Raw genomic sequence first — 72,089 nt, forward strand, 5'->3', positions numbered from 1 at the left:
GTATATTGTTACATAACTGGACCATGAATCTTTAAAAGGGATTGTATAGGTTCAAGGTATACATGTTTTCTTTTATCTCGTAAAGCATGTTTGATTCAGCATAAATAAAAAACAAAAGGATTTTAATTCGTTTCAAGTTCCAATTCACATTACTAAAGTTTGGACAAAAGTTTTAGTATTTCCAATAATATGTGAATGCTAAAAAATTATTTTGAAATTAATTTTAAAGTAATATAGAAAAGTATAGAACCAAACACAATCTAGGACTTTCACCAAAAAAGAAAAACATATAATATAGGAATAACATTAACGTGGGAAACATTTTATATCGCATTTAATAATTTTCTAATTAAAAAGTACAGTTTACATATATATATATATATATATATATATATATATATATATATATATATATATATATATTCATGGTTGTTTGTAAATGCAATTACACCTCCACGTGTGTACTAATTTTTATTTATTTAAGAAATCAAGTAAAAAAACCTATATACCCTATAAACTTTATATTTATAGGCAATGTTAAATTTAAATCCATTGTATTTAGGCATAACATATGACCCAATTTCCAATGAAAATAAAGTTTCATAATGTTCGACATTCGTGGGTCACATGCACCATATGACAATGAGGGCTACAAGCCTACGGAATTTCTAGGGCACCCTAAAGTGTTTTAGACATTTTCATGTAAAGAAAATCATATGCATTCCCACACCATTAAATTTATCAATAAATTCATATCACTTATTTTATTTTTTTAAAAATCTAGATTAGTAAGTGTCTTATATAACATATAAATGTTGGATAGATTTCATAAAATTAACTTATAAATAATTGACCCAAAACTTATAAATTATAAGTTGAAAGTTTATAAATTAATTAATAGAAGTGAAAGTGTTTAATAAGATTAATAGATAATTTAACTGAATAATATAAAACAATTTATTTATTTATTTAATAACGAGAACGAAAAATTAACATGTAAACAAAGTAGTTTCTACATTAAAAGAATGGAAATATTTTAAGTAAATTAATGAAGATAAAAAAAAAAACTTATAAACTGTGAATTATTCTAATTATTTTGCAAAAATAAAATTTAAGTTGTTAAAATAAGTTATCATATTAAATAAAATCATTTTAATCAATTTAACTTATAAATTTATCAAAAGAATTTATAAGTTCTTGTTAAATACACTAGAAAAAAATATAAGATAAACAAAAATCTTAAATGTATAAGTAAAAATATTTAACCTATTTTGATATTTTATAAATAATAGAGACACATAGTGACGATCTTCTGTATTTCTCACTAATATATTATAATATTTTTACGTATAGCTGAATAATTTTAACATGAATTAATTTTTTTCTAATAATTCTAACACATTCAAGTTCATTTTATTTTTTAAAATTCTCCATTGTCACTTGAAGCAATTTAGGTGACGGTTAACATTGACCGAATAGAAGACACAAAGAAAGTAACCTAACAACCTAAAAATTCCTATTCCAAATAGGGGGAGACAGTCTACGAGTGGTCGAATCTGATGTTAAAAGATATATGAGTAATGACCTTGTTAGGTGTTTGTCAATCTGAAAGAAAAATGCGGAACCTTCCATTACCAAGAGAATAATACCTTTGCCCACACCTTCAAACTTGAAAGTGATCGATGCCTTGTTAGGTCTTGCAGGCTCTCTAAAGCAGACATTATTAGTTTCACCAATATAACCTTTCTTGATTATGTTATCCAGTGTTGCAATTGCAAATATTTTAGCATCAATAAGTAATTGAATATGTCAATCATGTTCCTTTGACATGTTATTACAACAAGTAACTTTTTTTTTACTATGTTGGAACTTGTTGTTATACGCTTTTTTAATCAACACATGTTCCTTTGACAAGTGATCAAACAGTGAAGGGAAAATGGTCATGAATCATGATGACAATGATTTCTTCAGGAAGCGTTAAGGTGAACCCGAAGCAAATGGTTCATTCACTTTTGTTTAGTGGCAATGGAAAATATGAGAGAAAAATAGAATGAAAAGAAATCGAGGAGAGAAAAATAAGTGAACAGAATTTAAAATAAAAAATAAAGTAAAATTAGAAGTGTTTGATTTGAGACAAATAAAAAATTATGAAGTTCTTTAATTTGGATTAAAAAAAGATTAAAAAAAATTAAAAATAATAGCCAAAATTACTATTTTACTTTAGTTTATGTCGTGATGAACATAATATAAGAAAGGTCATGTTACAATTTTTAAAAAGATATATAACACAAGAAAACTTAAAATAGATGGTGTTTAATCAACTAACCACAATTAATTATGAAAGTCATCATAATTGATTACGAGATCATTGTCAATTTATTAATATGTTGTAAATTAATTAATATGTGTCATTTTTCAATTAACGAACGCTTTTTTTCGTATTATCGGATCAAATCACATATAATTAATTATGTGTTATTCATAATAATAATAATAATAAATTATTATTGTTGTCGTAAAAAAATGTTGATATAACATTTTCTTAAATAATTATATTTTCTTTTAACTCAATTAACCTCACTCACATTAATAAAAACATCTTGTGTAGATTTTGATAGAAGGCTGTGAAAAAAAAAATAAAAGTATCTCTTTTTCGAAAAATTAATATTATTGAAATATACCCACATTGAAAGATATTTTTTTCCCTCTCAAATTGAAAGCTAAAAATAAGTATATTTCTAAAAATACGATGAATCTCCCTTACAACTTCGTTTGAAAAAGGTATGATAACTTGTATACGTATTGTCCTTGTTGACAAAATCTTATAATTAACCCAATTATGGAAATGATTAAAATATTGGTGAGACCCACAATGTAGGATGGATCGAGTTCACATAAGTAGCTTGAAAAGAAAGAAGGGAATCCAAATCAGTAAAGCAGTGATTACTTGGCAGTCATGCTACTGCAATAAAAATGATAGCCAATGCCAAACATGATGAAAGAGATAAAGTTTGCATAACTTAGCCACCTAGCCTATCCTATACATAGATGAATAATAAATACGAAGCCCAAGTCATTTTGTTACTTTCAAGTTTCTATCATGAAACAGTATTATCAACACATTTTAGCATGCAACTTTAAAAATATATATATATATATATATATATATATATATTATTCGCCATAATTCATTAAAAATTACAAAATTTGGAAGGATAAGATCATTAAATATAATGTGAGACTCATCAATTTTTACATTTTTAATAAATTTTGACTAATTAAAAAAAATGTACTTCAATTAAAGAATGTATCAAAAAGTGTGTTTCAAATGTTTATCGTTGGCATGAACCAATCATATTGTTGCCCTGGCATTCATATAGCTGCACTCACCATTGCTCTAATCATAACTAGGAAATGGGGATCGAGAACTTTAGAGAATGCTAAGTGACTTTGGAATTGAGGATGAACATACTCAATAGATGTTCCGTGCTCAACATTCATTATTCTTGGTCCTACACCCATAATTATATCACATTGCAAGTTTTCATGTTTAGCCATTGTAGGGTGCGACCATTTAAATATGTAGAATTAATATATCATACTACACGTATAAGTTTTATAAATGAAGATTGTATAGCTTTTCTATCCAATTATGTATGGTGTACGAATCACGATTGAACCATTAAATAAAATTAATTGTGGGGACTAATGGCCATAAGTATGTCCGAGGATGCTTGTTTCTGATGCTAATAAAGTTGACTCCAAAGACGGAAAGGTGGGGGAAAGATACATAGGTTTAGCCATAAAAAGTAAAGTTTGCACGACACAAATGTTTTTAAGGGATAAATTTCAAAATGAAACTTTAAAAGATGAGAAAAGTCAAATAAATCCAACCTTTACATTGGCATTTCAAATTCAATAATTAATATATTTTTTTCTGTGAGGTTTTCCAAGAATTTACTATTTCTAATCATCTTTTTCGGCTTGAACTTATTTGGGATATTAATATTACATGGACCTAATCCGAATTATATATATAGAGAAAGGAGGTTCATATTAGTATAATTTTTATTAATTATTACATCGTTTAATAATTTTATATTAAATGTGAATTTCATAAATTTAATTGTTCAATAACTTAATAAAAGTTACACCGGTTGAATTTATGAAATTCACATTTAATATAAAATTATTGAACGGTATAATACTTAATAAAAATTATATAGAGGAGTGTTATAATAACATCGGTGTAACTTTTACCAAGTATTACACAGCTTAATAATTTTATATTAATTGTGAATTTTTTAAATCTAACCGTTAGATTGAAAGTTCATATTACTTTATATGTATATATCAAATTTTGTTAAAATTGAGCAACAATTTGAAGGGAATCAAAGTGTTTATATTTTAATATATTTTAAAATAAATATATTATGTCAATTTTGTTATAGAAGAATGAAATATCAAATCATTTTGAATTAATATAAAATTTTGTATATATAATCTAAGAGATATAACATTTAATATAAAGTTATTGAATGATGTAATACTTAGTAAAAATTATACCGATATTATTATAACCACTCTCATATATATATATATATATATATATATATATATATATATATATATATATATAAAAGATAAGATACGATAAAATAAGTGGCCGATTAAGGGGCAAAAGAAAAAATAGAAAATTGCTAAAAGTTGCGTGTTAATTGATTTGAATGGGTGCCAAACATACCAAACATGTGTAGAAGTGGGATTGTCTTGTATCTTGATAGCTGCGAACTTTGCGGAAACTACTGTTGACAAGGTTGAAGTTTTTTTACCTTCCAAATGCATTATATGTACCTAACCTATACTAATAATTGTCACTGATAAGAGATCAAGTATTCAAAGAAGTGGATGTATAATTGTTCATAATTCACCCACCACACATTTGTGGATGATGTAAACCTCCCCTTGTACAGTAGTTTAGTTTTGATCTTTATTTACTTTTACAAATAGAAAGAAAGAAAAGTAAGAACGAAACCTTTTAAGCATCGAATAGTAGTATAATTATGATGTAAACTTCCAAATGCTTAGGCTTAGCGAGACTCACAAAATTGTCCTCCGTTGGCTGGTTTTGATAGGCTCAACAGAAAATAAGAATAGGATAATGCTCAATTATGTAAAAAAAAAAAAAAACAATGTGTTGAGTAGCCATGCAAATTAATTATCTAATTAAAGAAAGATTAACAGAAAAAGAGATTAGGAGGGAATTATGGAAAAGTTAAGCCTAATGAATGGAAAAGGGAGGTCCACCCACACCCACTAAGCATGTCAATTTAGTTTGTTGATAAGGAAATCTAATGGGGATAATATTATTGATAGAGATCAACCGCAAAAGTTCGAATGCAACTTTCTTTTTGACTGACAAATGAGTAGTAGTTCACCAAATCCTTTTCCAAGCAACCGGTTTTGTCAAAGGTAATTTTCTTCAAAATAATTAATTTCAATAAAGAGATTGTTTCTGCCCATTTATCTTGTGTGTATAATTAATTCTTCATTACAAAAAGAAATTAAAAATATTTTTTTTTTGAAGCAAGAAATTAAAAATATTAAGCATTTGAAGTGGTTTACGTTGTGCATTATGTGTTTGGATTCACTTAAGGTGCATAAGTTTTGAAGCTAAAATTACGTTAAAGAAAACATGTGAAGAAAGTTACTCTCACCTGCTTCATGCTTGATATATAAAGAGATTGTTTGATCAAGATAGTACTTGTTCATTTTTGTTGCATGTATAATTGTTCATTATAATAAGAACATTGATAATATTAAATATTTGAAGTGATTTATGTTTTTCTACTTTGCGAATATGGGAACATACGTTTGAAGGCAAAATTATGTTAAAGAAAAAAAAATGAAAACTACTCTTACTAGTTTCAATCTAGATATATAGAGATTGTTCAGTATGCGACTTTGTATTTAGTTTTGCCACGTATATAATTGTTTGTTACCATATGAAATATTAGTAAATATTAAATAAGAACATTGCAAAATTTAGCATTTACTTTTTCTTTTTTGATTTTAACAATTATTTGTATTTTAAGTTGCCATATAAGTACTTTGTATAAACAACTATTTATACATGGAGTAAGAGTAGGGAATGTAGAGATCGAGTTACTCCATAAATATTGAAACTTTTACTCGCCCATTGCCATCCTAATAATAACTGACACATCGTTGAAAATAGTAAGAAAACTATTGTAATGTTACCTACATATCCATCGTCGAAAATAGTAAGAAACTATGTGCACATGCAAGTGAGTATCTTAAATTCTTAAATTAGTCTTTAAATTATTTAGGACTTAACTTCATTCAAATAGACTATAACAATTATATTATGTTATATCAGTCTTTTCTTTAGGTTAAATACATCTTTTGCTTCCTGATAATATTTTTTTGTTTTAATTTAGTTCCATTTTAATTTTAGGTCTCAATTTGGTCCCCAATAATTTAAATCATTATAATTTGGAATTTCCGTCCAAATGATTTAAACGAGGTTAACTCCTGCTGAAGTGGATGTCAGGTGGATGTCACGTAGATGCATAGGTGGATGCCAAATGTCATGAATACACCTAGAACCAGAACGGTCTGTTCTGCATGCACATGTTATGTGTTAATTTTGTAACTGGAACGGACCGTTCCAAATGCAAATTTCACAACATGAGTGCAGCAGAACGGGCCGTTCTGAATCCATAACGGGTCGTTCTGCTGTTAGAACGGGCCGTTCTGAATTCAGAACGGCCCGTTCCAGAACGCCAACTTCATGCTTTTTATTGTATTTTTTATATATCTATATTAATAAAAATATAATAAATAAAAAATACAATAAATTAATATTCATTTATGAATAAAACTATAAAAAAAATCAAATAAGATAAGACCTTCCAAAATCTTTATTTGATTTGAACTTATCCAGTTCAAAATCTTGACTAAAATGTCGCAATGTGATTCAAAAATTAAAAATACAATTTTATAATATATCACAAATTCAAAGACAAAAACATGGTTCAGAAACTGAAAACAAAAATTTAGAACATAACATGTACTAAAAAAGTTCAAAGAAATTATTGAGAAAGGAAATCATCTGGGTAACGTTGAAGGGAAACCCTAAACCACAAAAATTCAGGTTGTACCTCCTCAAGAACAGGTTGTTATTTTTGGGTTACATCGTCAATGACTTCAAGGGAAAACACCATTTCGTTTCATCCTTGACTGTATAGTGTCAATTTGGTAGTAAGTGGTTCACTCTAGTTTGACTAACAATGAAATAAAACTTGTTACCATTGTCCTTAGTGATACATTGCATCGTCCTTAATGATACACTGTATAGCCCAAATGTTTAGCAATTGAAGTTATCAATCCCCATTAACGATATTACCAAATCTAGTGTATGAAATGCTTTGTATTTTTTTTTTGCACGAAATTCTGGAACCAGAACGACCCGTTCTGAAACCAGAACGACCCATTCTAGTTACACTGTTGGTGTGTAAATGTTGCATCTGGAACGACCCGTTCCATGTACAAAATTTACACACTAATAGTGTAACCAGAACGGGCCTTTCTGGTTTCAGAACGGGCCGTTCTGGTTCCAGGTGTATTCAAGTATTTTGGGATCCATCTACGTGGCATCCACCTGGCATCCATGTGGCCACCAGTTAACTCCGTTTAAATCATTTAGACGGAAGTCTCAAATTTCAATAATTTAAATTATTGGAGACCAAATTGAGACCTAAAATTAAAGTGAGACTAAATTGAAACAAAAAAATATTATAAGGGAGCAAAAGAGGTATTTAATTAAAAAATAAATGTAAATAATGTATAAAGTGTTTTATTTTAACATTTTAATGATCAACTAAAATTAATTTATCCCCGTATACACATATACAATCATTTATATTTAATAATGTGTAATTTCACTAAATATTTTTAAATTAATCCTAATAAATAATTTAAAATTATTTTTTAATTTAAAATAGGATAAAATATATTTTTATATCTAAAAAAAATAAACTATTATTTCCAAAAGTAATAATTTTCTTTATATAATTAGTAAGTATAAATCTTTTTCATCTGTCAGCCTATTTTAAAGAATAGAATAATATTTCTAATTCTAACTCTATATGAAAATAAAGTATATCTGACAAGATATTTAAAGAGTTTATAAGTTCCTTTCCTTAACTTATAAGTTATTTCAATAAAAATAAGTTTATTTACTATGAAAATTTATTTTAGAAAGCTAATTGAAGTAGTTTATAATTTATAATTTTTTTTTATTTTTTATCATCATTAATCTTTTTAGCTCTTTCAAATTAGAAATCATTTTTTTACATGTTATTCTCTCATTCTCATTATTAAATAAATAAATATATTATTTTATATTGGCTAACTAATTTATCAACTAATTTTATCAGTTAACTTATGAACTTCCCGCCAACTTAAAAGTTAAATTTACTGAGAAAAAAAAGCACCCAAATTTGTATAAAATCTTTGATTCTCCTTCTAGTACTATATATAAGAAAAAATAACTAATTTTACACAAATTAAGAAAGTTTATTAAATATATTCAATTTTCATAATTTTACATAAAATGTATCTTACATTACTTAAAATGTTTTTAACCATATTTATGGTGGCCAATGTTCTCATTTATTATCATAAAGATAATTTTGAATTGAGAACATTAAATAAAGTTGTGATTAAAATTTATTTATATTTTATTAAAAAATTTAAATATTTTTTACTTTTATACAAATTTAGAAGGAGTATGTGTTTTTCTAGAGAAATTCTAAAGTATCTACATAAATTTGACAAGTTTTGAAATTGTCAATTTTTAAATTAATAATAATTAATTCTTTATTTAATTTTTTGTCATGTTATAATTTTGTACTTGTATCAAGTAGCTGGTTAAAAATATTGTGAGCATTTGAAATTGGTGAATAAATAAAATAGAAGGTAGACCTCTAACATTTTATTGAATCAAATTAGAATTATAAATATTTTTTCACTTTACGTTTCATAGGTCTTAGATTGTATTTTTACACTTCTATTGAATAACTAATATGTCATAAGAAAGAAAGTGATTCAAATGTGAAGAGAAATATCATATAAATATGAAACATGTAATTCAATATAATCGTAATAACACTTTTTTTTAATTTATTTATAGAAATTACTATGACAGTTACAAAACGAATCTAGTACTTACACTACAAGAAAATTACTATATAATGACATACACTCTATAGTGACACTACGTGTCCCTAAAAATTACTTTTATCTACACAATAAATATAATATATATTGATATATTGTTGAAAATGTGGGTATAAACTATATGATACATAAAATATATTGTTAAATCTCATTTAAAATTAACACTAAAATTATATGTAACTATCACTATTAGAAAAATATCATTTTCCTGCGAATTTTCCTACAAAAAACTATTTGCAAATTTTTTTTGCGAATTTTCTTGCAATAATAATTTCACAATTTTTTTTACGAATTTATTTGCAAAAACTAATTAATAGATATTTCTTACAAATTTTTTCATGAAAAATAATTTACAAGAAATTTTTGCAAATTTTGCTACAATTTTAATGATTATGGAAATTTTTTTCGTGGTAAAAATTTGTAGAAAATATTGTAAGAATTTTATTTTGTTTATTGCAGATTTTCTTGCAAAAATAAATTCGCAAGTAATGTTTACTAAATGGTAGAAAAATTTCGCAGGTAACATTTCATGTAGATTTTCCTGTCAATTTTAATTCGCAGGAAAAATAAAAAAAATATTTAAATTTATAAGTTTAATATTTAAAAAAAAATCAAGTCCTACATCGATTGAAAATAAAATAATTAAAGAGTATATAAGTTGGGGCAACACTTACCTTACAAGTTGATTTGTATGATTGAGTGTTAGACTTATAATCTACAATCTTAAAGTTTAAAAGATTATGTATCACATGTTGGAGGCGTGAAAACAAATGCTTCAAATGAATTCATTGTCCTGCAGAATTTCTAGCGAAAAAATTCGTAGGAAACTTTTCTGCAATTTTTTTTTGTAAAAATATGCAGGAAAATTTCTTGCGAATTTTAAAATATACAAAAATATTATCTACGAAAGTATTACCTGCGGATAAAATTTCGCAAAAAAATTCATAAAAATAATACTTCTACAAATTTTAATACAAAATTTACATATAATAAGATAAATTACAATAATATATATATTAAATAAATATATACTTATATATATATATTATATATAATAATATTTTTTTATATGTCATTATATATAAAATAATTTTATATGCATTTCTTAGTATTACTTAAAGCTAATAACTTTGGACCGTGATAAACTATTTTTATTGCTTTCGAAAAGAATTAATTGTACATAAATGTAATAGTAATAACTTTGGACTGTGATAAAGTATTTTTATTACTTTCGAAAAGAATTAATTGTACATAAATGTTCAAGGATATATATTAAAAACATGTTTGTGTTGGTATTCGACCTTGGGGAATGGTCGAATGAGTTGTGTCACTGTCACAAAATGTCCGAAAATTACTATTCCACTGCCACATTCTCACCAGTCATCAACCATCTTAAAAAGTCTTGAGTGACAGCCAAACCAAATCGATCTCACAGCAGAGAGAGACAAATAATAACAAGAGAGAGAAAGAGAATACAAAACCACACTATAAACAGAAACCAAGAACACTGTCACAAATGTAACCACACTTCAAATTCAACACATTTCTTCTTTTGCCTATTCTCCAAGTCCAAACTCCAACCCTGCATCATTTCACACCATCCTCTTAACTTCGTCCTCTTTTCCTTTCCCGTTACTTATTATTTAATAATAGAAAGTAGCATAGTAACTGTTTCTTGCTCGCTGGGTTTTCGTAATCTACATTCATTCAAGTTGCTAGCTTCTGCCAAATCCTCGTGCATTTAAGACCCTAAACTCTAAAAGCTGAGTGAAGGGTAGCAGAAAAAGTATATCTTTAAGGCTCTGCAAATTGGAGATTGTAATTATGAAACTTTACCTGAGTGAGTGGTAAAAAAAGCCGCAAGAACTGCCTCATAAGGTGGTGCCATTCTGTTGTTTTCCTCATCTCAGAAGGAAAAACGAGATAAGCCAGCTGCTTTGGAAGGAGTTACAAGGAACCTACACCTACCCTCATCTTGAACTCCCTTTTCAGTTATAAATTATCAATCCCTTTCATCTCAAACCAACATTGCCTGACTTTCATCTTGTCTTGTCTTCTTACATAATTTGGTATCTTTCAAACACCAGAAACTCTTTCTCTTGCAAGTTTGGTTTAGTTTAGTTCATAACTCTGTTTCTTTCTTTGTGCGTGTGTTTCAACAGATTGAAAAAAAAAATGCTACCCCAGAAGCAAGCTGAAGAAGCCATGATGTCAAGCCTCAGCCAAACCATTGAGCATGAGGAGGGAGAGGAAGTCAAAGGGGATACCTCACATTTTAGCTTGAAAAATATTCTCTGGCATGGTGGTTCTGCCTATGATGCTTGGTTCAGCTGTGCCTCAAATCAGGTAACAATATGAATCAAGAAACGTGGTACAATTTGTATATAACCAATTTTTTTAAGCATTTGGTCAGGTGTGTATGTGTATGAAATATCATATAAGTTAATCTTTTAAGTAAGTTAGATATGAGATGAGATTTGTACACCATTTTGGTTTCTTCTGAAGCAGGGGAAAGTAAAAATAAGTTTTTTCCTTTTTATTTTATTTATTGTGGTTTTTGTGATGTGCAGGTTGCTCAGGTTCTGTTGACTCTGCCTTACTCATTCTCTCAGCTGGGAATGGTTTCAGGAATCATATTCCAAGTCTTCTATGGCTTGCTTGGGAGTTATACTGCTTATTTAATTAGCATTCTGTACATTGAGTACAGGAGCCGGAAAGAGAAAGAGAATGTCAGCTTCAAAAACCATGTCATTCAGGTTAGACATCCTAGACAACAATTGAAACACTTCTTTTTTCTTTTTTATTTTTAATTTCACTTTTCACCCTTTTACATATAGCGCCATTCTGTTTTTACTCTGAATAATTTCATTTCAATTTTCGCAGTGGTTTGAAGTGCTGGAAGGCTTGCTGGGTCCATACTGGAAAGCTATTGGATTGGCCTTCAATTGCACTTTTCTCCTCTTTGGATCTGTCATCCAGCTTATAGCTTGTGCAAGGTCTCAATTTTCCTCTTAATTACAACCTGCATTAATATTTGATTAAATAATTGAAAGAGTAGGTGTGTTAATTGTTTACTTAATTGCTTTGCTTTATGCACTGTGCAGTAACATATACTATATAAATGACCACTTGGACAAGAGGACTTGGACCTACATTTTTGGGGCATGTTGTGCTACAACAGTGTTCATTCCATCATTCCACAACTACAGGATCTGGTCCTTCCTTGGCCTTGGCATGACCACCTACACTGCTTGGTATTTGACCATCGCAGCCCTTGTTCATGGCCAGGTAAGGAAACCAACAGCAACATTGTTTATTGTTTTCGGTTTAATATCCTTTTGATTAGAATAGTTTCATAAAGTTTATCTTTTAATTTTTATAATTAAAAACATTTCATTTTTGTTCTTATATATACTATTTTTGGTTCCTAAATAAAAAATTGTTTGTATAGGAAGTTAGGAACTAAAAAAAATATTTTAATTATAAGAACTAAGATGAAGTTATAAGATTTAAAAAGGATAATTAAACCTTGTTTTTTCTTTGGTGGGGTTTCTCCTTTGAAAATGTTTCCACTAAATTTGGTTTTGTTTAATAGGTTGAAAATGTGACGCATTCGGCCCCAAACAAGATGGTTTTATATTTCACAGGCGCAACCAACATACTCTACACTTTCGGCGGGCACGCCGTCACAGTGTATGCACTTTTTAATATTTTTGCTTATTGAGTTGGACAAAACAATCATGATATTGTTCTTTATTGTTAGGACACACATAGAAAATATAATTATAATTGGAGAATTTCACTGCACGGTCCCTTTCTTCAATTGCAGCTTTATCCTGCACTCTAATGACTCTTGGAAATAAGACAAACACTATATCTGCCTCTTTGGAATAACCATTACCATCGTGTCTTGGCTTTGGGTTATACTCTGTCATTAGCAATAAAAAATTTCAAAGCCCAGTTGAAACTTTTTTCTATTAGTGTGAAGCTCCGATTTTGCTTTTCCCCTCCTAAGAACTTGTCTATATGATAAACTTTCACTATATGTAAAAGAACAAGGAAGCAACATTTTACCCCATGGTACGTCCTAGTTATTTATTCGACTAAAGTGAAAGGTGCTAGAGACACAAAAGTTCCAACATAAATACACACATTAATTATGTTTGTTCGTCTTTCCAGCATTATCCACCAGGACTTGTTTGATAGTCCAACCAACTAGATAAATCAAGCCAAAAAGTGTGTCTCTACTGTTTGTTTTATAATTTACAGTTCTTGATCTAATTTGGAAATTCTCAAATGCGCAGCTTCTTTTTCCTTTTAGTATAATTCATTTTCAATAAAAATTGTATATTGACTAGCAAAATAGGGTACAAAGTCAGAGCCCAAAACAGTTCTATTACACTTGGACACGTCACAAAACTTACAAGGAATCCTGATTTTGACAGTGGCATTTCTATGGTTCATTTGTAGATTTTACAGAAAACACTAATATGGAGCATGTGATATGACTGACTATTGCAGGGAAATCATGCATGCAATGTGGAAGCCCCAGAAGTTCAAATATATATACTTTTATGCAACAATTTATGTGTTCACCCTCACTCTACCATCTGCTATTTCCGTTTACTGGGCCTTTGGTGACCAACTTTTGGATCACTCCAATGCCTTCTCTCTCCTCCCTCGCTCTGGTTGGCGTGACACTGGTGTCATCCTTATGCTTATTCACCAGGTCCATATATGCATTAATGTATTAAATAAATAACATATAAGTAAACTTTCTATACACATAATTGACATGTATAATAATTTTGTTGACTGTAAGAGTCGTATTAATCATTGCTGTGTAGATTTAGGTTGTTTGTTACTAACTGATATTTTTTGCGTATTGCTATGTAACTGATCACAGTTCATCACATTTGGGTTTGCTTGTACGCCACTGTATTTCGTGTGGGAGAAAGTGATAGGAATGCATGACACAAAGAGCATATGTTTGAGGGCACTAGCCAGGTTACCTGTGGTGATACCAATATGGTTTTTGGCTATTATTTTCCCTTTCTTTGGCCCAATTAATTCTGCTGTGGGGGCCCTATTGGTCAGTTTCACCGTTTACATCATCCCTGCTTCAGCCCATATGCTCACCTACAGATCTGCCTCTGCAAGACAGGTATATATATATATATATATATATGTGCTCCATTCTCTCCACATCTTATCTTATCTTAGGGCCTCTATGTCATCTTAGAATTTGTTTGAATAAATTTTTTCTAAAGTATTTTCGAAGAAAAATAAGAGGAAAAAAAAAAAAAAAACTTCTCCCATAAACTAAGTTTATTTTATAAATAAGCTAATTTATATTATGAAAAAGCTGATTTGATTTTTTCTTCTTAACTTTTCCTCATTGAAGCTCTTTTGGACAAGTTCACTAAGTCCTTAATATCTTTGTTTCAGTTTTCTACCTTACGTGTCTCATTTAACTGCCATGTTTCATAACATATGCTGATACACTCAAACATTAAAGGCATTCTTATCGTGGTGTCCAATTGCTAATAATGTTACTCTCCCTATCTAACGTTTAGTATCATAGGTTGTTAAGATTGCATCATAGTACCTGAAATTTTGTTTTTGTTTTCTTCTATACCTAAAAGCTAAATTGAATCATTTAAAAGCAAACAATGAACAGGACTGCATTTCCTATCCCGGACTGTCCATTTTTCGTGATCACATCTATCTAAGCATCCAAGGAAATCCTTGAAACCTGATCTTGTGGTTGGGTGTGCATGTTTAAGGATATGATTCCAGCTTAATTTGTGATTTAACTGGAAGTGACTTCTTATCTCCCAGGTAGTGTTAAGTCCTAGTGCCACTAGTTACAGTATTTAGGATTTGAAAATTTATGAAACGAAAGAAGTTGGTGGCGTTTCTTTGTCAATTGTCATTTAGTTACTATACTACCGCTGGTACTATTCTAACCACATGTAAACAATGAGATGGGCCAGGACCAACCAGCCCAACCTAACACTCTTAAGTGATCCTACACGTTACTCCCCTTACTAGTCCTACTATTCCTAACATATCTGTTTACTGTTCATGGTGAATTCTAATAAATTGTGACATGTACACTTGAAAACATAAGATAACATTTTGAAGTTGAATTTCTAACTTTGGTATTTTGAACAGAATGCAGCGGAGAAATTACCCTTCTTTATTCCAAACTGGACGGTGATGTATGTGGTGAATGCATTTGTGGTGGTGTGGGTTCTGGTGGTGGGCTTTGGATTTGGAGGGTGGGCCAGCATGACAAATTTCATCAAACAGGTTGACACATTCGGACTATTTGCCAAGTGCTACCAGTGCCCCCAAAAAGTCCTTCCCTCCAATCACACCTTGCATCACTGAAAAGTGAAAACTATGTATGTAGGGTGCTCTAGTATCCTAGTTTAATCTCCTTATAAACACATATTGTGAATGCCGATGTTCCCTTCTGTAGCAAGGCAATACTGTTTTTGGAGATGTAGTATCCATACAACAATTTCTTATATAATGCTTTCTATAACTCTACTTTTTTTATATTATTAATCATCATATTATTCATCTTATTTCTCAATTTTCTTTCTTCACTCGTGTCTCTCTTATAATCATAAATAATTTAGTGTATAAAAATCATTTCTCCTGCTTTTATAATCAATTTAATTTTTACTTATATATAAATGAGGTGGGATGAGTATGATAGTATTTATACTTATATAAGATATTTTTATATTAAGTTTAATAAAGACTCTCTTTGGATAATTAATCAATTAATTAATTGAGTGTGGAGGCCTAATTCTTTAGGATGAGGCCTTTTACCATTTTTTGTGGAGGCATTTAATTATTTTTGAAGGTGGTATCGGACATTCCAAAGATTGAGGCCTAAGGCACTTGTCTTCTTAATGAGCTTGCATGCAACACGGCCCTGGAGCTGGCTGCTATCATTTTTCGCCTATATATATATGTTCATCATTATTATGGCTAACATTAGGCCGTAGCATTCTGCATGATTTTGAGAGTGGAACGTGCTACATTCTAATTACGCATGCTATATCTACTTTCATCAAAATTAAAAATACTATTTCTGTGACAAGCAAAAGTCAAAATAGGTCAAGGGATAGTGCCATAGTGGGGAAATTAATTTTGTAAATGGAAACTCTTTGCTCCACGTTTAATGGAGTTCATTCATCAGTTGTACTTTACACTTACAGAGTCCATTTAAGTAAAATTTGCACAAGGACGAAATTTCGTTAAACTCCCTGATTGAAGGGAGTTCACATTCATTTGTAATATGATGAATTCTTAAATGTCTCATCGACATATTTCTATATATACAAGTTTGTGGAAATATTATTTTATTGTCTAATTGTGATAGTTAAAAAAAAAATCCACCTCCTTCCCCTTTCCTTGGAATCTTACCGATGTATCAAATATTTTAATTACACTTGTATTGAATAAAGCCAAATAGCTACTTATTATGTTTTAGATGAGGCTAGCGGTGACCTTATGCACAAAATGATGGAGTGATCACCTAAGGTTCTATGTTCGTCAAGGGACAAAAAAAATGTTATTTAATTTACATAATATAAAAAAAATGTAAATAATTAAATTACATAAAAATGTATTTGAAAAAAGTAAATTAATTATGAATAATTTAATCAAACAAAAAATTAATTGTGAATAATTAATCAATAATTATTTTTCTCACCTATCAACAAGAATCCACCCATAAATTTTAGAATATAAATAAATAATATTAAATGTGATGTGAGATATACTATTGAAATTTTTTTTCTCTTGATCAGAAATTTCAAAAATGTTAATGTAAAATTATAAATAAGAGTTTTTTTTAAACTTTTTTTTCCCTTTATCTTTTATTTATTTATTTATTTTCTTCTTTTTTTGAATCATGAAATATTTATTTCGCTGAAATCTCAAAATCAAATCGTGAATTTCTTTCACTAGCAAGTTTTTTTGAAAAATTTCATTTATTTTGATGTAGATGACAGGTAGACTTATATTTATTAGTTTCAATAAGACTCCTTACGAGTATTGTTTCTATCTACTATTATCTAAAAATAATCAAGTTATTAATAATTAGACGAAATCAAAAAATAATTCTGCAAATATAGAAGGTCCACCTCTCAATTATGAGGTTCTCTATGATATCAATGTATAATGATCTTTAAAGATAAATAATCATTTATTAAACAATAACTAAATAAATATTTAATTTATTCATAATATAATAATTGAGAAATTATTTGACTATCAAATCCAAGAACAATTATATTATTATAATATCAATTAAATAAACAACAAAAATAATTAATTATATTAATAATAATAATAATAACAACAACAACATATCCTCTTAAATTTTATTAGGAAGTTTGGAGTAAAGTATACTTCGTATCACATGGATATTGGCTAGCATACAATATCATGAACTCAAAGTGGTATTGCCATGACAAAAAAAGCTTCACTGAAACAGTGGAATTTAGTTGTTTACTTAGTTAAATTTAGTAAAACGACATATCCATTAATTTTTTATCAATGTTAAATTGAATTAATTCATCCAATTTCATAAAATAGATTAAGTTCATAGAAAAAATATATATAAGAAAATTAATTGATATTATATTGTTTCACTTTATTTGCACACGTGATATTTTATTTAAATTTGAAGTAAATAGTTACTATCTGATTATGTATCTATAAATGATTATATTATGTGAATTTTTATATACAAATAGTTATCCCAATAATATAACAGTTTAAATTAAATTGATTTAAATTTATTTATGAAAAAAGGTTATTAAAAATTTATTTTATTAAGTTTAACACCTGATTTTATTTTATCTAACTCATATGTGTTGTCCCCGCGTTTAATTTATTAGTACTAAGAATAAATTTATTGAGTATAAAGAGTTTTAAAATTTTCATAATTTGTCTTCTTCCTTTGGAGATTTTGAGCCATCAAAAACTATTTTCAATGATCTACTTTTAGTTAAGAAATCCAATTAAGAAAAATTTAATTTAGAGACCCCTTTGAAATTTTTAAATAAGAACCAATCCTGTAATTTAACTAATAAATAAAAATGAAGATTTAATGAGCTGATATCCTCTTTTGTTTTGGGAAGTCTCATTGCTGGACCTAATCACCTAAACATGGGTCGAAAACCGAGTATCATTACTTTTGGGCTTTAAATAAAAAAGAAACTCCCAAAATGGCAAAATCCATATGGACCACTAAGCACTACATTATACAAATTTTCATACTCTAGGTTCCTCACTAGTAAACATCAATCATGCAGCGTGGCCTATATAAGTTCATATTTATTACGGAGTATTTTTTTTATTCATAAAAATAGTAGATAGAGAATGATACTTTATAAAATTATATATGATAGAGAGTTAATAATATGTTAAAAGTTTTTAGATTAAATATTATTATTTATTTAATGATTAGTTGAAACTCAATAATGTAACAATCCGGCTGGTCACTACACACGGCATAGCACACTAGAAACACCAGACAGATAGAACAAGTATATAAATATAGGATCTAGAATATATAAATATACAAAGTTCCAGTCTGACTAGAGTTAAAGTGTACCAAAGAAGTTTACGACCAAATGCTACCATCCCAAGTAGCCACAAGCAAAACAACCACACAAGCAAAACAGCTGCAAGGTCCGCCGGAGACTCACCACAATCCGCCCACCTATTCCTGCCCTGCTCCCACACATGGTATGATCATCGCAGTCCCAAAGCATGGAAAACAACAAAAGTGTAAGCTAGTGAAATTAAAATTCAACAAACAATTATATGAATATCAATATGAATAACCACAGATACAATTATCACACACTTGTACAGCTTACATCACTCAACATTTTCAGCACCGCAATACGGCAATATCAGCACTGTTAAGCAGCAACAACAGCACCACTCAAGTGGCTATAACGGCACCGCGCAGCGGCAACAACAGCACCGCTTTAGCGGTTAGAATCAGCACCACAAATGTGGCTAACCCCAGCACCGACTTAGCGGCTATAATATCACCCAAACTCAGCACAGCACAGCACAGCACAGCACAGCACGGGATAACACAGCACGACAATTCAACAACTATTATTATTTTCTACAATTCAGCTCAATAGTCTATAATTCCGCTATACTATAAAATTTCTCTTATTAATCCATTGATTTCAGCTCAACAATACACCTCTAATACAGCTAACATATTTATCTCAGCTTTATCCCCTAGTCATCACAGCATATTCATCAAATTCAACTTAGTTCAGCGTATAACATCATTGATTAACAATTTCGGCACAACTCAACAGCCAACATCATATAGATCGTCATCTCCTTGCGCGCCCGGTGCACTCGAGGTTGCGCCCAGCGCGGCTCAACCCGAGAGCACCAAGGCTCTCCCGCGCCTGGCGCAATTCCCAATTGCGCCCAGCGCCTGCCTGGCAGAGACTCAAGGAATCTCGAGCGCTCAGCGGGGCCTAACCCGCGCCCAGCGTGGGGAAGGCAGAGACCTACCAAGGTCTCACGCCCAGCGCAATTCGCAATTGCACCCGGCGTGCTCTTGGCAGAGACTCCCAAGGAGCCTCCGCGCCCAGCGAGTTCAAGGTGCGCCTAGCGCGACCCAAGTATCCCAAAAAAAAACATGTTACTCTTGATATCACGCCCAGCGCAGCTCGAGTCACGCCCGGCGCGGGCCAACCAAAGACTCCCATTTACAAGCTCGCCCAGCGCACACAGCCTTGCGCCCGGCGGGCTTGCCTAAACAGAGTCTCCTGGTGGTCGCGCGCCCGGCGCGAAGAACAACGCCCAGCGCGAAGAACAACGCCCAGCGCGAACTCATCAGTAACTCTCCCAAGTTCGAAAAATTCCCAAAACCTGCAAAATTTCACAGCAAACTCACATGCAAACGGTTCAAAATGCCACATTTTCATCAAGGAGCTCGAAAGTTCCAGCTTTATACGCATGCAACAACAGATCAAAGAAATCCCAAATTTTTACTCCAAACCATAAAACCCCAAAACCCCAATTTTTCCAGCAACCCAGCCAAAACACAATCAATCACCAGCAGCCAGATGAGTTCCTACACCCATTTTCCAGTCAAAAACGCAGGCAAAATACTAACTTCCCTTACCTCAATTTTGAAGAAAAATCCGAGTTTCGGGTCTGTGGAGATTGGAGAAGAAGAGAAACTTGAATGAAGAAAGGAGGAAATCTTCAGCTAGCCCTTTCCTAAGCTTGATCAGCACCTTCAGCTACCAAGTATCACCACAAGCAAGAGGAAGAAAAGGAGAAGTGAGAGTCTTGAGAGGGGAAGAGAGAATTTTTTTTTTTTTCTAGTGAGAGTTGGGAGGGGAAGTGTGTATATACCAGCCACGGGTCTCCCAAATAATACTTAATAATTCAAAATTTTACTTATCGAATTAAAGTACTAAAGAAATTTTATCTATGATGTTAAGAATATTTTTAAATAAATTTATTCATTAAGAAATGATTTTAATGACGGAAATATTAGACTTGCATTTAAAAAAACAAAAATTTAGATAAAATTTTGAACATTCATGTCAAATCATTAAGAAATGATTTTAATGACGAAAAAATATTAGACTCGCATTTTAAAAAAGCAAATTTAGATAAAATTTTGAACATTCTTGTCGAAGCACACGACCTATACTTATTATTCCAAATGATTATGAGAATTTTTTTTTTTGGCAAAAATTAATGGGAGTTTTGCAATCAAAACTAAGTTAATGGTTAAGTAATCAAACATTCATTGTCAAAAAAAGAGAAGAAGTTATAAAGTACTGTACTTATTAGGAGTTTATTTATGTGACGCACGCATGAGCATTTATTAGTGTTAATTAAAAAAAAATAAGACGAAAAGAAGATAATTTATTTATCAGAAAACAAATATAAATATTTTACTTTTCATTTTCTTTACCTTTCGAAATTTATAATCGTTTTCGTAAAATAGAACCAACAATTTCATTTAAAAATTTCAATGTCTAATTAATAATTTTTTTTTCAATTATACTCTTATTTAATAAATAATTGTTTTTCAAATCCCTAAGATTAACTTAACAATTGAGAGAAAAGAATTGGAATAGATACAAGAATAGAGTCAGAAATGGTTTGAAACTCAATTTTAAGAATTAAAATATTTTTAACAAATGTATAAAAATTAAATTTTATATAAAATATTTATAGTTATTTATTTTTAAAATAAAAATATATAACAAAATATATTTATCAACATCAATTTGTTAAAAAAAACACTCAAGATTATAAATGATAATGTAAGTTTCACGTGTCATCAATAACTTTTATGAATGTATTATACAAAATTAATATATACCTTGCTAATAAATGTTTACGAAGAGGTTCTATTAATTATGTTATAAAAATTCAATTAACCAAAATATATTACATTACTAGTAATTTATCTTTTACAACAATAGTAAGAAAAAAATGATGTTTGAGGTATATATTATTAGTTTGCATAACTTAACCAGAGGATATGTGGAGTTTCTAACAACTTTTAGAGTTGTTGCAAATTTTAAAAGAATATTGGTGCAATACTTGTTAGTAGATGCAAAAACCTCTTACAATATCCTCATTGGATGACCAACTTTAAATTAATTGGGAGTTGTAGTGTCAACATCTCATTTAACAATGAAATTTTACGGGGTAGATGGAAGGGTTATCATTGTTAAGGACGATCAGAAACTAGTGCGATAATGTTACACACAAGGTTTGAAAGTTACACAACAAGAGTCATCATCAACAACTTCAACAAAATTGTCCAACAACCATGAAGCCTTGATTGCACATATCGATCTAATCAACTCTACTGATCTAGATCCCAAAATCAACTTTGAGCATAGGTCGAGTCCAATCGATGATCTCACCAAGCTCCACTTGGTCCAAAGCTTGGACAAATCATTAAGATTAACAAAAATTTAGATACCAATTTAAAAGGTACAATCTTAAAAATTCTTATTGAAAATTGTTAATCTCTTTGCTTGGTCTAGTGCATATATGCTAGAAATTGATCCAAACTTTATGTGTCACGAGTCGGCAATATGCAAAGAAACTAGGCCTATTGCACTCGAAAAACATAAATTAGGAGTATAAAAGAGAGATGTAGTCAAAGTTGAAAAAAAAAATTGCTAGCCACTAATTTTATCCACGAAGTCAAATATACAACATGATTAACAAATGTTGTCATGGTAAAAAAATCCAATGACAAATGATGAATGTGTGTGGATTATACCAATCTAGATAAAATTTGTCTGAAAGATGCATATTCGCTCTCCAACATCGACAGGTTGGTTAATTGAGCTTCGGGGCTCCAAAATCTCATTTAAGATCTAGTTTATTATCATCTCTAAAACAAAATACTCTTATATACACTAGATTGGAGAATACATGAACTAACTTTATCTTTGAAATCTCTTTTGCATATACCCAATCTCACCGGAGGGACGACCTTAAAATGGGGGAGCTAGCATTCATATTCAGAAGTTTCTTACGGACCTTGACAAGTAGAAAATCACTAAGAACCCACTTCTTTGTAAGGACACATGCATTTTATTTATAAAAAAAATATCTAATCTTGAAGCAACGTTGCTTTTTAACCTTTTTTTTTCCTTTTTTTTTTCTATCCTTACTCTCTTCCTCGACCTTTGAACCTTGGATGTGGATTGTCGTCTTTATGACTTTGATTTATCTATGATATTTTCTACCTTTAAAATCAATAGAATTTTCCTTTTGTACTAAACTCTTATAGTTTAGATTGAGCTCGTGAATCCTAAGAGTTCCTAAGACTGTTTGGTATTATAAAAATGGATAAGAAATATAAAGGCGAGAATGAAAATGAGAGTAAAAATAAAGATGAATGCTTGTTAGATAGAAAATTAAATGGTAGGAAATTAATTCTAGAAATATGATTTTTCTTTCTTTCTTATTCATTTATTTATACTTATTCCTCTTTTCTTTATTTTATATATTTTATTTCTCATCTATTTTCTTCATCTTACTAAACATATATTATATTTTAATTTTTTTTTCTCTATTTCTCTTAAACTAAATAATGAAATTTTCACTAGATTTTTTTTTTCTTTATCAAACGTACCCTAGATGTTCATTCATCTTCAAGTAATTAATGCCCTTTACTTAAATGAAATTTATCTTTGGCTCTCGTGATATTTTATAGATTATATGATAGAGAGTTAATAATATATTAAAGGTTTTCAGATTAAAAATTATTATTTATTTAGTGATTAGTTAAAATTTAATAATATCTAATTTAACTCAAAATTTTACTTATCAAATTGAAGACTAATAAAAGTTTATTAAAGAAACTTCATCTATGATGTTAAGAATATTTTTAAATAAATTTATTCATTAAAAAATGGTTTTAATGACAAAAAAAATATTAGACTCGCAAATTATTATTTTTCAAATGATTATGAGAAATTATTAATTTTTTTTTTGGCAAAAATTAATGGGAGTTTTGCAATCAAAACTAAGTTAATGGTTAAGTGATCAAACATTCGTTGTAAAAAAAAAAGTTATGAAGTACTGTACTTATTAGGAGTTCATTTATGTGACGCGCGCATGAGCATTTATTAGTGTTAATTACAACAATAAAAAAAAATTAAGACGAAAAGAAGATAATTTATTTTCAGAAAACAAATATAAATATTTTACTTTTCATTTTTTTTACCTTTCGAAATTTATAATCGTTTTTATAAAATAGACCCAACAATTTCATTTCAGAATTTCAATGTCTAATTAATAATTTTTTTTTCAATTATACTCTTATTTAATAATTTTTTTTTAAATTACTAAGATTAATTTAACGGTTGAGAGAAAAGAATTGGAATAGATACACGAATAGAGTCAAAAATGGTTTAAAACTCAAATTTAAGAATTAAAATATTTTTAACAAATGTATAAAAATTAAATTTTATATAAAATATTTATAGTTATTTATTTTAAAATAAATTAAAATATATAATAAAATATATTTATAAACATCAATTTGTTAAAAAAAAAAACACTCAAGATTATAAATGATAATCGTAAGTTTCACGTGTCATCAATAATTTTTATGAATTTATTATACAAAATTAATATATACCTTGCTAATAAATTTTACAAAGAGATTCTATTAATTATGTTATAAAAATTCAATTAACCAAAATATATTACATTACTAGTAATTTATCTTTTACAACAATAGTAACCAATAATCATCGAAATAAAATTATTTTTATATTATTAGAAAAGTAAGAAAAAAATAATGTTTGAGGTATACATTATTAGTTTGCATAACTTTACCAAAGAATATGTGGAGTTTCTAACAACTTTTAGAGTTGTTGGAAATTTTAAAAGAATATTAGTGCAATACTCTCTAGTAGATGCAAAAGCCTCTTACAATATTCTCATTGGATGACCAACTTTAAACCAATTGGGAGTTGTAGTGTCAACATCTCATTTGACAATGAAATTTCCCGAGACAAATGGAAGGGTTATCATTGTTAAGGACGATCAAAAACTAGTGTGACAATGTTACACACAAGGTTTGAAGGTTACATAGCTAGAGTCATCATCAACAACTTCAAAAATTGTCTGACAACCATGAAGCCTTGATTGCACATGTCAATCTAATCAACTCTACTAATCTAGATCATAGAATCAACTTTGAGCATAGGTCGGGTTCAATCAATGATCTCACCGAACTCCACTTGGACCAAAGCTCAGACAAATCACTAAGATCAACAAAAATTTAGATACTAATTTAAAAGGTATAATCTTATAAATTCTTATTAAAAACGTTGATCTCTTTGCTTGGTCTAGTGCATATATGCCAAGAGTTGATTCAAACTTTATGTGTCACAAGTTGGCACTATGCAAAGAAACTAGGCCTATTGCACTTGAAAAACATAAATTGGGACTAGAAAAGAGAGATACCGTCAAAGCAGAAACAAAAAAATTGTTAGCCACTAATTTTATCCACGAAGTCAAATATACAACATGATTAGCTAATGTTGTCATGGTAAAAAAATCCAATGGAAAATGACGAATATGTGTGGATTATGCTAATCTAAATAAAGTTTGTCTAAAAGATGCATATTCACTCTCCAACATCAACAAATTGGTTGATTGAGCTTCAGGGTACCAAATTCTTATTTAAGGTTTAGTTTGTTCTCATCCCTAGGACAAGATACTCTTATATACATTAGATTGAAGAATACATGAACTAACTTTATCTTTGAAATCTCTTTCGCATATACCCAATCTCACCAGAGAGACCTTAAAATGTAGGAACTATCATTCATATTCGGAGGTTTCTTACGGACCTTGACAAGTAGGAGTGTGCAAAAAATCCAAATTGATCCGAACCGATCCATAACCGATTCAATCTGTATTAAAAATCTGATCCATTTTTGAAAAAAAATCCGAACCGATCCACTTTATAAAATCAAATTCAATTATCCGATCCATTTTTATAAAGTGGATCGGTTCGGTTTGGTTCAATTTTTTTTAAAAAACCAATCCATATATGAATAAAAAATGGATAACTGCACTGCACCAAACCAATCCAATTTCAAAAAATCCGATCCATATTTTAAAAAATCAAATCGATCCACTTTATAAAAAGTGGATCAGTTAATCGATCCACTTTTATAAAACGGTTCAATTTAGTTCGGTTCAAATTTTTCAAAAAACTGATCCATGAACACTCTTATTGACGAGTAGCAAATCACTAAGAACCCACTTCTTTGTAAGGACACATGCATTTTAATTTTAAAAAAATATCCAATCTTGAAGCAACGCTGCTTTTTAACGTTTTTTTTTTCCTATCCTTATTCTCTTCCTCGACCTTTAAACCTTGGAGGTGGATTGTCGTCTTTATGACTTTGATTTATCTCTGAAATTTTCTACCTTTAAAATCAATAGAATTTTCCTTTTGCACTAAGCTCTTGCAGTTTAGATTGAGCTCGTGAATCCTAAGAGTTCCTAACACTGTTTGGTATTATAAAAAGAGTTAATCACCTATATATTGCTAATGTAAAGTTTTTTTACATTAATAATCAATTATATTTTTTTGTGTCATGTCACTGTTAAAAACATGGCACAATTAAAAGATATAATTAGTTGTCAGTATAAAATATTTTACACTGGTAGTATATAAGTGATTAACTCTTATAAAAATGGATAAGTAATATAAATGCGAGAATGAAAATGAGAGTAAAAATAAGGATGAATGTTTGTTAGATAGAAAATTAGATGGTAGGAAATTAATTCTAGAAATATGATTTTTCTTTCTTTCTTATTCATTTATTTATACTTATTCCTCTTTTCTTTATTTTATATATTTTATTTCTCATCTATTTTCTTCATCTTACTAAACATATATTATATATTTTTTTCTATTTCTCTTAAACTAAATAATGAAATTTTCACTAAATTTTGTTTTTCTTTATCAAACGTACCCTAGATATTCATCCATCTTCAAGTAATTAATACCCTTTACTTGGATGAAAATTATCTTTGGTTCTCGTGAGGGTTGTACATAAGCTCCATGTAGTTTTCTTCTATGGTGCATTCTTTATTGAGAGCTCTGTTTGAGGATGTAATCCCTTTTTGAGAAGATTCATATAACCCATTTATATACATTTTCCTTTTCTCACTCGTAAATAAACACGTGTATATTAGATCAAGAAATTTATGTACATGTTACATATATATATATATATATATATATATATATATATATGATTATTTTAGTAGTGAATTAATTTCAATTATGAGAATAATTAAATTAATGTTTTTTATGAGGCATTGATCAAATTATGTTTAACTTTGAGGGAAGGTTAAAATAACTTTTTTTAATATATTTTTTAGTCACGGAATTTGGAAGTAGGAAAAAGTAAATTTCAAATCAATATAAAAAATTATTTTCATGATAATACTGTTAACAAAAATATTAAAAAAAATAATAGTAAATAATATAGTATCTCATAAAATCATTAGAATTAACCTATTTATTAACAGAAGAAAGTGAAATAGATGCATGATGAGATAAGTTCATTCTCATAGTCATTTTTATAATATTTTTTTATGGATAAGATATCTCATAAAAACGAAAGGAAAAAAAAAACCCAAATAAAGAACTTTCTCCCAGGATCTCTGATTCTATAATAAGAGATTTTGTAATATATATATCTAGTTAGCATAATTGATAATTGGATTGTTGGATGTTTGCACTGAACCGGATATGACAGTGACCCGCAGATCGTAGTCTATAATAATTAATAAACAGTTTAATTGTTTGAACACGAACTCCACGTGTTCAATGAAAAAGTAAAGAAATATTTATTTTCTTTTACAAAAACAAGGAAAACAAAAGTAGGTTTTTAAAAATTAAAAAAACAAGAATATAATAACAAACAAATTGTTGGATCAAGTGAAATTAAACTCAAAATCTTTACATTAGGTTGACTTTAAATTTTGTGAATATTTTTTTTAATGAGATATTTCACTAAAAATAGTAATGTTTCTAGCAAAATATTACTCAATGAATTTGATGAATATTCGTAGTCTAACTATCCTAATAAATAACACTATTTAGAGAGTTTAGCTCACATAACTAAGAAGTTTGTGTCTGTCGTTACAATCTTTTAATATTGTGTTGGATTCATGTTTTTATTGGTAAAAAAATTGTAATTTTGTTTTAACTTTTATTATTGTAATAATTTATCGTTGTCATTACACTTAACGGCTTAACTTCCTACCTAAAATTCACATAATTATAGATCTTGAAAAAACATTGAAAATAAACTATATTCATATATATATATATATATATATATATAGTAATTTAAAACTATAATATATGACTCTAAGTTGCTGATCAAATATCACTAGCAAAGCTTATACAAAGGTAGCCTCCAACTATACCGCCATCTAGTATGGCCCGCAAATCACCAACTTTACTAGCCTAACCCTATCCTACTTTTATGTAAACATGATCATTATAATTCAACTACTAGCAATGGTTACTACAAGAAAAATGCAAATTGTCGATAGATACAAATCTACCAGAAAATTTATATTTTTGACAGATTTTACCGATGGAAAAAAATTCGTAGAAAAATTTATATTACTGACAGATACAAATCTATCGAAAAAATTATATTTCCAACGGATTTTACTGACAGATAATTTCCGACAGATACAAATCTATCAAAAAATTTATATTTTCGATGGATTTTATCGACAAAAAAAATTCGTAGAAAAAGTTATATTACCGACGAAATATTTTCGATGGATTTATATTTGTAAAAAATATAAGAACTTCCAATGAAAATCTTTGAAGATGCTTAAGTCAAAATTTTTCAACGGAATGTTACTAACGGATAATGATTTGTCAAAAATGTTTAATATTTTATCAAAAATTGCATCCATAAAAATGTTTAATATTCTGTTCAGTAACAATAAAAATGATTAAAATTGACAATCATATATTAAAAAGATCAATAAAATTTTAAATATCTATATATATATGTATTCTAATAAATTATTACATAAAAAAGACTAGTAAATTATATATATATATATATATATATATATAGAGAGAGAGAGAGAGAGAGAGAGAGAGGAGGAATCAAATGACTTACAAAATAACTCTTAGTAAAGTTACTCCACTCAATAACTCATGTGTATGTTGAATTTCATCGATCCAATATTTAAATTAAAAGTTCTTAAATTTTACTAATAATTAATATAGAGAAAAATTGATTAGTTCTAGAATAAATTATTTGTTAAAAATATAGTTGAAACATTAATTATTTTAAATTATTTAACTAGAATCTTATTAATAATTTACTATATGATCTTGATATTTTTGTATAACTAATATCTGCTTTTAAATTTGATATGAAAATATTATGATATAATTAAATAAAATTTTAAATTAGTATTTGATGCCCCTTTTTTGGTCAAAAATTCTCTTTTTCGATGGATATTCCTTTTTACCGACAGATTATGTTCGTCAGAAATTTACATTTTTCTTGTGGTGGGTAAGTTATATTTCAAAAGAAATCAACATAATGCAAATATATAGAAGTATAACAATTTTACAACTAAGAACCACAAGTAAACCAAACAACAAGACACCTCATGGTTTACAACATATCAAGGCCCCCACATCTCAATATGAAATTCATCACCCTAACATAAGTAAGTAATTTACAACATATGATACATCATATTTAACCACCTCAATGCCATCCAACCAGATAAACAACAAGCATATGAACAACATAAAATTACACTACATCATATGCATACACCTCAACTAATACGTCACTACACATTCACTACAAAATTCTCCTTTAACTGAGTGAGTAATCTAAGTGACTTGACCCTACTGAACCAACATGATCTTTTTCACACCTACTAGTGTAATATCCCAAAATTTTATTCAAATGAAAAAAGTTATTTATTATGTGAATAAGTATTTTATTCCCGTATTTTACTATTCATGTATATGTATTTTACTATTTACATATACGTATTTTACTATTTATGTATACGTATTTTACTATTTACGTATACGTATGTATGAATAGTATTTTACTATGCAATTGCACAGTGAAGGGCGGCTGCACGAGGGATGCGGGTTTCAAATTTTTAATAAATTTGAATATAATAATGAATAGTGCATAGTAATTATATTATTATTTTAATGAATAGTGCATAGTGCATAGTAACTTCAAAATTTCTATAAATAGGGGCCTAAGGTTTTGAAAATTCAGAATTCTAGAGAGAAGGAAATTCTAGAGAAATAGAGAGAGAAAGTAAGAGAGAGAAGGAGAAAGAAAAGGAGGTTCTGCTCCAGTGCCTTGTTTAAGGAGAAAGAGGAAGAGATTCTGCCCTAATTCCGATTCCTTTTTAAGGAAAGAGAAGAGGAGATTCTGCCCAAGTTTTAGAGAGATATTGCGCTAGTTCCAACTCCTACTTATCCAGGTAAGGGGGGGAGTGGGAAACCTTGCTTGGGGGTGTAGAAATAATTGTTAAATAGTCTGTTTGTTGGATTGGCTCCCGATCCCTTGTCTGTTGTTTGATTATTTGAATATACATTATTACTGTGTTTTGTTTGTACTACTTGATTTTCTTGTTGCGGTAATTAATAATTATAATTAATGGATAACTTCACTTTTACTATTCTAAAATATTCATTGAATGGAAGACTAAGCCTCCTATTAACTTATAAATTTAGACTTTATTATCTAAATGGAAGGCCGAGCCTCCTTATTTTCATTAAGCTTCCTATTTTACTTAAGGATTTAATTATACAAGGAAATATAAATTATATGATCCCTAAAGACCTTTGAACTATTGGACCCTTGACTTAATGACCTTTGGACTGTTGGACAATGGACTATTGGACTATTGAACCTTTGGACTATGGGACTATTGAATTATTGGACCTTTGGACTATTGGACTAATAAAATATAATATAAGTATGAATTATGCTTATGATATGGTGTATTATAGGAAATTCTGTAATATGTTAAATGTTAAGTTTATGATTGTATGACATGCATCATATGCATATATACTCCAGGTGTGCCGCTGAGGTCGCATACCCACGACTAACAAGGTGTACCTTTGGGTCACCCATGATATGCTAACAAGGTGTGCCTTTGGGTCACCAATGATGTAACCAGGTGTTCCTTTGGGTCACCCACGATATGCTAACTAGGTGTGCCTTAGGGTCACCAATGATGATATGTGAACTTCCGTATGGCGCCACATGCATATATTTATGAGTTGAGTCTATGACATCATTGCATGATAAATAATTATATATGATAATGATTATGTGTGTGTGCTATTTAACTTTTATTTCTTCATCTACAACTGAGTGAGATGTTTCTCACTCCCTTGTTATTTTTTTTTGTATATGTTTAAATTTATGTTGCAGGTGATCATCATCATGAGGATGTTGGTGATGAGGCCTAAAGGCTTCTTGGGGCATGCTTTGATAGGATGTGACATCGGATTTAGCTAGGATTTCTCTTATGTCTTTCTTGTTCTAAAAAATATTTTCTTTTCTTGTGTAATTTAATAAATTATAAATTGATTCCTAACTAGGAGGCACTGCCACCTTTACTGGGATTAATTTATAATCTTTGTTTTATAATAACTTCTTGAGTTTAATATTTATGTGTATGAATTATGAATGTGCATCTTCTACCTTATGATACTTATTGTTTTATATCATTCTATGAAAATCTTTTATAAATATAGTTTATGTTTATTAATGATGTTGGGGTAGAGGGTGTCACAACTAGATCAACAATTAAGTTTGAATACCAATCCATAATTACATGATTTTTTGAATGTCACATCTTAAACTAGGAAGTCTAGTATTCCTATCAGAGTAGGATACTTTGGGTACGAGTCTACCATGAGATTAACTTGTAACACTAAGCCTCCTATAGAATTAGCCCACCAACTATCCTCTAAATACTATGTCCTTTTGATACTCGATTAGGGACTAAGTTCTTAACCTTGTACTTTACTCAGCTGATTACTTTATACATGTATGCCTTGACCTTATCCACATATAGATCAACATTGGTCGTTTATAGTCGGTATGCCTCAACTTGACCTACATACTGCATCAACAAAGGTCCTAGAGAAGACTCAACAATCCACTCCAAGAAATAACACCTACTTGATGAGGGTTTTTCAACAATTGGACTCATGAAGAACCACACCAATATCCATGCATTAGAATATCAAACTTTCAAAAATAACCTCTCCTTTAGTTCTAAGTTGATCAACATGCCTAAATGTTTGTAGCATTCTCAGCATCACACCTCAATAGTGTAGCAACACAACATGTTTAAATGTTTAAAGCACTCTCAGCATCATACCTCAATAATAATCATCTATATACATTACGTACCCTTGGTTAATGGATATAAATCTAACAACATTAATCAATTTCCAACACAAATTACACCTCAGTAATTCAACCATATAATCATCTACATATATTATCTGCGATCAATGTACATAAAACAATATCACCAATCAACATGCAACATACAATAAATTAACCTAGCTTATCCATGCATGTTCACCTTATTACAAATCAAACAACAAGATTTTTCAAAATAAACCGCGCTCGGCACCACACACCTTGCATCCAATGCCATCGAGGTAGGGAGCTCCCTGCCTTGTCCACGTCTAACACCATTCAACCTACATCCAGCGTGGCTAAGGTAGGGAACACCAATGTTGGTATGTGATGTCTATTGTTGAAAGCTTCTTTTAAGTTGTAAGTGGCCTTAAAGTTGTTCAGTTGCTCTAAAGTTGTTGAAGTTAATATTTTGGTGACTAAAGTTTCTTATTGTTGTAAAGTTATAAAGCTGTCTATTGTTGTAAAGTTGAAAAGTTGGGGACATATGGTGAAGATATATGTCCTATGTTGAGATATATGTCCTATATGGGCGACATGGAAGTAGTCGATCCATGTCATGGTTGAATGACCAATTTGAGTAAGGTATCTAGTTAGAGATGTAGTCTTTGACTAGGTACTGGAGGGTGCGTGGTACATGGAGGACAGTGGGTGGGCTAACTCCATATGTGGATTGGTGATGCAAGCCAAGGTCGTGGTAGCCTCATACCCAAACCCTTCTGTCCTGACAGGACCTTTGAGTCTAAGTGGCACACCTGAGCAATCGCCTATTATTGTCTATACCTGGTTCTCTTCGGAGTTCCTAACGATGTCGTATACCTGACCTGGTTGAGATAGGTTAAATGTTGGATTTGGTAGGGTTTATGCCACCTAAACTGCTCAACCTCAATTGTTGGAGATCTCCTAGTTGTATATGCGTGACGACGCATTAGTTAATGTTGCATGGGTTGTTGCATTCAAGTTGTATATAATGTTGTATGAATGAGTTGATAGTTGAGCTATTGTGATAAATACTATGTGATTGTGTTGTGGTGAGTTGTTGATCACTAGGACTAGAGGAGAAGTTTTCAAAGTTGCTCATCCCATTGTGCAGATTGAGATAGTTGTGGTGCTCTGACAATCCAATTTGTTTAAAAAGCCTCCTTGGAAAGTTATCCCTTGGAGTGGATGATGTGTTATTCTCCTCTAGGACTTGGTTGGTCCCATGTGTGGGCAAGGTCGAGGCACACGTGTATGAAGCGACCACGGTATAGGGGCCAGGCCAAGCTATACCGAATACAAGCGGCCAATTTGAATAAAGTGCGATGTGTTCAAAATGTTGTTGCTAGTAGATGATATTGTATATCTATTGTTGAAGATGTTGTGTTGCTTTAAGTTGCAAGTTAAAAGTAGAATTCTATTGCTGTTTACTATATGTTGATGCTATTTTTTTTATGATTATTGTTGTGAGCTTACCCTAGCGTGTTTTCCCTATGTGGTTGGGACTGCGATGACCATACCTTGGTATGCAAATAGATCAGGATAGGTGCTCTACTGGACTAGGTGAGTTTCGGGACTCAAGAGGAGGGCTGACGTTGTAGTTAGTTGATTGATAGCTTTTGAATACCTAGTTGTTGTATAGGGTATTATTTCCCTACTTGCAGTTATATATATTATGAGACTTTTTAGTTGTGTATTCTTGTTATATATATAATTGTTTAGCAGTTAAATTTTATTTTATACTTGTATTTGAACACTATAGACAGTGTGAGACCAGTCGGGTTGTTACAAATGTCCTCACACTTAGCGTGACAAAGTCTTGCTCGCATCTCCATACCAGGCAGAGATGAGTCTTTTTCCTCTCACCTAGTGCCACTCCTTTGGCACCCGATACTAATCCAGATAGAGTTAATTCTCTCACCTCATGTCTAACGCCATTCAAACCATGTTCAACACCACTTCAACTCGAGACAATTCTCTCTTCTCACACCTAATGTTACCAATCTTATGCCCCACATGAGTAAGATAAATAACCTCTGATTGAAACCACGTTTGATGTCATGAAGGTATGCTCAACGCGATTATGATTTCTACACTTGTAGATCACAAATTTGGCTCAAAGCCACCTGAAAAGCAAAAAATACCAACATGCAATGTCACACAATATACATATGCTTCATCCATAATTCATTTCATAGCAAAATCCAACATGCAACCACGAAATTGTTCAGGCCAACAAGATTCAAAGTAATAAATCCTAACTCAAATCATTCAATTCAAATCATACCATTACAACAACAATTTTGGATGAAATCAATCAACATACAAACCAATAACTCAATCAGGAACCAAAGTTCTAACTCTCTTTATTACCTCTAATCCGAAGTGAATCAGGGGAAGAAGAAAAAGAAGAAAAAGAAACAGAAGTCAAGGTCCGAGACTCCACACCAACATAGATTCTTAACTTCACAAGCCTTAAATCACCAACTCAGTTGATCAACTATGATCCTACATACCTGTAAAATCTAGAAAGTAAAATAAGAAGGATCAAAACTTCAGAGTTTCTTTCTCTAAGGTTCTTAAAAATTGAATTCATGAAACTCAATTCTAAAAAAATATCTTATATATTTTTTTCCTCGTAGTCAAATTAGACATTTTTTAGAGAAATCCTTTAAAACGCTTAAAGACTTTTCAAGAATTTCTTAACCTCAAAATCTTTTAACACTACACCTCAACACATATAATTATTGCTAAAAAAATAATTAACAAAAATTTAGAGTGTTACAATTTAAATTTAAATTTTTCAATAATTTTTTTTTCAATCAAGGTTTTTAATTTTTAATTGAATAAATCTAAGTCCCGTCGTTAATTCATCATTTTATTATTTACAAAAGTAAATCACACGCAATACAAATTTTAATTGTGAACATAACATGTGATATTATTGAATCAGGATATGGGTCTCTTGAAAAGGTTAACTCAACACGCTATATCACATCGGTAATAATTAAAGGAAAATGATATTTCTACGATACAATAAAAGTTATATAATTATGATATAGAAGTTTGAAAAGTAATGAACGAAGGAGAGAAATAAATAATCAAAAATGATATATATTTTTTTAATGTATATTTCATACAAATTATTTCGATTAGAATAAGGTTTAAATTTAAAACTTTGTATTTATTATTTCAAATTTTTATTATTAAACTAATCTTAGTAATTTTCAAAAATGATATTATTTAAATGGTTATGAATTAAATTCACGACATAATTAAATGATAATATTGTACTACTTTTATTTTTTAATAATTATTTAAAGTTTTTATACACAAATTAATAAATATAATATTTTTTAATAAAATAATTTTACAGTTTTTTTCTTTATTATACCTCTATTTCATTTTTTTCACACGTATATTAGTTAATATGCAAATTAATTAAAAGTTGAATAAGTAGTAAAAGTATAATTGGCAAAAAATATTTAATATTGAACTTTAAAAATGATAAATAAATATAAATATTTTTTTATAATAAAAATTAAAAGGAAAACCGAGAGTATCAATAACTAATTGATATAAGTGAATTGAAATTCTTTAAGTTTCGTATTCGAATTCGAATTTTATGGATGAAAAATGTGATTGAGAAGAGATTGTCAGTCATACTCCTTATATTAAAATGTCAATTAGATTAAAAAGATAATATTTTTAAAAATATATAAATTAATAGTAAGTTTTACATTGTAATTCAATTATAAATTAATTAGATGATAAGTTTATTAATTCTAATAATAAAAATTGCATCAAAATTAATTTATAATTTATTATAAATATAAAATATTTTATATGGACAAAGTGTATCGATTAAAATTATTTTAAACTAAAAGTTAAAGACATTGTAGAAATAAATTACAAATGAATAAAAAATAATTACATAAGGTATGAATAGAGATGATGATGACGAGTATGATTTTGGTAAAATATTAATGTACTTATATCTAAATTTATATTTAAGAAAGTTAATATCCAAATTCGTATTTACAAAAATAAAAAATTCTGCACTTATTAATAAATTAATCATTTTATGTTGGCTATCATTTCAACAAGCTCTATACACTTTCTCTTATTTTTTAATTAATACGTTGGATTATTTGCATAATACTCTTATAAATTCTTATAAGTATCATTAAGCGGGTATTTTTAATATTAAAATTATTAGAATGAATGATACCATTTGTATTAATTTTTATTTTGGTAAACCATGAAATTATTCGTAAAATTGTGTGGCAGTTACGATTCGATGATGAGAAATACAAATTTTTAAAAAGTTATTGAAATAATAACTTAGTCTTTGGATGGATTGTTACTCGACGATGTGACATGATTTTGTGTTTCGTTTTCATCTTTCATTAAAAAAAACACATGAATTGTGCACGATAATACTTTTTTTTTTCTTTCTAAAATAGAAAAAACAAGAACTAAGATTTGTCCACGAGTGTAGATTTGGAAAAAGAAATACAGATATAGAAATCGTTTGGTGCTTCCTCTATTCCTTTAGAATTCCCAAAATGTAGTCATTTATGATGTATAACTGAATAATATTATGTTTCCCTATTAATTTTTTTAGCTCTTTGAAAAAAAAGTATTATATAAAAAATTGAATACATTTAATGTGATAAAAATATAAGATACATTTAACTTTTACTGTAAAAAGGTAGGAAAATTAATAAAAATAAATGTGAGGTTTTAAATTATTCCACATATTATAATATAAGTTAATATGTAATAAATGTGGGGTTTTAAATTATTCCACATATTATAATACAAATTAATATGTTGGTGGTTAGAGTAGGATCGGATATTGGTCGCTTAAATAAGTTTTGAGTTCGAAAAAATTTGTGACCGAGCAAAATTAACTTTTAAAAGTAATCTTTCAAGTTTATAGTAAAAATTAATTATCAGTAAAACTAGTTTATACTTCGTATTAATAATGCTGTGAAAAACATTACGATATACTCCCTTTATATTTAAATGCATAACTTTTTTTAATGAATAATGGAACAAAATATATGCAAACTTATTCTATTTAGTATTATCATCTTCAAAATATCTTTTATTTAATTAAGACTCTATTTCAGTAACTCTGTTTTATTCTTGATACCTGTTCTATCCCATAATATAAATTTCATGTAAGAAAAAGAAATATTAAGCTACAAAATAATGTCATTTTAGTTTTTTAATGTTACTTTATCTAGAATCATATATAAACAAAAAAATATTGAAATTTACATATATTAAAAAATTAGTTAAATTTATTTAATTTTATTAATTTCATATAAAAATTAAATATTACTTCTTAAACTATTCTCAATAATATTTATTAGAAGCAATAATCACATTTAATTTAAAGAATATTTTTGAAATGATACCATTAAATAAGGTCAAATTAATTAAAATTTATTTATATGTAAATACATAAATTTTAGTTTTTTTTTTCTTATATACGAGTTTAGAGGATTCATATTAATTAGTTTTTTTTAATTTATATTTATTACTAATATTAAAAACACAATCAACTTTTGAAGTTCACAATTTTATCTTTTAATTAAATATCATAAAAAAAAACTACTCATTAACGGGAAAAAAAACTACTATTCTCTTAAAGGTGGGAAATGCCCTTTTTTCATTCTGGTTTCTAATAATATTTATTTTAGAAAATTATTGTTGTGTTATATTATTTTTAATATAAAATATATTTTTTAAAATTTTTATTCTTTATTTATTTATTATCTTTTATGAATTTGTATAAAAAAAAAAAGACTTAGGACATACTATGAAAAATATAAGATAAAAATTTATTATATTATAGAAAAAAAAACACATAAAAATCTTAAGAAAGACTTGATTAGTAATTTTAAGTTCGAGTTCTAAATATACGATTGTATTAAATTCATGGATTACGAGTTCTGCTCTCAATAAAATTAAAACCATAAAGAAGAAGATACTTATAATTTATTAAATAGAAATAAATTGTATTAATTAATTAATTAATTAATTATGCTTTATAATTAAGTGAAGAGAGAAAAATAATTTGAATGAATGAACTTGATACACATGAGAAAAAAGAGCGAGGTTCATTGTACAGGTAATGAAATGAAATGCTTTGTAACGGAATACAGGATTTACGCAGCATTGGAACTTGAAGCAAAAGAAGAAGAAAAAATAATAATAAATAGCACTAAGAAGTAAGCACTGAGTGAATGCATAAAATTAGAAAAACTAGAAGCGCTGCTACTGACTGAATTTTGCAAAAATGCTCTCTGCGATACTTCCAATGTCCCTTACGTCCGCCATGTCTGCCAAGGCCTCCTTAGCCTTCTCACGTCGCATGCTTCCTCCCGCCAACCGCCTCTCTCCGCCGTCACTCGCCGCCGTCTCACTCTCACGCGCTCCTCTCACGTTGAGGTGCTCGTCACTCTCGAGCACTTCCCATGGTGAGCCTTCTTTTGAATACCCACATGGAACCATGGCTAGAATGGCAACTGGGTAGCTGTCTTGTTTATAAAGATTTAATCTTGCTCCATGATTGAATACATTCTACTATATCTGTGGTGACCGGTGAATGGGTATTTGTTAAAAACAAATACAAATTTATTAAATGGTGACTTGAATGTTCTTAACTATGGAGACTAGAATGACATGAAAATGGGTATAGTTAGTATCCACAAATAATCTCGTAACTATGGATAATCTCGATTTCACCGAATATGGCTAATATCTTATTTATTAAATTGGGTATGAATATGAAGATGAATATATTCTTATATGTGTTCTCGTATTTTGGATTAAATTTTTAGAAACTTAATTTAGTTTTTTTTTAGAATTTACTTGATTTTTGTAATTTTTTTTCTATTTTAAATTTATGTGAAATGAAACTTAATGTAATTGATATTGTATATTAAAATCTTTTTTTAAAATCTTTTTTTAAAAAAATTAATTAATTTTTGGATGAATACGGATATATCTAATATCCAATTGGATATGAGAATGAATTGGATATGAGAATGAAGATGAATATAGAGTATGGACATGGGGACTGGAATATTAAAACCTGTACCTACCGAGTTGCCATCCATATGGTAGGTATGTTGATTGAAAACTTGTAGTCTTTTTTCCATGTTTGAATAAATTCTTTTATTTTTTGACATCATCTGGTAAATGTGTGGATACCCTCTTGAATAAAAATAGTGTCTGATTGATTTTAGATAACTTTGGTGCACCCTCTTGAATAGATTCATCAGCATTTTGTTTATTATTTGTTTTCAAATTAATTATAACTTTTTTTTATTGGTTTTAATCTTGAACTGAACATGTACGATGGATACTACTTTTGCAGTTGAGGAAGAGAGAAAGTTTGTAGATGCTTCAAAGAATGGGAACTTGATTCCTCTCTGTCAGTGCTTATTCTCTGACCAGCTTACTCCTGTTCTTGCATACAGAATTTTGGTTAAGGAGGATGATCGGGAGGCTCCAAGCTTTCTCTTTGAGTCTGCAGAGCCTAGTTTGTCAGGGAGCGTTGTGAGTGTGCTCTTAGTAGTTTTCTGATTTTGAATTTTTGAGTTGTTTGTCTCTTTTATTGAAATTCAAGACTGTATTGATTGCAGGGTCGCTATAGTGTTGTGGGAGCACAACCAACGATGGAAGTTGTGGCAAAAGACAATAAGGTTACAATAATTGACCATGAATCTGGGAATTTAACCGAGAAAATTGTTGATGACCCTATGATGATTCCAAGAAAAATCTCAGAGGGTTGGAAACCCTATCTCATTGATGAGCTTCCAGATGCATTCTGTGGTAAGAGTTTTATGATTATAACACCTTTGTGCTAAGATAGGATGTTGTCAAATTATGATTCATTTAGTAAATGTTTAGACAAGCATAATTTGGATATGAAATAATCAGGAGCATGCACGGAGCATATATCAACTATATTTTAACATATATTTATCCTTTTGAAACTGTTATGTTCTTTTCAGTTTCAGTAAGTGCGATTTTAGTTCATGAAACTTATAAGAGAACATTAAATCAGCTTGTCGTTTATGCTTTTATAGTATCTGAAACTGAAATCTTATCGTTTTAGATTAATATTTTGTCAATCGAATCCGTATTATTTGTCGTTGCATGATTAAACATTATGCTTTATTTGTCGTTGCATGATGCGTTATTTGTTGTTGCACCAAAGAGAACGTTATGCATTATTTCTGCATTTAATCGCATGTGTGCGGGTGCACATGTGCACATGTGTGAGAAAGAGATATATTCTTGACATTTTTTAAGCTGCTCTTCTAGGTGGTTGGGCAGGTTATTTCTCATATGACACAGTTCGTTATGTGGAAAAGAAAAAGCTACCATTTTCAAAAGCTCCTAAGGATGATAGGAACCTCGCTGACATACATCTAGGCCTCTATGAGAATGTGATTGTGTTTGATCATGTTGAAAAGGTACATGTTTTTGTATGCTTCACAAATATCATTGTTGGGCTTGGTATCTAATGTTGTGTTTCTCACATGAAAGTGTACTTGTTCTAACGTTGACATGTAGTTCAGTATACCTAATTTTACATCTGTATATCATCTCATCATTTTAAGAAAAACTCAATTCAGATGCTTCGCATACAAAATGTTATGATTACTTATTTATCTTATTTTTTAAAGTTGGTTTTTTGTTGATTGAATAAACAAGGGAATGTTTTCACTTTTCAAGGTTCATGTACATGCCTCTTTTACATATTTGGACAAATAATGATTTATAGGCTTAGAAACCATGAATGTGTTATTGATAGGATGAAACGTTTTCCAAGCGCTGGTACAGAATTCATTGAGCATTCTTAATTGGTACTTTTATGGGTCAAGATTATTCAATTGCGTTAATATGGATGAAATTTAGGACTCATTCATAACTTCTATATTTAATTGCTATTTGTATTCGGCATAACAGAAAGCATATGTGATACTTTGGGTGAGGGTTGATCGGTACGCTTCAGCTGAGAGTGCTTACAAGGATGGAATGGAACGATTAGATAAATTAGTGGCAAAATTACAAGATGGCCAACCGTAAGTCATCTGTTGACCGTTTCTCTCTTTATGATGTACTTGTTATTATAGAATCAAAATTAATTTAAAGTGTGCATTTTCTAGGCCAAGGCTTGCTCCAGGCTCTGTGGATTTACATACTCAGCAATTTGGTCCACCTTTAGAGAAGTCAAGCATGACAAGAGAAGCATACAAGGAGGCAGTCCTTCAAGCAAAAGAACATATCAAAGCAGGGGATATTTTTCAGATTGTATTAAGTCAGAGATTTGAACGAAGAACATTTGCTGATCCATTTGAAATTTATAGAGCACTGAGAGTTGTGAACCCAAGTCCATATATGTCCTATGTGCAGGTTTATTTCTGTGTAACATCTGAAACAGCTTCATTCATTTAGGAAAGATTTGGTTCAGCTCTTTCATGTTCTGATGATTATTTATTTCCTAAACAGGCTAGGGGATGTATTCTGGTTGCTTCAAGTCCAGAGATTCTTACGCGCATTAATAAGGTAAGATTTAGTATATATATTAGATTTTTAAATTAAATCATACTCTTACTTAGCCTCTGGGGTGTTTGTCATGAATCTTAAATGAAAAAAAAAATACTAGGTTCGTTAAATTGATGCATTATTTACTTTAAAACAGATATTTATTTTGATTTTGTCATGAACAGAATAAGATTGTGAACCGTCCATTGGCTGGGACTTCTAGAAGGGGGAAAACACCTGAAGAAGATGCAAGATTAGAAGCAATACTGCTGAGAGATGAAAAGCAGTGTGCAGAGCATGTCATGTTGGTTGATTTGGGACGCAATGATGTTGGAAAGGTTTGTTATGAAAGTTGATTTTAATGGATACTCCTATTTGGTTATACTGTTTAAGGTGTCTTGAAGCAATAACTAGTCAATTATATGTAAAACAAAAATATGGCCACTCTTATTTCCAACATTGTTTTTCTCTACTTGGAGTTGAACTTTATGATCCCCCAAAATTTGTGTCAATCCTATCCATTCTCGATTAGCATGATCACGACGTCAAAATAGAAAAATCCACTTGCACCGATGATTTCCATTACATAAAAGTGACAGTGCAGAGTTACACAGTTATACTCCTTTCCTTCCCTCCATGGAGAAATTGAATAATTATTCTTCATTTATTTGTAACAGATAACAATATTTATAAGTAATTTATTCTAAAGATAGTTTATATTTGGTTCTGATAGGAATTATCTTTTGTAGGTTTCAAAAAGTGGTTCTGTTAAAGTGGAAAAGTTCATGGATATTGAACGATATTCTCATGTCATGCACATAAGTTCAACGGTAAGAATGTTTTGCTGTTAGTTGGTGTTCAAAAACTGATGTAATAATTATATAACAATAGTATTTTTGCATGAAAATGCATTAGGTTACTGGAGAGTTGCAAGAGCATTTGACTAGTTGGGATGTCTTACGAGCTGCATTGCCTGTTGGAACTGTCAGTGGAGCACCTAAGGTGGTTTGAGAAACATTTATTGTTTACATTTTGAATTTTGATTTGTATTTTGTGTTTTGAATGATTTGTTTTAATATGATGGATGCAGGTGAAGGCGATGGAGTTGATTGATGAGTTAGAGGCAACAAGGAGGGGACCCTATAGTGGAGGATTTGGATACATATCATTCTGTGGTGAGATGGACATTGCTCTTGCTCTGAGGACAATGGTGTTTCCAAGCGGAACCAGGTATGACACAATGTACTCATACAAAGACATTGAATGGCGTCGAGAGTGGGTTGCCTACCTTCAAGCCGGTGCCGGCATAGTCGCCGACAGTGATCCTGACGATGAATACCAAGAGTGCCAGAACAAAGCTGCTGCTCTTGCGCGTTCTATTGACTTGGCTGAGTCTGCATTTGTTCATAAATGGCACAACTGATATATAGATACTACAGCCAAGCTCCTCATTGTATAGGTGAAGCTTCATGTTTATTAGACAAATATTTAAACATCATTGTTTTTCATGTCAACGATATAGTAATCTTTTTAAAATACCATTAATTAGATAAAAGCTTGTTAACTTTTCTACTGCCCAAACTTATGTAAGAAACGGATAATAAGAATTGAACCATTAATAATTCATAATGTAACGACTTGTCGTGGTCTTTACACTTAGTGAAATCACGCTAACTATATTAATTAACTAAGAGAATTATTAAATTGAATAACAAATACATACATGTATACATATAAAAATAAACCACATCACCAAGAACAAAATGGAATACTATGTATATATACAGTCATCTAAAATAATGATATTCTCCTAGGGTCAATCAAGCACATCCTACCAGCTACCAAAATGGTAACCCTGACACTAGGACAAAACCCTAGCATCCAACAACAACCCGCTTCAACCTAATCTTAACCTGCTTTCATACATATTATGATCATCGTAGTCTATCCACATAGAAACAGAAGGGTAAGCTAGAGTTTAAAAATCAATCATACAAGCATAAGAATAAATTTCTATGTACTCAATCAACAAGTCCAAAATCATCCTTATAGAGTCACGTCATACATTCTATCATACAACAATCATGCAATAAAGCAACACAAAAGATATCAATGTATATCAATCATCTAATGCATTGTCACGTATTCACTTAGGAGATCTCCCTAACAATAGAACAATATAAGTGACATCTCATCCTATCGAAACCACAACAAATAGGGATATTAATCCCCACTCGAGTTTACTCAGATGATGTCACTTACATATTTGAAAGTTTGGTTCCACTGTCAGGTATAACACAGTTAGATACAGGCTTACCACGACCTTAACATGTGTTACCAAGTCACTTAAGAAGTTTTCCTACCGACTATCTGCAAGGAACCACGCACCTTCCCTTCATTTGGTTAGGGGAATAACCCTCAACCTTATACATCGCTCCAACACTAGCTAAGAACTTAGAGGAGACTCATCCAACCTAGTGGCCTATCCAAACACCACTTTCAAGAGACTTTATGTGAGCTCTTCCAGTTCAAAAACATTTTCCCTCTCCTCAAGTCCTATGCTAGACACATGTTATAAGGAACTATATGCAAATAATGCATCATACGTCATACATGGTCAGAGACTTCCAGGAGCTTCCATGCCCGACGCACCTAACCATGCGCTCGATGCCATATTAGTAAAACGCCACACACACAGCCACTATCTAGTATCGCGCCCGGCGTGGCACTCATCACACTTAACGTAACTTATCCAGAGACTCTCATCTCAAATCACGTCTGGCACGACTAATCTCGCGCTCGATGCGATTAGGAAATGATTGTCTCTGTTGAATGCACTCTCAGCACCAAGAATACGTGCACAACGCAGATTCAAACAGTAACCCTCAAGCTAAAAAAATCCATCCAAAAACCTAAACATCAGAAGAATTCACAACATGCAATCCTTACAATATGATATCCAAGCATCAGACAATCTAGAAACACACACAGATCCTACATGCACCCACTCAGTGCATCAAAATCATCAAAATTCCAAAAATGGCCCAAAACCTCGAAGTTGAGAAAATCCCCCAATTCAGCCATAAATTCCCCAAAATCATGCACCAATTGAGTTTCCAAACTCACATGCAACCAAACAACCTACATTCTAGCTTCCCTCACCTGAATTCGGCTCAAAGACATCCCAGAAAAGAAGAGGAAGAAGAATCTCTGAGAAGTCGGCCCAACCTCTTCAATCTCCAAGATCTCAGCTTTCTAGCCTGAATTTCAAGAAATGATAGAAGAGATTAGTAGTCTATGGAAAGAAATGAATCAGATAGAGAAGTTTGGGAGAAAAAGGAGTTCACAATCTTAGAGTCATTCTCCTTATAACTTCTCTCTAGATTTCTTTGACAAGAAAATTATGAGATTCTGTTTTCGAAAACAACCTTATATATCTTTTCCTTTAGAGTAACTAAACTCTAAACAACTTACTTAACCTTGTGTTACACATAATATTGTAATACTTTATAATAGCTATTAATAAAGTTTTATTAATAATTATAATTATAATCTACTATTAAAACAATAATTATAAAAATAATAAATGCGGCTACAATTTCGTGAAAACACTCGACGTAGTTGTCATATTCTCATATAGTCATATATGAAAATATTCACTTTAATTTATTTTAATTAAGTGGGTGACTAGTGCGATGCACAACCATTTTATTTTTTAATTTAATAAATTTTTAATATACAATTGTATTATTTTTTTATATATAATTTTAAATATATGATGAAAGGAAAAATTGTATAACATTACATATTAATGCATTATTTATACCAAATCAAAAGTATTACATAAAAAAAAGTAGTATATAAGTAAAATAATAACATAGAATATAAATTTAATTATTAGTAATTATATGATTTTAAATTATAGAAATATGAACTACACCAATTAAACTTTTTAGTCACTTCAATAATATTTATATTGTGTAAACTCAATGATCACATTTCCTGTCTCTATGCAAAATTACTGATAATATTATTCTCTATACATTTTCTACATCTATTCCATGCTAAAAGAATTTAAACACTAATAAAGTTCTCATTCATTTAATATACATAATACGATATTAGGATCTATATTTAAGTATAAATATATTAAGATTTTAGTGATACATTTTAAAATTATTTTAAATTCTAAAACAATTTAGAAATATATGTGACTTTTGAGAGATTAAGTATGTGAATTTAAGATGTCATTTTACCGTAAAATTAGTACTACAATTTTTATGTTGTAAGTATTTGTTGCTTAAACAAAAAAGAAGTCCCAAAATACCTTATATAAGATAATGTGTCAGCATGAATTCTAAAGTTTTAATTACACATATAATAGCTGATACTACATTTAAATTTCAAATTTGAAAGAGCATGACTTAATTTATTATGTATATTCTCAATTATATGTAGTGATTTGCTGTGTGACTTTTCAAAATTTCCAATTATACATAAATTGATATTATATTTAAAATTTAAATTTGAAAGAGCATGGTATAATTAAGTATATTATTAATTATATGTAGTGGTCTGTTATGTAACTTTTCAAAAAATTTAATTATACATAAATTGATACTATATTTAAAATTTGAATTTGAAATAACATGATGTAATTAATTAAGTATATTCCCATTTCCCAATTATATGTAGTGATCTATTATGTGACTTTTCAAAAAAATTTATTATATATAAATTGATACTACATCCATCTATCTATTTATAATATAAAAGTTAAGTTACACTCTATTACGTTAATAAGTTATTATAAAATTAATTTTACATGATATCATGTCAACACATTTATCTATATGACAAATTCTCTTATCATATTTTCCTTTTACTCTCTATATATTGCATCTACGTGCATTTTATTTAATTTAACTCTCATTTCTATTTATTTAATTTTTATTTTATCATCATCATCAAAAAGTTATTACTTTTTTTTTTCTTTCTTTTTTTTTTCCTCTCATTTTTCTATTGTCTAATTTTTGTTTCATCATCATCATAAAAAAGTTACTACTTTTTTCTGTCTTTTTTTTTCCTCTACCCTTTATATTATATATTTATGTTCTATTTAATCCATCTCTTATCTTTTTTGTTTAATTTTTATCTCACATGACAATCTTTGTCAGAAATGAAAGATACTATTTTTTCTTTCTTTTTTTCTCTTTACCTTTTATATTATTACATATTTACATTCTATCTAATTTATCTCTCACCCTCTTTTGTTTATTTTTCATTTCACATGACAATCTTTATCAGAAATGAAATGGACTATTTTTTCTTCTCTTTTTTTTTTCTCCTCAACCCTTTATATTACATATTTACATTTTATCTAATTTATTTCCTATCTTCTTTGTTTAATATTCATCTCACATGATAATCTTTGTCAAAAATAGAAAGTATTAGTTTTTTCATTTTTTTTACTATTCTCAATTTTTCACACATAATGAGATTTGATACACAATTACATGATAATTTTTGTCAAAAATAGAAGTAGTGACGTAAAACATCAAATAAGTACTACTTTTTTCATTTTTCTACTATTTTCGATTTGTCACACATTTTATCTAATTTATTTCCTACTTACATTGAACTTAAATTTTAAATTACTTGTCAATATGCAACTATATACGAATTAATGATTTTATTAATTAAAAGATTAAATTTTGTTAAATTTTCAGTTACAAATAAATTAATTTTAATTATAAATAAAAATGAAGCAATATTAATTAATATTAATTGTAGATTAAAATATTCAATTATTAATTTACTATTTAAGAAATTTAATCTGATTAAATTCTCCATTTCAAAAAAATAATAAATATTATAGTAATTAAAATATTAATGTTAATTATAAATTATTATTAAAAAAATTACTTTTGTCAAAATCTAATAATTATTATTAATTGACATTTATGTTCATTAATAAAAAAATAATAATAAATTTTTATTAATATTAATTTTATAAAAAAAATTGGCAAACCTATCAATAATTAAATTTATATATGAAGAATTACATATTTAAAAATAATGAATGTATGTATATATTTTTATTATTGATTTATTAATTTAATAAAATATTGAAATAGACTGTTTTATAATTTAGTTATAAAAAATATTTATTTGGATATATTAACTTTAGTTATGAACTTTTTAAAAGATTATTTACTTGAATCTTATATTTTTGAATTTGAATCTAACAAAAAAATAAAGGATGAAATATTATATAAATATTAATATAAAAAAATATTTATAATAATATTTTTTATTTACAAATAATAATAAACTTATCTGTTGAAAAAAATAATAAGAAACGTATATTACATAATTAAAAAATTATATATAATTTATATATTAACTAATAAAATAATATTTTTTTAATTTAAATAATTTATTTTTTATCTGTGTATCAGGTCTATGTCTAATTTAAAATTTAAATTTGAAAAAACATGATGTAATCAAATGGAGTATATTTTCAATATTGTATGTAATTTTCTACTATGTGACTTTTCAAAATTGTCAATTATACATAAATACACTTCTTTATAATTGACAACCGATTAGTTTATTCGCATAAAATATATAGGTTAAATATCTCTTTTGGTCCCTTACAATGTTTTTTTGTTTCAATTTAAGTTATTGAGAACCAAATTGAGACCAAAAATTAAAGTGAGACTAAATTGAAACAAAAAAACATTGTAAGGGACCAAATGAAGTATTTAACCAAATATATATTTCATAATATGTTAATTTCGATAGCTAATAATAATTACAATAATATATGTTAAAAAGGGTAAAACACTTAAAGAAATGTAAAAAACCATTGATACTATAGCCAAGCATTTCTAGTGAACTACGTTAGTAATTGAATGATAAAAAAATACGTTCAAGTTTTTTAAATATGCGTTCTAGTTTGTTTTTTAAAATTTACACGATAAAAAATTAATTTATTTCATTAATACTAAATTTAAATTTTAAAATAAAATAATAAAAAAGTAATATAAGAGGGACTACTCATTATTACTTATATACACTAATGTATATACTCACAAGTTGTAAAACCCCAAGTGTCTGGTTCAGCGGTAGGGGTTGATCCACGCTTAAGCAAGGTCAGGGGTTCGAATCCTGCCTTGTGTATGCAGCCGCGTTAAATCTTGGGGCTAGCTATCCCACCCTTTCTATATAACTCATGTCCATGCATTGCTACTTTTTCAATATTAAAACTTGAGAGAGAGGCTTGCTAATCATAAATTTAGTACATAATTGAATGAATTAGTTAAATTTATGATTTTGATTACATGTATATTTTTATAAATTGATTTAATTAATTAAAAATATTATTTCAAACCTTGCATAGAAATTTTCTCCATCAATTTAATGTTTTTAATGATATTGTATTCTTAATATGACTAATATCTATTAAAAAAAACTTGAGTAATAGTTACATTATTATCTATTAAAAAAAACTGAAAAAGTAAGATAAATGTAAAAAACATTGATTTTGACCAAACTTTAAAATGAGATATAAATGATAAAATTTGAGAAACATATTAATCATAAATCTCAAAAATCATATTACAATAACTTGGTAAGTTATTTTAAATTAACACATCAATTGACGTTATCCTTTATAAAAAAAATTACATGACATAAAAGTAAAGATAATTCTTCTTATCCTTCATCGCTCCTAATTGAATATTAGTTCTTTCTTTGATATTATTAATCGTAAGGAAATCTTTTTATCATCCACTCAAATGACAGAAAATTGGTGAATCAGTGTATTAATTTATCATACGTTTAAATATATTGTCCTTTTGATCACATAATTTAATAAATTTTATATTCTTTGGAATAGCATGTTGACTTTTTAAATTAGCTTATGTTTAAAGAATTATAAATAAGAGAAAAAAATTAACTCAAAGAATTATGGATGAGAATGGAATTCTCTTTTTATTAAAAATGACAAGAACTAAGATTTTTACACATATGCGAAGTTGGAAAAGTCTAACACATGAATCATGACCAAATTATTTGTATTTTGTATTTTATGATATGCAATAGAATATTATTATATTTTCATATTTAATTTTTACTTCTTTATAAAAAAGTATTAAATAGCAAATTCAATGCATTTGATGTTTATCATAAAAGTAGGAAAACTAATTAAAAAAATGAATGAAAAAGATTTAAAATATCTTAAAATAATTAATATTTTTACTTTTTTTATATAATATTAATATTTTTTTAATTTATCTTCTCATAAATTATTCAATTACCACAATAGTAATGTATTTATTGGAAGAGTGAGACTATTTTAGTAAAATGTATCAAAATGTGATATGTTTATTATTTTATTTAATTTTATTTGTAAAAAAATTTAAATTGTAATCATTGTATGGTGGTCCTTTGGACTCATTTATAAGTAAAAAAAAAATCAATTCATACATATTAAAAAGATTAGTTAAATTTATTTATTTTTATTGATTTCATATAAATAAAAAAAACTAAACTTTACTTCCTAAGTCACCCTTAATAATATTTATTGAAAACAATAATCATATTTAATTTAATATTTATTTTAAAATAATAATATTAAATAAGGTCAAATTAGTTATAATTTACTAATATTTAAAAAGTCTAAAAATTGTAGATATTCTTTTTCCTTATATTTGAGTCTAGAAGGAGTGTATCATAATTAGTACAGTAATTTTTTGTTGTCTATAAAGGATTTTAGTGCCGAAAAGAAATATTGAAAGAAATTATTGGAATTTAATATAATATAAATTATCCAATTAAAAAAATATTTACCCATAGGAAAAAAATGTCAATAAATTTTCACGGAAAAATTTGTAAGTAATTTCTAACGAAAAAATTTGTCAGTAATTTTTCATTATAAAATCAGTCTATAATTTCATATAAAAAAATGTTGATAACTGTTATTAGATAAATTCATTAGCAAAATATGTAGCTAAAATTTCATTGATAGATCTATCAAAAATATGATCAATGAAGAAAATAATGTATTATTCGTGTGCTTGTCAATCGATAATTATAACAACTTAATAAATCATTACACTTTATAAACATGAAACATCTAAGCAACGAAAATACAAAAAAAAAAAACTATACTAGGATTATCATATTACAATACCTAAACATTTATGCAACAAATATATATATATATATATATATATATATATATATATATATATAAGGTACAGAAAACATAAAATAATTCCTACCAATATAACTTGAAAATATAAAGTCCTTAAAATTACAATAAATCCTTGTACATATATATATAATATACATCAAGTATAATATTGAAAATATATCTCTGGTGTCAATCAAGCATCTACACTATACAAGCTACATCAAAGTAGCATCTAACAAAAGATCGTCATCTCTAGAATGATACTCAAACAACCAATCCTTCAACCTAGTTTTACCTTACTCTCATTAGTATAATCATCGCAGTGCAACAACAAAGAAATGCAAAAGTATGCTTACACACAACAAGGCAACACATACAAGTAAATTATTTGATATATCAACAATGAAATTCTTCAACACAACATGTGATCAACCCAACAATGAACAACAAAAAAACCTTAAACAACACTGCAACATTGCAACCCAACTTGTAAACAACTTGGTAGCAACTAAACACATATCAACTTACAACACAATACAACTTAACACATATCAACACAAGTTACACAACAATATAATACGTCGTTACACATTTCAATTAAGAGATCTATTACAATCCGGTGAGCAGTTTATGTGACTTGATCTTATCAAACCAACATAACGATGCGATCTTTTTGAACTTGCTAGATCAACAATAAATTTAAATATCAATCCAAAATAAAACATGATTTCTCAGATTTTGTCACTTTGGCTAGGAAAGTCGAGTTTCTTTGTCAAGAATTAAACAACAAGGCCTTAACATGCATAACTAAGTCTATATGAAATTAGTTTACCGACTACCTTCCAAATATTGCACCTTTCTAGTACTTAGTTAGAGAATTTGACTTCCAACTTTGTACCTTACTCAGTTTGTCATTTCTAAACCAGTACGGTTCGACCTTATCCCATACTATATTAATTATGAACCCAAAGGAGAATCAAGACTCCACTTTAAAAGAAAACTATACTCGAGAAGGATTTTTCAATAATTGGACTCTCAGAACACCACGACACAATACCCTTGTCATGAGATATTCATCTTTTCAAACAACACCTATCATCTAGTCCCAAGTCAATAACACAACACAACTTCTTTTAACATTATACATCTTATCACCATGCAACTCTTCCACTACTAAACTTTCCAACAAGGAGAACAACATGAAACCACTAAAACTTCATATTTCTCCTCCCCATATCAACAAGACAACCATAAAAGTTGAAATTCAAAAGCTACAATCAACACATAGAATACAACTTAAAACACGCAAGTTTCCCTTACCTTGAACCTTCCAAAGATGAAGAAATTGAGAATCTGAACTTCTTGTACGACAACTTCTCCTACTGATTCTCAGCTTCAAAAGCTTTGAATCTCAACAAGGTTACTCAAACTAACTTCAGGGAAGGCCCTACACTCTATGGAATCAACAAAAGGAAAAAAGTCTTCTTGGCTCAAAAGTTCCTCCCTCTAACTTTTCTCTAGATTTCTTAAGAAATAAACTTAAAATTCACATCTTTAGAAAACCTTACATGCCTTCTCCTAAACTTAATCAATTTTGACATCGACTCAAAAGAACTCCTAACCAACTAAACTTAGAAAAATTCCTTAATCTTTAGAGTTTTACTACAATTAAACAACTAATTACATAATCATTTGAATTAATAAAATTAAGAAACATCAATAAATTTCAGTGTTTACAATAATAATGAAATTTCTTCTAATATGTGGGACAAACCATAGCAATAAAAAAAAGTGATAGAAAAGAGGAAAGGGAAAATCTGGAAAAAGAATGGGAAATATTACATAAAAATAAAATAAAATTAGGTTAATAGCTACAAAGATGACTAGTCTTAAAGTTAACTAATCGTAACTTATTGCTTAAATAACAAATGATAATTTGCAATGGCTGAAGTGAAAATAATATTGTTTTGTTGGTGTTAGAGGACTACGACATTATGTTTCCAGATAATAAGCTCAATTTAAATACGCAGTCTCAGCTAATTAGTCAAGAATTTACATCGACATTATGTTTCCAGATAATAAGCTCAATTTTCATATATGGAGGATAAACCTCAGCTTGTTTTAAAAAAATGAGCATTACCGCTGCAACATATAATCCGCCTACTTAAAATTAGAGTACCTCTCATTACATGAGGTTAAATCACTTCCAAGAAGCTTTACATCAGTACAAGCATGGTTAGCTCCATATGCAAATCCACTATGGCTGAAACCAGGATAAGAATTAAGAACGCTGGTCCTCTATTTAAATACGCAGTGTCTGACAAGTTTACCTGCCCCGTACGCTGGCAGGGGATTGACCACATCTCTCGCTACCAATTTCATCATCTACTTCGCTGTTATCTAAACAAAGACCATTTTGGTTTACACTCACTTCAGAACTAGCATTACTGCTCGTGGCATGAGGAGAGCCTGAAACACTAATTGTTCGCCCATGATGAGATCCAGACCTCACGCTATACAAAGAAGATGCCGGAATATTTGTCATTAGTGGCCGTAAATTGCCTGGAATGGTTCTCCTTATATCCTATTGAATAGATAAACAAGCAAAATGATAAGAAAAGAATCATCCAACTCAACTGGTTCTAATCAATACAAGTTAATCGGTTTAATGAGAAGAGTAATGATTTATATGCAGGTATCCCATGAGGCCCATGACAAGTTCATTTTCATGAAAGACAATAAATAGGATGCAGAAAGATGCGCACCATGTGCCTAATCGCCATGTCCAAGGACTTCTTTGAAAGTGTTCTTCCAAAACCTGAGCTATCTGGAGATGAAGCTGACTTGCCAGACAGATTACTACGGGGAGAGTTTTTGTCATCAATCATTGGAGGTGCTAGTTTCCGCATATTTATTACCCTCTCAACCATTTTTGTGCCGATTACAACAGGACTGACATTATCATTCGCTTTGGAGTGCAAACGACTAACTGCCGGCACAGAGTTTCCACTGATATGAACAGTGCCATTGGAAGCTCTTCCTCTTGAAGGAGAACATGATTGTCGCCTGGGTCTTCCACTAGAAGAAGGCTCAACAGACGAAGACCGGGAAGAGGGTGCTCCAGGCCTGCCCCTAGTTGCTGACAATGGCCTTTCAGGTAATGTAGTTCTCAAATTAGGTGGAGCGTCAAGTGAAAAACCGGGCATCTCAGATGGCTTCCATGGTCTTGATCTCATTGTTGGCGAAGTTCCACGTGATGGTGCTGCAGGCTGCCTCGAGTTCACAGGAGCTGGCTTTCTTGTCGTCACAGGAGTTGGCTGCCTTGATGTTATAGTAGCTGGCTTGGGGCTCAAAGAAGCTTTAACTGAAGAAGCAGATATACTGGGTTCACTTGATGGTAAAGATGGTCGCCGGGTTGGAGTAGAAGCTCTTGATGTGGACCTGGAAGGAGGTAAAGTAGGCCTGCTAGTTGGTGTTGAAGATCTTGCAGCAGATCTTGACAAAGGTGTAGATGATCTCGATGGAATAGTGGGTTTAGCTGCAGGGACTGAAGTCTTAGTGGCAGAAGTCAAAGGCTTAGTGGCAGAAACTGCAGGCTTGATGGTGGAAGTTGGGGTCTTGGATGTAGCTGCCATGGACCTAGTTGAAGGTAAGGTAGATCGTGTAGGTGTCGAAGGTCTTGATGATTTTGAAGTTGCAGTTAATGTAGGGCGCCCAGTAGGAGTTGCAGGTCGTGATCCTGGCCCCCCTGATGATGACGGCCTCCTAGTTCCAACACTTGAAGAACTCAGCCCAGGAGAGGAAATAGCTTGTTTAGATACTAAATTTGTCCTCCCAACAGGCTCAGATTGATGATTTGCTAACTATAACCACAAGGAAACAATTAGAAAAAGAAGATTGAATTTCTGACACTAACAACAAACAACGCCAATATTCACCATGAGAGATCAGTGACAACAGATCAATCAATGTCTGTTGGGCTCTATCAAAAATTAAATTTTCAATAAAGCACTAACGGGTCTTTACTTTGGGAATCACTAAAAAGATAAAGAGAATCACTGTTTTCATCACTATAAAATTAGAAAAACAAGAATGTATAACATACATATTAAATCTAAAAGTCTCGATACAAATTGGGACTCTTATGGAAACATTTTATGAAAAACCTGACAAATATGCAATAGGATGAGAAAAGCTAATTTCATGTAGTCCAAGGATATCACTGTTTTGAGGGGCAGTATACACTAACATATTAAACAAATCAATTACTACTGCTGAAATTCAACACCACATTCATAATAATGATGATGATGATGATATTTCAAACAAATGTTTCATTATACAATTAGCAGACACGAGATGTACATCTACAATTACCAATTATTTCAAAATAATTGACATCATCTAAAAGCTTCATTGAAAATGCTTACCCTGGATTTTAATGCTACAGGACGTGCGGTTGGAGTACCAAGCTGACTCATAACAGTTTTTCGACTTTCCATTTCCAAAGAAGGAAAAAGAGGAGTACCGGGAGGAGTTAGAAGCCTGAAAACACATTAAACATGCTAAGCACCAATTGGAATGATAATCATTAGTTCTGGCTTTACATAACTTTCTATCTAGAGCCAGTTAGGACAAACTTCTCAATTAACACTTATAGGAGAAGACAATTAAAAGAAATAATGAGGTAAAATGAATCAAACTTTTATCATAAATTAAAATCAGCTCATGTGCCATAGCTTATGGAAAAGTTAGATGAGGGAACTTATGAATAGTTGGGGCGCATAGGGAAATTTTAACTTATTAGAACAGTTTGATTCTTTTACCTCTTTGATTCATTATATTTTCTTCTCCTATAAATGCTTAGTGAGAAATTTATCTAAAATTGTCTCTTTGAAACATTAAAAGGCCATTTGGTTACATAAATAGTGGGTGAAATAGTAAATAAACAAATAATCCGCAATAATAAAAATCAATGAGATGCAGAAGCAATAGAAACGAGAATAATTTATAGAAGCCATTTTTTTCCCAAAAAATTTCAGGATATTGTAATCAATTTTTGCAGCTTCTGTATATGGGTGTGTTTGAATTGTGTTATCTATGACTCAAACAGGCATTCCGACTTTCCAAAATCAAAAGTAGAAGGAACTCTCCCCTGTCATTGAGTTCAACAGACATTGATGTTGAAGGAGACTGATTTCCAAAAATGCACTTATAAACCAGTTTGATCTAGAGTTATACTGTCTTCCTCATAAGGCGGTCAAATGAATCCTAATGGATTAGGTTAGTAGCAAGCATTATGAGGTACATTGTAGGAATTGTCTCCTGGAACTTCCTATAGCCACTTTAATTTTTAAGGTAATATAATAGAATTAAGTAATTCATAAAATAGCCATGATTATAAGCAAAATAATTATATTTGACTGAATTCCCTTTATTGAAAAGCTCAAAATACAATTAGCACTATAGCAATCTTCTCTCTCAGTTAATAATATTAATATCAAAGTAAAATTAAAAAAATAAAATAAAAATTACGTTGAATGTGTTTTAGGTCCCTCAAGTTTAGGTCAAAAATGATTTTAGTCCCTACATTTTTAAAATAGTGAGTTCGGTCCTTGTATTTACTGAAATTTGATCCCTTGTCATATCAAAATGAAGTTTCAAGTCAGGGACAAAAACGGTAAGAACCTTTCTCCATCTTCTTTTGAACCCTCTATTATTGTAAAGAAAGAAAATGTTAATCTCTTATTCATCTTTTGAATAAGGTTGCATTAGTTGTTACTGCTTCAAAGATGATTTAATTTTACTCCCGTTTCTACCAGTTCAGATATTACAATTTTCCCCAAGAACAGAAATGTATGCATGCCTTTCTGTATGGCTTTTCAACTATTCCGCTAGGTGGAAGCTACTAGGTTTCTAGAAGGCTTCAAAAAATGAGAACCCGATTCCGTTCTCTTTCTATGTGTGCGTGCCCATACCTAGATGGGTGGGTATAGACCACGCAACTTGTTGAGGACCTATAGCCAAGGCTACATCAAGTCTAGACCAATTTACTAGATAAGATAGGCAAAAGCTCTTCTAAATGCTGGCTAAACATGTTGGGCTTTGAGCCATTCCAAAGGACTCTTAGACCCGTATTGTAAAAGGCCTCATCTAAACATGTTTGGCCAACTTAGTGTGTTTGGATAGGCATACAAGACACTCGTATGTCAAGGGAGGTCAATAACACAGACACGAGATGAGTTACTTCAAGTTGACGCACACTCATTGCCCCTAAACTTCAAACCAAACAGGCAGTCCATGTTGCAAAGTATGCTTTTAAAAATAGTCCCTCTAATGAGACCAACAAAGCCTATATTAGGTAAATAGATCAAACTCGCACTTTACATTTGCGAAATAAACCAGATCATTTAAGGTAAGGCACTTGACCAAGCGTGACACATTTCCACACCTATCGAATCAGATCAATATCATTACAGCGTTTATCTATGAAATACACAGTCTAATACGAAAAGGAAAACCTCAAGGAGCTAAGGTCCAAGACCAGAAAAAAGAAAAGCTCTATTTCATATGACAAGCGGTCTATAAATATGTACTACAAATCTAACATCAAATACACAGTCTAATACGAATAGGAAAACTACAAGGAGCTAAGATCCGAGACAGGAAAAAAGGAATGCTCTATTTCATATGACAAGTTAAGTGGTCTATAAATATGTACTACAAAATCTACCATCATATTAATTATTAATTATTCATACAGCAAGAACTCCATCATTGCACTAATAAACACTTATGGCAAGACAAGATAAACATAATGAAGGAAACATGTGGAATCAAAATGCTACTAGAAAAGGTACCACATACCAGTCATAGTCATTCTTATCATTTTCCGAATTGAGAAAATCATCAACACCAGTCTTCCGCACAGGAGCTGGCGTGGAAGAAGAAATGTTAAATATGGGGTTCGTGCCCGCATTCGACCCTGCAACAATGGAGAAACCCAAACAATAAAATCATTTTCTAGTTCTCCGTCCACTTAAAAGTTCTAACCTACATGAAAAACTAACAGACACAACTTCAAAAGCTCACACCAGTCCCCCAAACACTGTAAAGAAAATCAAATCCTCAAAAGCATTAAAAAAAAAAAAAAAAAAAAACAACAACAACAACTCTTGAGCATATAAATCTATACCGAGAGGTGCATCGAACTCCTCAGAGCTGTTTAGCAGAAGATCATTCCGCTCCTTCTCGCGCTTCTTCATCTCCAGAAACAATGCGAGTTCCTCCTCCTTCTCCTTCCTCACCGAAGCCCTCAAAGCCCCAAATTGCTGCTCCCTCTGCTTCAACGCAGAGTGCATTTGCGATTCCTGAGCCCTGAAACTACGATTCATCCCCCAAAACCTAAACCCTAAATCCCCAACAAAAAACCAAACCGAGTTTCTCGTTCACCTCGCGGACACAGGACCGACAACAGCCGCGGTTCGCTACGCAGAATGCACAGTGAAGTCTCCAAAAGCCACAAGAAGGAAGCGCAGAGTTCAAATCTGTGCGTGGAAAGCAAAACGCTGGCAGCTGGAACTAAACGACATTGTGATAAAGAAAGAAACTAAGCGTGTTCTAGAAAACGCCAACGTCGCGTGGCGAAGGGTGGAGCGAGAGGCGCGTGGGGGAAGAGGGATCGGAAAACGGGAAGCTTGAGTTTGACGGTGGAGAGAGAGGGAGTGGCAGTGAGCGGTAATATGAGTGAATGTTTAGATGCAAAATTGGGATTATATTGTGGAAAGGACACCGGAGAGCTACTTCTTCCTCTCGTTTCATGACACGTGGCACCGTTCGGTGGATAATCACCAAAAATGCCCCTTCTCTTGGTATTCCCCTTTTTGAATTTTAGCAACGGTGACTTCGCTCCGAAGACAAGCACCCTCCCCAATTTCAATATTTTAATGACCTCACTATTTATTGCTTAAATTAATTACTCTATATCCCAAAAACAATATTAATTTATTTTTAAAATGGAAATGTCACGTGAAGTTGAATTGAAACATTTACGTTGTTCAAATGTTAGTCCATACGTTGTCGTGTCTTTTTTCTTCTTTTTTTCCCCCTCTCTCCTTCGGATAGGATGGTGGTAATAGTATATCTGAACTATTAAATTATTAATACATTCATGAAAAAAGAAAAAAAAAATTCGTCTAAGTTACTTATTATAGTTTTAGATATGCATTTATAGAATTGATTTTGAATCACAGTAAATTTATATAATTAATTTTAAATAAATATCAATCAAAAAATATTTTTTCATTTAAATGACAAAAGATATCCACGTGATTTTTATATTAAATGATATTTATAAATTTAATATTAAAGTTAATTTTAAATTTATAATTATAAGATTCTTGTCTAATAAAGAAGTAACTTTTCGTTGTATTAGTTGTTTTAAGTGGATCAAAATTTAAATATATTGAATCAATTTTGTTAAATAATCAAACATGTAATAACAATTCTGATCGTATTGAATACAATGAAATTAATTTCCAACATATTATAGGTGAAACAAAACATTCGGTGTCTTACTTGTTTTAATTTACGTAAAAAAAGAAATTGTAGTTTAATTTATTTACATTAAAATCAGGATGAGAGAAAACAGTGCTGAATCAAAGGTACTCTATGTGATAATTTTTTGATATATGTCATAATTTTTCATTAGCTTTGGACTTTGGAAAGAAATTACAAAAAATAGCAGCGGTGGTTTTCCTCTGCAGGCATGCACCGTTCCCAACTTTAATATTTTATTAAGTTTGATATTTATTGCCTAAATTAATTAAGTATGTCATAAAAGATAACATTTGTTTTTTAAATGACAAATATCACGTGAAATTGCATTTACGTCGTCAATACTCATGTTAGGTATATATTAAAATTTAAAAGTATTTAATTATGACTTATTGACAGTATTGTTAATCTGTTATTGCATTATAAATTAACTGAAAATTATTTATATATAATTTAAAATAATTTATTATATACAATAATTTATGACTGAATCATATTATAGGAAATATTTACGTTATTAAAATTATAAATAAAAGATTTAATGTTTCCTTAAAGGATGTGAGTCCCATATCTGATAACACTTTTCCCCTCTAAACTCTCACTCAAAAACCCGCCCTTTCACTCTCTTTTCCCATCCATTCCCTTTTTGGCTAATCTCATTCTTGTTACTTGGATTCAAGGTGCTGAGTAAGTAACCAGGAGCTTGCGGACGCACGGAGTTCTTCTTCCGTCTTCATTCATCATCTTTTTCAAGCTTCTCCTTTCTTGTGCTTCCCGGAGCTCGAAAATTTTGAGACCAAGGTAAGGGAAGTTAGTAATTTTTGATGCTTTTCTTTTGGCTGAAACGAGTCAAGGGACTCTTTTGGTGGCCTATGATGGATTGATTCTTGGTTGAGTTTTTCTGAAATGGGGTTGTTGGGTTTTGTTTGGGGTGATGAGGGAAATTTGAGGATCTTGTGATTTCGTGATTGCATGTGTGAAAAGGTTGCATTTTTGGACTATTGGATAGAAATGTGGAAATTTGAACCGATTGCATGTGGAGTTCCTGATTATTTTGCAGGTTTTTGAAGAGATTTTCGAAAGTATGAGGCATTCTGCTGAACTCGCGCCGAGCGCAGTTCTTCGCGCCGGGCGCGTGGTCACCTGAGGGCAGTATTTAGGCAAGTCCGCTGGGCGTGCTTGAAGATATTTGCCTCTGGATGACCCACGCCGGGCGAGGATTGAACCGTGTTGGGTGCAATGTCGGTCGTGACTTGATTTTGGGCTTCTGGCATGGCGCTGAGCGTGATTTTAGTCGCGTTGGGCGCGGAGACTCCTTTGAGTCTCTGCCATGGGATGCGTCGGGCGCAATTCGAATTGCACTGGGTGCGAGACCAAGGGAGGTCTATGCCTTCCCCGCGCTAGGCGCGGGTTTGGGCACGCCAGGCGCGCGAGATCCCTTGGAGTCTCTGCCTGGCGAGATCCCTTGGAGTCTCTGCCTGGCATGCGCTAGGCGCAATTGGTTATTGCGCCAGGCGCGTGAGAGCCATGGGCTCTCTAGTGGAGTCCCGCCGGGCGCGGGCATGCTTGCGCTGGGCGCGTTGGCCCCTGGTGCTCTCTGGTTGTACCACGCTGGGCGCAACCACGAGTGCGCCGGGCACGGAGAAGAAATTTTACTATATACTAGTTAATGTTGTTTATGATGAGCTGAGTTGAAAATGATGGATATGATGTGATGATTAGTAGACAGTACTGTTGATAATGTTGAGCTATAATTAGCTGTGTTGCAAGATGTTGAGATGTGTTGTATGTTGATAAGTTGTGTTGTGTTGTACATTGATAAGTTGTGTTGTGTTGTATGTTGATAAGTTGTGTTGTGTTGAATGTTGATATGAGTTGTTGTAGGCCATAAGGCTGAGTTGTTGTAGGAGATCTCCGAGTTGATATGCGTGACGACGCATTGTATGCTTATTGTTGATGAAGTATTGACAGTTGCAATTGTTCTTGTTACTTAAAGTTTTCTTACATGTTGTTCTTTTTATACTAGCTTACCCTTTTGTTGTTTCCATGTTTTTGGACTGCTATGATCATACTTGTATGGGAGAAGAGCAGGGATAGGTGGCGGTCAGTGGTGAGTTTGTAGCTGGTAGACGGGGCTGACTCTTGTGGATGTTTTGTTTTGTTTCAGCCACTTGGCATAGTGGCTTTGGATGAAATTTTTTTGTATTGTACACCCTAACTCTAGTCGGACTTGGGACATCTGTATATACTTATATTCTAGATCCTATATTTATATACTTGTTCTATTCTGTCTAGTGTTTCCGGTGTGTTGTGATTGTGAATGTAGTGGCCAGTCGGGTCGTTACACTTTAGTGGTATCAGAGCAGGTCGAGTCTAGTACACACTCTTTGGGGGTGGTTCCTTTAGGCTTTTATTGTGTTTACTCTGTGTTGTGATGTCTTGTTGTGTTGTTTGCTGTGTTGATTTATGTGATGAATTGTTGTGTTGCTAATTATTGTTGGGTTGAGTGGTAGTATACTAAAGATGTTGTTAGTTTTGTAGACGATGACTAGAACCAATGAACAGATAGCCCGTGCCATATAGATGATGGTTATGGCTATGCAACAGCAAAATGCATATTTTGCTCGGATGGAAGCTGAAAGAGTTGCACCTGGTGCAGCAAGACCCACGGGGTCACAGGAGAGCCGAGACCTAGCCGAGTTCCGAAAGTGTCATCCCCCACAGTTTACGGGTGAAGCGGATCTAGAGGTAGCTGACCGATGGATACGTGAGTTAGAGAAGATCTTTACTGTTCTGGGGTGTTCTCCAAAGAAGAGGTTGGCATATGCGGTGTATATGCTGGTGGGAGAGGCCGAGCATTGGTGGAGAAACACCTACCAGATACTTGCTGCTAGGGGAGTCACAGTTGATTGGGAGTGCTTCAGGACAGTATTCATGGAGAAGTATTATCTGGAGAGCGTGAGGCACGCTAAGGAGGCCGAGTTTTTGTGATTACATCAGGGAGGATTGTCTGTATCAGAGTATGCGTTGAGGTTCGAGCACTTGGCTCATTTTTATTCACAGGCTATTTCTGAAGCCTGGAAGTGCATAAAATTTGCTGAGGGGCTGAAGTATGAGTTAAAGAAGGTGGTGGTGCCTATGGCCATCACCGAGTTTCCTGCCTTAGTAGAGAAGGCAAAGATTGTAGAGAGGTTAGAAGGGAGTAACCGGGTGATCAGAGCTGCTGAGGGACCAGCTGGGTCCAAGAGAGGAAGTGGAAGTCAGGGGAAGCTGTATGATAGGCCCCAGCCACAGCAAAGGGGTCCTGTCATTAGGCAACCTGCTGAGACTACCAGAGGAGGAGGACAGGGTGGAGGTGTTGCCCTTAAGTGTTATAGATGTGGTGGATCCCATTTGATCAAGGATTGTCCACACACTGAGAGTAGGTGTTTCAGATGTCAGCAGATGGGCCATGTGTCTTTTAACTGTCCCACCAGGAGTAGACCGGAGAGGAGTACTCAGAGGAGCGATACGCAGAGAGATGATACTCAGAGGAGTAGTGTTCAGAGGACTGAGACTCAGCGGGGTGATAGACCCACTACAGCTGGTAGGGTGTTCGCTTTGACGGGTGCTAAGGCTTCGACTTCTTCTGACCTAGTGAAGGGGAAGGGCAAGGCTGCTGGTAAGGATGTGATGCTTTTGTTTGATTCTGGGGCTTCCCATTCTTTTATTTCCTATGCCTGTGTTGCTATGTTGGGGGTATCTGTGTGTGATTTGGGGTTGAGACTGCTAGTGTCGACGCCCGCTTCTACTTCAGTAGTCGCTTCTGAATTGTGTGCTAACTGCCCTATTGTTGTGAATGGGAAGAAGTATAAGGTAAACTTGATTTGTTTGCCTTTGGTTGATATTGACATAATCTTAGGGATGGATTGGTTATCTGCCAATCGTATCCTTATAGACTGTGCCAATAGGCGGTTGATCTTTCCTCAGGAGGAGGATGAGTTGTTGATTTTAGCTAGCCAAGCTGAATCATTGCTGAAGGATGGAGCAGAGTGTTGTCTTCTGCTTGCTGCTATGAGTGTGGAGACTGAGAGGGTAATTGAGGAGATTGATGTGGTACGGGACTTTGCTGAGGTGTTTCCTGATGAGGTGCCTGGGTTGCCTCCTGTTAGGGAGATGGAGTTTAGCATTGATCTGGTTCTAGGTGCGGGGCTAGTATCGGTGGCTCCCTATAGGATGGCTCCTGCCGAGCTATCTGAGTTGAAGGGTCAGTTGGAGGACTTATTGGAAAAGCAGTTGGTACGGCCGAGTGTCTCACCATGGGGTGTTCCTGTGTTGTTGGTGAAGAAGAATGATGGGGGTAGTCGACTTTGTGTGGATTACCGGCAGTTGAACAAGTTGACCATTAAGAACAAGTATCCTCTTCCCCGGATAGATGACTTGATGGATCAGCTAAGAGGAGCATCGGTGTTTTCTAAGATCGATTTGAGATCGGGGTATCACCAGATTAGGATGAAGGAGGGCGACATACTGAAGACTGCTTTCAGGACTAGGTATGGTCATTATGAGTACGTCGTGATGCCGTTTGGTGTGACCAACGCCCCTGCAGTGTTCATGGATTACATGAACTGGATTTTCCGGCCGTTCTTGGATAAATTCGTAGTGGTATTCATTGATGATATCTTGATTTATTCAAGAACCCGTGAAGACCATGGAGAGCACTTGAAGATGGTGCTGGAGATTTTGAAGGCGAAGCAACTATATGCCAAGCTTTCAAAATGTGAGTTCTGGTTGGATGAAGTGAGGTTCTTGTGCCACGTGATTTCAGCTGAGGGGATTGTTGTTGATCCGGCTAAGGTGGAGTCGGTGTTGCAGTGGGAGCGTTCGAGGACTGTCACTGATATACGGAGCTTTGTGGGATTGGCGGGCTACTATCGTCGGTTCATTGAAGGATTCTCTAAAATAGTAGCGCCTCTGACCCAGTTGACGAGGAAGGAGCAGCCGTTCATTTGGACAGATGCCTGTGAGCGGAGTTTTGAGGAGTTGAAGAGGAGGTTGACTACTTCTCCTGTGTTGGTGTTGTCGGATTCTAGTGAGCCTTTTGATGTGTATTGTGATGCTTCTCACCAGGGTCTTGAGTGTGTACTGATGCAACACGGGAAAGTGGTGGCCTATGCTTCAAGGCAGCTGAAGAACCATGAGAGGAATTATCCCACTCATGACTTGGAGTTGGCAGCTGTTGTTTTTGCCTTGAAGATATAGCGAAACTATTTGTATAGTGCTCGGTTCAATGTCTTTAGTGATCATAAGAGTCTGAAGTATCTGTTTGACCAGAAGGAGCTGAACATGAGGCAGAGACGGTGGATGGAGTTTCTGAAGGACTATGACTTCCAGTTGATGTATCATCCTGGTAAGGCCAATGTTGTGGCGGACGCGTTGAGTAGGAAATCCATCCACATGTCAAGTATGATGGTGAGGGAGTTGGAACTGATTGAGAAATTCTGAGATTTGAACCTCGGTGTGGAGTTAGCTCAAGATCACATTAGTTGTGGGACGGTTACCATAACTAATGAGTTCTTGAGGCAGGTTGGACTTAAGCAGTTGCAAGATGCTAAGTTGGTGAAGCTTCTTGGGTTGTTAGGTACCAAAAAGGCTGTTGGCTTCAAACTGGGAGAAGATGGAATCTTGAGGTTCAAGGGCAGAGTCTGCCTACCTCAGGATGTTGAGTTGAAGAAAGTTGTGTTGGAGGAAGGCCACAAGAGTAGACTTAGCATACATCCGGGTATGACTAAGATGTACCAGGACCTTATGAAGACTTTCTGGTGGCCTAGCATGAAGAGGGAGATAGCTGAGTATGTGGCGGCCTGTCTGACTTGTTAAAAGGCAAAGGTGGAGCATCAGAAGCCGAGTGGGTTGATGCAGCAGATGGAGATTCCGGAATGGAAGTGGGATAGCATTACCATGGATTTTGTGGTTGGGTTGCCTAGGTCAGCTAGGAATAGTGATGTCATCTGGGTGATTGTAGACCGGTTGACCAAGTGCGCACACTTCTTGCCTGTCAACATTAAGTGGTCCTTGGAGAAGCTGACACAGTTGTATGTGAGGGAGATAGTACGGCTGCATGGGGTGCCTTCCAATATCATTTCAGACAGAGGTCCGAGGTTCACTTCCAGATTTTGGCAGAGTCTACACCAAGCTCTAGGCACGAAGCTGAAGTTGAGCTCTGCTTATCATCCACAAACGGATGGTCAGTCAGAAAGGACAATCCAGTCCTTGGAGGATCTGCTTAGGGCTTGTGTGTTAGATCACTTGAGTAGCTGGGAGGAGGTCCTACCATTGGTTGAGTTCAACTACAACAATAGCTTTCACGCAAGCATTGAGATGGCACCATTCGAAGCGTTGTATGGCAGGAGATGTAGGACTCCTCTGTGCTGGTACCAGGATGGTGAGTCAGTGGTGGTAGGTCCGGAGCTAATCCTACTGACCACTAAGAAAGTGAAGATGATTCAGGAAAGGATGAAGACTGCTCAGAGTAGGCAGAAGTCGTATGCTGACAAGAGGAGGAAGCCTTTGGAGTTTGCCGAAGGGGAGCACGTGTTTCTGAAGGTGACTCCGACTTCTAGTGTGGGTAGGGCACTAAAGGCAAGGAAATTGACACCGAGGTTCGTGGGTCCCTATCAGATAATACAACGTGTGGGTTCGGTTGCCTATCGGCTGGCCTTGCCACCGTCCCTTTCAAACCTGCACAATGTATTTCATGTCTCCCAGCTGAGGAAGTACGTTCATGACCCTAGTCATGTGGTGGAACTAGACGATGTACAAGTAAAGGAGAACCTGACATATGAGAAGTTGCCAGTAGCTATAATTGATCATAAGCTGAAGGAGTTGAGGGGAAAGTCTATTGCTCTGGTAAAAGTATTGTGGGATACAGCTACTAGTGAAGCTACTTGGGAGGTAGAACAGCAGTTCAGGGAACGTTACCCGTTTCTTTTCCCAAGTAAGTCTGTTTTCGGGGACGAAAACTCTTGTTGTTGGGGAGGTTGTGAGACCCATATCTGATAACACTTTTCCCCCTCCAAACTCTCACTCAAAAACCCTCCCTTTCACTCTCTTTTCCCATCCATTCCCTTTTTGGCTAATCTCATTCTTGTTGCTTGGATTCAAGGTGCTGAGTAAGTAACCAGGAGCTTGCGGATGCACGGAGTTCTTCTTCCGTCTTCATTCATCATCTCTTTCAAGCTTCTCCTTCCTTGTGCCTCCCAGAGCTCGAAAATTTTGAGACCAAGGTAAGGGAAGTTAGTAATTTTTTATGCTTTTCTTTTGGCTGAAACGAGTCAAGGGACTCTTTTAGTGGCCTATGATGGATTGATTCTTGGTTGAGTTTTTCTGAAATGGGGTTGTTGGGTTTTGTTTGGGGTGATAAGGAAATTTGAGGATCTTGTGATTTCGTGATTGCATGTGTGAAAATGTTGCATTTTTGGACTATTGGATAGAAATGTGGAAATTTGAACCGATTGCATGTGGAGTTCCTGATTATTTTGCAGGTTTTTGAAGAGATTTTCGAAAGTATGAGGCTTTCTGCTGAACTCACGCTGAGCGCAGTTCTTCGCGCCGGGCGCGTGGTCACCTGAGGGCAGTATTTAGGCAAGTCCACCGGGCGCAAAGATGTGTGCGCCGGGCGTGCTTGAAGATATTTGCCTATGGATGACCCATGTCGGGCGAGGGTTGAACCGCGCTGGGCGCGATGTCGGTCGTGACTTGATTTTGGGCTTCTAGCATGGCGCTGAGCGCGATTTTAGTCGCGCTGGGCGCGGGGACTCCTTTGAGTCTCTGCCATGGGATGCGCCGGGCGCAATTCGAATTGCGTTGGGCGCGAGACCAAGGGAGGTCTCCGCCTTCCCCGCGCTGGGCGCGGGTTTGGGCACGCCAGGCGCGCGAGATCCCTTGGAGTCTCTGCCTGGCATGCGCTAGGCGCAATTGGTTATTGCGCCAGGCGCGTGAGAGCCATGGGCTCTCTAGTGGAGTCCCGCCGGGCGCGGGCATGCTTGCGCTGGACGCATTGGCCCCTGGTGCTCTCTGGTTGTACTGCGCTAGGCGCAACGACGAGTGCGCCGGGCGCGGAGAAGAGATTTTACTATATACTGGTTAATGTTGTTTATGATGAGCTGAGTTGAAAATGATGGATATGATGTGATGATTAGTAGACAATGTTGTTGATAATGTTGATCAATAATTAGTTGTATTGCAAGATGTTGAGATGTGTTGTATGTTGATAAGTTGTGTTGTGTTGTACGTTGATAAGTTGTGTTGTGTTGTATGTTGATAAGTTGTGTTGTGTTGAATGTTGATATGAGTTGTTGTAGGCCATAATGGCTGAGTTGTTATAGGCCGAAAGGCTGAGTTGTTGTAGGCCATAAGGCTGAGTTGTTGTAGGAGATCTCCGAGTTGATATGCGTGACGACACATTGTATGCTTATTGGTGAGCAGGTTGAAAGACTGACGGGATGTTTGTTGATGAAGTATTGACAGTTGCAATTGTTCTTGTTACTTAAAGTTTTCTTACATGTTGTTCTTTTTATACTAGCTTACCCTTTTGTTGTTTCCATGTTTTTAGACTGCGATGATCATACTTGTATGGGAGCAGAGCAGGGATAGGTGGTGGCCAGTGGTGAGTTTGTAGCTGGTAGACGGGGCTGACTCTTATGGATGTTTTGTTTTGTTTCAGCCACTTGGCATAGTGGCTTTGGATGAAATTTTTTTGTATTGTACACTCTAACTCTAGTCGGACTTGGGACATCTGTATATACTTATATTCTATATCCTATATTTATATACTTGTTCTATTCTGTCTAGTGTTTCCAGTGTGTTGTGGTTGTGAATGTAGTGGCCAATCGGGTCGTTACAAAGGATGTGAGAATTTTTACAATATTTACATGGCTTCTTTATAGGATTCGTTTGCGTTTTGAAACAATTGGCTTGCATGCTTAGGGTTTTTGAATTTTAATTTTATAGTGTAGTTAGGCTACGGACCCTAGATTGGTGTTATGTTATAGATATACGTTTTTTAAGTGTGAAGTTGCACTCGTGTTTTGATGGCCATATGGTTGTAAAAGTTATCTTCCCTTCTCCAGACTTATATTCCCCTTTTTGAATTTTAGCAACGGTGACTTTCCCCTCACGACAGAATATTTATTTAAATCACACATTTCTTTTAATTTTAGAAATTATTTCCATTTTTTAAAACAATATCATTAATTATATAATAAAAAAATACTTTATATTAAATATACGTGTTTAATCTTTATTTTTAAATTATATACTATATTATCTTTTTTATTAAAACTTTTATTATTTTCAATTTTAAAAAATAGTAATTTTAATTTATTCTTTAAAATTATTCTTTAAAGTTGGTCTAGCTTTAACTCATAATATATTTAAAATATAATTTGAGAGATAAAATTAAGTAAGAGATAAAGTTTTACTTAATTTATTGATATTTATATTGATAATTTATTTTCTAATAAAAAATAATGATATTTTATATAAGAAAATATATTATTTAGATAAATAAATAAATAAATAAAAATTTAATATTCACTTAAAATTATAAGAAAGGTATTTCACTTAAAAAAACTTAAATTACTGATTGCAAAAAATAATATTATTTAATTATTAATGGAAATGTCATGTGAAACGTTTACATCTTTCCGATGTTAGTTCAAATGTTTTTTTTTTTCTCTCTTCTTCTGATAGGATTGTAATAGTATGTTTGGACTATTAATAAAAATCTACCTAGAAAATATTTACCCAAAGTACGTTAATGGAAAAGATGAAAAATCGTGCAAGTTGTTTAATTAATATGAATTTAGATATGTATTTATAGAATTGATTTTGAATCATAATAAATTTGTATAATTAATTTTGAACCAATGTGAATTAAAAGAAATATGATTTGTTATGACAAAAAATATAGAAATAATTTTTATACTGAATGTTATTTTTGAATTTATTATTAAAATTATTTTTGAGTGTATAATTATAAGTTTAGATAAATAAAATTCTAAGATTGATTTTGTGTAATAAAGAAACTACTATTAATTGATTCAAAATAAATGTAAATTTAAATATTTTGAAATCAATTTTGCCAAAAGATCAAACACACAATAAGGAAGGTGACCATAAATTTTATCATAAGATGAGAGGAGAATGAAATATTTGTATAATTGTATCTCTTGATAGAGGAAAGTGTAGTTTACTCTTATAAAAATAGTAGAGAAATTTGGTGGAAATATGAATTGGATATTATAATCAAAATATTTTGCACTCCCTAAAAAATAAGATGATTGGACAAAATAATTAATGAATTAAAATAATTAATGTTTGTAGTTGGTATTTAATGTATTCCTTTTAAAAACTCAGCCATTCACATGAAGAGAAGTTGGTGAAGATATAAGAATTGTGAGAAAATAACTTCACTTCACTCGCAGAATATAGCATCAAAGCTTGATTTGTTTGGATTTGTTTGTTTTATTTGCAATTGCAATAAGTGATGGTGGGAGTGAGACTTTAGAATTCAAATAAGAGATGCTAAGCCTCATCAACAACACTTACCACTCTAATAAAGAAATCTTCTTTCACAAACTTATCAATAATGCTTTTGAGGTAAATTGTCCTTCAAGTCCAATTTTGTACAAACAAGATATTTCAATTTCATTTGAGTAATTTTTTTTATATATAAACGGCTTTGGACAAAATTCGATCTGAGAGCCAAATGAAGTTAAAAGCTCAATTCATTAGTTTGGTCCCTCACAAGGCTAACAAAACACTCCATTATTGACACTAGTATTGGCATGACCAAAGCAAGTAATGTATCGCATTTTCGTTTCATTTTTGTGTGTGTGCGTTCCATGCTTATTGGTGTGTGTATTATTTAGATTTGATCAACAATTTGGGAAAGCCTAATCAATTGGATGTTGGTTTCTACTTTGCTTTCTTGGTTGTTGACAAGGTGATGGTCACCACCATGACCAATGCAGTGGAGAATCTCAAGGTAGTGTTTCCTTAAGTGTTAGAAAGGACTTTAACGGGCAACAACTTGAGAGGGGAACCAAAATTACCCTCTTCCTCAAGGAGAACTAGGTAAGGTACACAAATTATTAACAAAACCCCTATTTCCTTTGATGTGGTTCACCGATTCCTTCATTTTTGTCAACAATTAGAGTACTTGGAATAGATGAGGGTCAAGAATCTTGTCAAGAAATACTCTAAATGAACCAGTCATCCCATTTACCTTTGCATTAAGAAGACAACAAAGAAAGAAATTGGTAATGATGTTTAGGATGTTGATAAGGATCCTAAGAGGAAAAGGAAGATCGAGGAGGTTTCTCACCAATGATGATTCATTAACAAGGAAAAATATATGGGTGCCACAAGTGAAAAGTTTAGGAACCACTTACGGGATGATCTTGCATTCTCCATTTTAGGGAAATTGCCTTTAATATCTCTCAAGAGATTTGGATGTGTTCACAAATCATGGGCTCTCTTACTTCAAAGCCCATTTCATGACAATCTTCCACAACAATTTCATATCTAATCATCATGCTCACTATGATGATGCAAGTCTCCTCTTGCATCGGTCTTTGAACAAAAATGTCACTAACACTCATCATGAGAACTTGTGTTTTGCTTTTTGGTTAGAAATTTTAAAATAATTTTAAAATAAGGTTAAATTAGACTAACCAAATCTATTTCAAGATCGAAATATAGCAAGTTCTCATATGCATATCATGGGTCATGCTAGTATTAATAGAATTCTTTGTGTCAATAATGTGTATTCCACAATTGGATTATGGAACCAACTACTAAAGAATATAAGATCATTCCTCCCATCTCAATTAAGTTTGTACCATCTTATATGTATTGTTCAGTTGATCCTTGTAGATCTAGTTATGACTGTGATACAGATGAATATAAAGTGATTAGTCGTGTACAATTTTTTTGATATCACTATGATAACCGGATTCGTGAAAATGAATATTATGGCCCTTTATGAGAGATATATAGCATGAAAAGTAACTTTTGGAAGAATCTTGACGTCGATGCCTATGTACCAGCTAATGATATGTTTGACTGTTTGTATTTCGATGACATGGTGGTGATTACTTGGTGTCGTTTAACTTAAGTAACAAGGTATTCTCTACAACACTTATACCCTTAGACATATCATTGGACAGAGGGCGTTGTAATTATAATGTTACTTTAGTGTTGTTAAATGTCTCTATTGCTCTCATCTCACATGATATATATTAGTCAACATTTTAGATATTAATTTTGGGTGAAGTTGGTGTGAAGGAATCATGGACTAAACTCTTCATTCTTGAGCCCTGTTTTACATTATACATTCTATTGGAGTTGGGAAGAAGAACAATATTTTCTTTCGAGCAAAAGATGATGAATTA

The 72,089-nt window shown here is 31.7% G+C and overlaps 3 protein-coding genes across 3 annotated transcripts; 2 read left to right on the forward strand and 1 right to left on the reverse strand.

The window, feature by feature from the left end:
* Positions 1–10,603: 10,603 nt before the first annotated feature.
* LOC109796160 (auxin transporter-like protein 1) lies at positions 10,604–15,860 on the forward strand. Its single transcript, XM_020355823.3, has 9 exons — positions 10,604–11,333; positions 11,427–11,610; positions 11,835–12,020; positions 12,148–12,260; positions 12,369–12,552; positions 12,860–12,957; positions 13,786–13,993; positions 14,171–14,428; positions 15,442–15,860. Exons 2-9 carry the CDS (start codon positions 11,440–11,442, stop codon positions 15,658–15,660), a joined length of 1,437 nt encoding a protein of 478 aa, XP_020211412.1. The 5' UTR covers positions 10,604–11,333; positions 11,427–11,439; the 3' UTR covers positions 15,661–15,860.
* Positions 15,861–38,447: 22,587 nt separating this feature from the next.
* Positions 38,448–43,466, forward strand: LOC109798399 (anthranilate synthase alpha subunit 1, chloroplastic). Its single transcript, XM_020358658.3, has 11 exons — positions 38,448–38,812; positions 39,715–39,896; positions 39,983–40,172; positions 40,668–40,819; positions 41,316–41,431; positions 41,516–41,762; positions 41,859–41,915; positions 42,080–42,232; positions 42,644–42,724; positions 42,810–42,896; positions 42,985–43,466. The coding sequence occupies exons 1-11, from the start codon at positions 38,632–38,634 to the stop codon at positions 43,315–43,317; spliced, it is 1,779 nt and encodes a 592-aa protein (XP_020214247.1). The 5' UTR covers positions 38,448–38,631; the 3' UTR covers positions 43,318–43,466.
* A 9,622-nt stretch (positions 43,467–53,088) lies between these two features.
* Positions 53,089–59,033, reverse strand: LOC109800680 (flocculation FLO11-like protein). Its single transcript, XM_020361508.3, has 5 exons — positions 58,292–59,033; positions 57,964–58,081; positions 55,527–55,641; positions 53,862–54,959; positions 53,089–53,680 (listed from the first exon to the last, which is right to left on the reverse strand). Exons 1-5 carry the CDS (start codon positions 58,488–58,490, stop codon positions 53,423–53,425), a joined length of 1,788 nt encoding a protein of 595 aa, XP_020217097.1. The 5' UTR covers positions 58,491–59,033; the 3' UTR covers positions 53,089–53,422.
* Positions 59,034–72,089: the final 13,056 nt, after the last annotated feature.

The sequence above is a fragment of the Cajanus cajan genome, chromosome 3, assembly GCF_000230855.2.
Source record: "Cajanus cajan strain Asha chromosome 3, NIPB_CcT2T_4, whole genome shotgun sequence".
Taxonomy (NCBI): Eukaryota; Viridiplantae; Streptophyta; class Magnoliopsida; order Fabales; family Fabaceae; genus Cajanus; species Cajanus cajan.

What these genes read in the sequence shown, in the direction of transcription:
- LOC109796160 (XM_020355823.3), top strand. Translation starts at nt 11,440, where the DNA reads ATGCTACCCCAGAAGCAAGCTGAAGAAGCCATGATGTCAAGCCTCAGC. An exon ending in TCCTTATGCTTATTCACCAG is followed by an intron (nt 13,994 to 14,170) that starts GTCCATATATGC and finishes AACTGATCACAG; the next exon opens with TTCATCACATTTGGGTTTGC. An exon ending in GATCTGCCTCTGCAAGACAG is followed by an intron (nt 14,429 to 15,441) that starts GTATATATATAT and finishes TATTTTGAACAG; the next exon opens with AATGCAGCGGAGAAATTACC.
- LOC109798399 (XM_020358658.3), top strand. Translation starts at nt 38,632, where the DNA reads ATGCTCTCTGCGATACTTCCAATGTCCCTTACGTCCGCCATGTCTGCC. An exon ending in ACTCTCGAGCACTTCCCATG is followed by an intron (nt 38,813 to 39,714) that starts GTGAGCCTTCTT and finishes CTACTTTTGCAG; the next exon opens with TTGAGGAAGAGAGAAAGTTT. An exon ending in AAATTACAAGATGGCCAACC is followed by an intron (nt 41,432 to 41,515) that starts GTAAGTCATCTG and finishes TGCATTTTCTAG; the next exon opens with GCCAAGGCTTGCTCCAGGCT.
- LOC109800680 (XM_020361508.3), bottom strand. Translation starts at nt 58,490, where the DNA reads ATGAATCGTAGTTTCAGGGCTCAGGAATCGCAAATGCACTCTGCGTTG. An exon ending in CTGTAGCATTAAAATCCAGG is followed by an intron (nt 54,960 to 55,526) that starts GTAAGCATTTTC and finishes TTGTGGTTATAG; the next exon opens with TTAGCAAATCATCAATCTGA. An exon ending in ACATGGCGATTAGGCACATG is followed by an intron (nt 53,681 to 53,861) that starts GTGCGCATCTTT and finishes TCTATTCAATAG; the next exon opens with GATATAAGGAGAACCATTCC.